This window comes from Carya illinoinensis, chromosome 1 (genome assembly GCF_018687715.1).
Source record: "Carya illinoinensis cultivar Pawnee chromosome 1, C.illinoinensisPawnee_v1, whole genome shotgun sequence".
Taxonomy (NCBI): Eukaryota; Viridiplantae; Streptophyta; class Magnoliopsida; order Fagales; family Juglandaceae; genus Carya; species Carya illinoinensis.
This window is the reverse complement of record NC_056752.1, coordinates 1,853,052-1,925,140: the sequence shown is the minus strand read 5'-3', so window position 1 is coordinate 1,925,140 and position 72,089 is coordinate 1,853,052. Positions and strand designations below refer to the sequence as shown.

At 34.7% G+C, this 72,089-nt stretch overlaps 5 protein-coding genes, 1 long non-coding RNA gene and 4 pseudogenes across 10 annotated transcripts; 2 read left to right on the top strand and 8 right to left on the bottom strand.

Annotated features, from left to right (window-relative positions):
* Positions 1-2,060: 2,060 nt before the first annotated feature.
* LOC122305027 (probable receptor-like protein kinase At2g23200) lies at positions 2,061-5,118 on the bottom strand. The gene has a single exon (XM_043117294.1). The coding sequence runs from the start codon at positions 4,954-4,956 to the stop codon at positions 2,413-2,415; it is 2,544 nt and encodes an 847-aa protein (XP_042973228.1). The 5' UTR covers positions 4,957-5,118; the 3' UTR covers positions 2,061-2,412.
* Positions 5,119-7,457: 2,339 nt separating this feature from the next.
* Positions 7,458-10,117, bottom strand: LOC122293282 (annotated as a pseudogene).
* A 1,831-nt stretch (positions 10,118-11,948) lies between these two features.
* Positions 11,949-14,912, bottom strand: LOC122305018 (probable receptor-like protein kinase At2g23200). The gene has a single exon (XM_043117283.1). It carries the CDS (start codon positions 14,791-14,793, stop codon positions 12,253-12,255), a length of 2,541 nt encoding a protein of 846 aa, XP_042973217.1. The 5' UTR covers positions 14,794-14,912; the 3' UTR covers positions 11,949-12,252.
* Positions 14,913-30,915: 16,003 nt separating this feature from the next.
* On the bottom strand, positions 30,916-34,615 carry LOC122293271 (annotated as a pseudogene).
* Positions 34,616-38,076: 3,461 nt separating this feature from the next.
* LOC122304996 (replication protein A 70 kDa DNA-binding subunit D-like) lies at positions 38,077-51,804 on the bottom strand. The gene is made up of 13 exons (XM_043117259.1): positions 51,715-51,804; positions 51,533-51,629; positions 51,382-51,425; positions 51,199-51,248; positions 40,237-40,390; positions 39,719-39,989; positions 39,554-39,650; positions 39,331-39,455; positions 39,171-39,249; positions 38,905-39,049; positions 38,668-38,825; positions 38,450-38,570; positions 38,077-38,336 (listed from the first exon to the last, which is right to left on the bottom strand). Exons 5-13 carry the CDS (start codon positions 40,381-40,383, stop codon positions 38,169-38,171), a joined length of 1,311 nt encoding a protein of 436 aa, XP_042973193.1. The 5' UTR covers positions 40,384-40,390; positions 51,199-51,248; positions 51,382-51,425; positions 51,533-51,629; positions 51,715-51,804; the 3' UTR covers positions 38,077-38,168.
* Positions 40,572-45,689, bottom strand: LOC122293262. The gene is made up of 5 exons (XM_043101786.1): positions 45,680-45,689; positions 45,180-45,589; positions 45,031-45,091; positions 43,978-44,886; positions 40,572-43,891 (listed from the first exon to the last, which is right to left on the bottom strand). The coding sequence occupies exons 1-5, from the start codon at positions 45,687-45,689 to the stop codon at positions 40,572-40,574; spliced, it is 4,710 nt and encodes a 1,569-aa protein (XP_042957720.1).
* LOC122305004 lies at positions 47,811-51,989 on the top strand. Of its 5 annotated transcripts, none has more exons than XR_006241011.1 (4): positions 47,811-49,149; positions 49,228-50,520; positions 50,711-50,794; positions 51,772-51,989. It is a non-coding gene; the product is annotated as an uncharacterized LOC122305004 (long non-coding RNA). The 5 variants fall into 5 exon arrangements; XR_006241013.1 differs by having other exon boundaries at positions 47,812-49,326; positions 49,683-50,520; XR_006241012.1 differs by having other exon boundaries at positions 47,814-50,125; positions 50,452-50,520.
* A 4,533-nt stretch (positions 51,990-56,522) lies between these two features.
* Positions 56,523-59,638, bottom strand: LOC122304988 (annotated as a pseudogene).
* A 6,621-nt stretch (positions 59,639-66,259) lies between these two features.
* Positions 66,260-69,369, bottom strand: LOC122293251 (annotated as a pseudogene).
* A 1,829-nt stretch (positions 69,370-71,198) lies between these two features.
* Positions 71,199-71,832, top strand: LOC122293243. The gene is made up of 2 exons (XM_043101769.1): positions 71,199-71,351; positions 71,443-71,832. Exons 1-2 carry the CDS (start codon positions 71,199-71,201, stop codon positions 71,773-71,775), a joined length of 486 nt encoding a protein of 161 aa, XP_042957703.1. The 3' UTR covers positions 71,776-71,832.
* Positions 71,833-72,089: the final 257 nt, after the last annotated feature.

The window sequence follows — 72,089 nt, the reverse complement described above, 5'->3', positions numbered from 1 at the left end:
GGCTGTTGATGGCCGTGAATCAGTGAGAGAAGCTTCATTTACTAGCACAAGCAGTGCTGGCAGCATCGGTGGGGGCCGGGTTTTGGTGAGGGACCGAGTCTTTACGTTGGCCTCTGGACCCAGCAGGAAAGGCTCTGGCCATTAGCAATATATATATATATATATATATCTCTTTCAGAGATTTCCTCTGCTTCTTTCTCTTGTGCCATGCTGCAATTTGTAAATTACGTACTGTTGGAATCGCAGCTTTAGATTAGGCATTTATGGTTTTAGTGTGAAACTTTCTTTTCATTGATTCTATCAGATAATAGTGAGTTCATTGTTTTTTTGTTCTTAATGAATCAGAAACAAAAGACTGCAGGCTGTCCAAAAAATCCTGAAAACAAGTAATATCATGTTGCTTTGTATTGTTATCAGGGGTTTTGGAAGGAAAAGTTTGCCACTCCACTCCCAAAATAGAAGGCCCAACTCCCAAGTTCCATGAACTTTGTACCTGCACCATCTCAGGCTGGGTGGTTCTTTCTAATCTAGAACCAGAACTTTGCTACTAACCGAGATTTTCACTTTTTACATATGAGCATATAAGATTTATGTACCGATATAGATTTTTGAATTTTTTGTAGCGAACGTTTAGACACTCTTTTGGTATGTGAAGATATTATCTCGTGTGCTGATTCATGTGCTTTTTAGGCTTTATAAATGGCTCACTATGTTGAACTTGAACCCAAAAACAGTTTTCGAATGGAGAGCTAAGAGAAAAATTATGACAGTTAAAAAATGTTAATAATATAATATAAATCACCATTTATCTATTTCACAAAAACACGAGGCAATAAGGGTGTTTAATAACAGTTTTTGTTAAGTCTTTTGAATGTTTGGATTAGAAAGTGAGATGAGTTGAGATAATTGTGAATAGTACTGAAATTATTGAGTTGAAATGAGATGAAATGGTTTTTAAAAATTGTATTTGGATTAAGAAGTGAGATGAGATAAGATGATTTTGTATTAGAAAGTGATTTTAAAATAAGTGTTTGGATAAGAGAAAGTCTCTCAGTAAAAGTTGAAACTATCTCATCTCTGAATCCCAATGAGCTTGTACTTATAGAACCAATACCCAATAGTTAAGGAAAGGTTCATTTATTAGCAGAACTAAGGTTGCTCTTTCAAGAATAGAAAAATAGAAAAACAAAAAATGAAACATCTAGAAAAAAGATATTTGCAATCGTGAATTGTGCAACCGCCACGTAATTGTTTTGAAAAAAATGAATAAAACATGGGAACCACATGAAAAAATTAATTTTTTAGTAGTGGACCTCACTCTTTTTCAAAGTGATTATGCGGCGTTTACGCACTTTATGGTTATATCTAAGACATTTTCACTTAAATTCTAACATAATCATTAAAATAAAAAACTTGTCATAAAAGTGCAAGGTGTAACAAATCCACACGATTCTGAGCAACAAAAAAGTCATCAATGGTAGATTTACTGAAAACTTGAAGACCTCAGCAATGGAAATAACCAACAATTTCATTTTATGCAGTATCACTACAAAGAAGATTTTTTTCTTCCCAATGGAAATAACCCAGGCCAATTGAAGTCTCAACAAATTTAGATAATACTACTTGGAAACCTCAATGACTCCACAAACTTTAGAGTCGTTAGCTGTTGTCTGTCTCAATAGTTTCCAACATCCAGAGTTTGCTGTGCGTGATAGTTTTGGTTCTATATTCAAAAGCTTTAGTGGGTGTTGAAGATGAAGTTATATGAGTAGAGGAAGGAGAAGCCCACTAACAAGTGGGGTGTTGAATGTTGATGTTTAGAAAGTTGATTTTTTTTCGGTTTGCAGCTCAACCAATGAATCTATTATCGCTCTCTTCTTAATTGATTATCAATTCTTCCTATTTCTGCTACCCTTTGTAGAGTCAGTGAAATTATGGATTGAGAGAAGGGGCAAGAGATAATCATGTTCTCCGGCGCCCTCTTTAGGTATTCTATAGGTTGGGAGCACTGCAGGGAACTTTTCTTAGCACTTAAAAAATAAATTCTCACCACACTTCCATTCACCAGGAAATTATATATATTAAATAGGGAATTGGTAACTTACTAAGAAATATAACAGATGTTTACAATTTTTTTTTTTAAAAAAAAAGAGAAAATAAAATACAAAACGAATGAGTGAAAGTCCCAACACTTCCAAAGGAACATTACCGTCCATGATCCAAAGTCAAGCAAAAAGCTATCAGCAGTATTGAGGAAATCAACTTGGTTCTCCTAAAACATGTTCGAATTAGAGGCACTGCTAGCAAGACCCAAAATTCAAAATTGACTTCACAAAGGCATACCTAACAAACTTGTAAAGGCTAAAGTAACTTAAAGTTGCGTTATTACTAGACCAGAAAGACCAGGTTTCATTATCTGGCGTCATCGATTTTCATCTGGGAAAAGACATCATCACATGCTTCAACGTAGGAGCCATCATCCATCATAACAGGCATATTGCTTCCATCCATCGCAATGCTAAATGAAGGCAACCGCTGTACATTGGGCAATGACAATCCTGCAAAACCATCGACTGCGCTGTCCTCATGTGGTTCTCTCCGCTTTACAGTTTGCTGAAGCTGTAATGAATACTCCAAGTCCCAGACAACATCCTCCATGGTGGGGCGATCAGCACCGAATTCTTGTAAACATTTCTCTGCTGTCTCAATAAATCTTTTTTGGGAGTTTGGATCAATCTGACCCTTGAGTGAAGGATCAACAATCTCTTCAAGCGACCCTTCTTTCTTGCAGAGCATTGCCCATTCAACCAAATTCACTTGCTTCCCGGGAAGCATGGCATTAATTGCTGGCCGTGCACATAGCACCTCGAGAAGAACCACTCCAAATGCATACACATCAGATTTATCCGTCAACTGTTGGGACCTAATATACTCAGGATCAAGATAACCAAACGTGCCTTTGACAATTGTGCTGACATGGGTGTCATCAAGAGGACCAGTTTTCGAAAGGCCAAAGTCGGCAACTTTAGCAACATAATGTTCATCAAGCAAGATATTAGTGGACTTGACATCACGGTGTATTATTCCCCCAGCTGAACCTTTGTGGAGGTATTGAAGACCCCTTGCTGCACCAATGCATATCTCCAGCCTCTGCTTCCATGACAAACGAGGCACATCTGAGGCATAAAGATGATCCTTCAAAGTCCCATTTTCCATGAACTCATAGACAAGTATCATCTCAGACCTCTCCTCACAATACCCAATCAAGGAAACAAGATGACGGTGGCGAATTTTGGAAAGAACCATGATTTCCGTTTGGAATTCTGGGAAGCCTTGGTTTGACCCTGGCTCACTCCGTTTCACAGCAATTTTCTTGCCATTTCTGAAAGTTCCCCTATAAACATTCCCAAAGCCACCCTTACCAATCAGCAACCTCGTGTCGAAGTTGTTTGTCGCAGATACGATTTCAGCAAGAGGTACCTTCAATGTAAGATTAAAATTAGGCAGAGGGGAGCCATTTATGGTTCCCTCAGTCGCCCTGCTGTGCGTACTCCCAACTACAAATACAGGTATTGGTGACCAGTCCGAGTTTTCCACTAGCTTTTGCTTCCTGCATTTGAAAGCCAAAAAGAATCCAACTGCCAAAATGCAGATTAGAACCAACCCTCCAAGCACCGAAACAACTACAAGAAGAACATATTTGTTTTTGGGCTCACTCACTGTAGGAACTGAACCTGACGTGTCCAGTATCTCCATTATTTCTAGCCCATTCAGATAGGCCTTTCTTTCAGTAGAATCATCCCTAGGGCCTATACTGATATTCATAGTTCCCGAATCATCAGAATCAACCACAAATTTGTCGTAGAATGGAATATTTAAAAGGCTAACATACTCGTAGGAATCGATTACCGTACTGAACCTACTATATATATAAAGATTGAATCTTACAACTCTAGCTGATGTTCCAACAATGTCACAGAAGTGAACACGAACGAGGTGTCTAGCATTCCTACGCACATTAAAACCCCAAGTTAGGTTGAAAAAATCAGCTTGCCTGGTAGAATTGATATGCATCGTTTGCGCAGTCTGGTAGACAATAGCAGGAGCAGTATACTGACTGGCATAAGCCGGGTCGTAACTAGGGCTAACGGAGTTGACTACATCATTTGCCTTGTCTGGATTATAAATGTAGTCGCTGTCCGGAACCCAGTTTCTCAATAGCGTGTCGTTTTCCGGTGTGACTTTAGGGCCTCCAACATTTATCCTGTAAATGGTGTGTAAAGCCTTAGACAGCACACCTTTGTAATCATTGGTGCTTCCTGCAGCAGTAACATGTCGGGCTGTATCATTGATCAGATCGTCAGGGGCAAGGAAGACTTCCATGGCATTTATAAATGCAAACGATGATCCCCGAGGAACAAAATACACTTTGAATTTGCCAGGATTGAGTATGCTAAGTAAGAATTCCTTTATTATAGGAGAGTCGCTACTGTTTTTGGCAGTGAAATTAAGCAAAAGTGAGAACCCAGAAGTCCAGACGTCAAAAAGCGCTGTGGAGAGATCAGTTGGAGTACTTGGGGAGGAGAAAGCAAAGAAATGGAGGCGAACAAAATAAGTACCAATAGTGTCGATATCGAACTCATAAAAAGCGTTGTGCAAAAAAACTCTTGCTGTTTGATACAGGGGCGATGCAGTTGAAGACCGGTTGCTCTCAATCGCGACTCTGTTCTGACCCGTAAAGGAAATGGAATTGGAAGTCGAGTCACTGGAATTCAAATCCCCGATGAAATTCCGTTGGCCGTTGTAGACGTTGGTAGCAGAGCCGCAATTGATGAAATACTTATCTGGGAGAGAGTAATCTGCCATGGACAGAAACTGGAGGGATGAGAACTGGAGGAGAAATAAAAGAAGGGCAAACAGAGGCGTATGGACTTTGTGGAACCTAAGCTTTTCCATGGAAACTGTGGAAAAAAGTTGCTTGCTTTACTTCCACTCGGAGGAAAGCTTATCTGAGAATTCTGGATCTTGAGGTTGAACAAGCTGGAAGGAGAGGTTCAGAATTGGCCTTTGTGGAGGACTTTGCAGTTGAAATATGGACCATCATAATTTTCCAATATAGACAAGTCTGCATCAATTTATAAGCCAATGATTTAAATACCCTTTATATTTAATAAAATGTTTACATACAGTAGAGGACAGTTTCGGTTTTTTCAGAGCGTAAACCAAGTAATTGAAACGTTGAAAGCTTTGAACTTTCCAAGATATATGAATGTCTCTTGCAATTGGATAGGGTATAGTTTTGGCATTAATTCTGGTTCATTTAGGTGAGGTTGCCGCGCTCTCACTGTGTAAGGACTTGGATAGTGGGAAGGAAATGATTGCGAGAGAGTAGAGGTAAAATCGTCATTTGGACTTTTAAGTGGACCATTTCAAACCTTTGAAAAGTAGATGTATGACCATTTCAAAGTATGAAAAGTAGAAGTAGAAGTAATTGAAACGTTGAAAGCTTTGAACTCAATAATTTGCTTTATACACATATAAATAAAATGCTAAACAACACAACTTAATATATATTTTAAAATTTTGAGTATAATGTTTCGTGAAATAATATTAATTTATTATTACTTTTGTAATGATTTATTTAAAATTTATTTTTTTTTTGTAAAAACTATCAAGTGATCTTTTAGAAGCTCATATGTCATTCTGGTAGGTAAATTAGTTTATCAAATTTTATACAAAATTTAGATATTTTTGTGTCACATTAAATATACGATGGTATAATTGAGATCTTAAATAAATTATTTTCTTGCTTAATAAAGTTTAGAGGATTAAACCTCTTAACTATTTTTCATATAAATCATCAATCTTAAATAATTTTTCTTATATTTTCATTTTGAATTCCATATTAAGATTTATAATATTGTAAAACAAAAAATTTTGGGATCCGGATGGATAAGTTTAATAATTTTTTAAACTTACTTTTAATTTAATTTCAGTGATGCCACATTTTTGAAAATAGATAATATATAAAAATTATACAAAATTCGAGATAGGTACGTCATAAAGTTGTATAAATTAATTTTCAATCTTCATGAGTATCGATCTAACCATCGAATTGTATTTATGGTGGTTTTTATTGAACTTCAATTAATGGTATTTAGAATTCAGGGTTTTTAAGGAATAGGAATTAAGGCTTTATTGGGGGTTTAGTTCTATCGGTGTTGGATCAAATTATACTCGCCGGCAAAGAAGAATTGGGGAAGAGAAAAAAAATAAAAAAAAAAATAAAAAAAAAAAAATCTGATTTTGATTTTGATTTTGGAAGAGTCACGAAAGCTTCTTGTTTTTTGAGGTGGGTGGGGGTACAACGCGTTAACGTACTCAAGGGGACATAATATAAATGGAAAATGCAACCCTTTTAGCCGGTGGTTTTGTTGGAAGTTATTATTGAATTTTTTTTATTTGTTATTATTTTTATTTAATAATTATGTAAATATTTTTGTAATAATATTATGAATTTTCTTTTAAAAGAAAACTTAAAAAATATATATAATAAAAAAATATAAAAATAACTAACAGTACGTACCTCCGCACGTAGCTGTAGATTAACCCGAAGACAATTGCCATAAGCTTTGTTTGGAAATATTATAAAGAATAAATCTTCCCAACCCCCCAATCCCCCAACACCCCACCTCTTTTTTATTTTTTAATATTTTTTTAATATATTTTTTTTAAATTTATTTTTTTTAAATTAATTTAATTAATTTATTTATTATTTATATATTAAATATTTGATAAAAAATAAAATAATAAAAATTAAAAAATAGGTGGAGTGTTGGGGGTTGGGGGGTTGTGTAGCATTACCCATAAAGCTTCGGGACTCCCTGACCACAAAATATCAAGGAAATTGTGTTGCTAATGGATTAAGAAACTTTAGCGCAGCAGGTAAAATTGTTTCCTCTCTCCTCCATTTCGCAGCTTTCAGTTGGACTTGTCTCACTATGCATAAATCTGAAGATCCAAACTTTTTTTTACATCAGCAGTTTTTATAGTCATAATTGACATGTATTTTTGCTTTCTTTCTTTGATCCATGGTGATAGTTATACTTGTTTTCCTATACTTTGAAGTTGAAAGGGATAGAAAAAAAAATATAGTATAAAAGAAGATGGAGAAGAGAAAAAGAGGGAAAGAGACATGAGGCCTACCCATTTGCTTTCTTAATTATTACTGAATACAAGGCATATATCCTTATTAATATGGAAATTACATTGAGATAAGATACAATAAATATCTTAAATATTATAAAAATAAAATCAAAGTGATTTGATAATTTTAAAAATCAAATTAAATTATTGATTTGATATTATCTTCAACAGAAGAACCAGAAAGCTTTCAAGACCCTTAAACTAATTTGAAACTCTCAAATTAATTAAAGAAAAATGCTTTAGTTATAAACAGGTCTTATAAAAGAGAAGTGTTATAGCTAAAAATGACAATCATGGTTGAGTCCACATCAACTTTACATGTACATAACTAAATTGATACACAACCCAAAATACAAAAAAACTAGTACTTCACAAAGGCAACACCTAAACGAAGTTTGTAGTGGTAGTGTAGAGGCTAAAGAAACTTAAATAGCATTATATGGTATCATTGATCAATTCTCATTTGGGAGAAAACATCATTCGTTTTAAAGGAGGAGCCATCATCCGACATAACAGCAATATCATCGCTCTTAATGGATGTGCTAATTGAAGGAAACCACCCTACATTCTGCGATGAAAATGTAGCTGAAACATAGATTGTGCTTTCCTCGTGTGGTTCTATCTGCACTGCAATTTGCTGAAGCTGTAATCCGTATTCCCACAACACATCCACCATTGCAGGCCAATCATCACCACATTCTTGTAACCATCTCTTTGCCGTCTCAATAAACTTTCTTTGGGAGTTTAGATACATCTGACCCTCGAGTGAAGGATCAACAATCTCTTCAAGCGACCCTTCCTTTTTGCAGAAAATTGCTCATTCCGCCAAATTCACCTGCTTTCCTGAAAGCGTGGAATTAATTGCTGGTATTGCACATAACACCACGAGAAGAACAATTCCAAATGAGTTTACATCAGATTTTTTCATCAACCATTGGGACATGATATACCCAGGATCAAGATAACCATTAATTGTGCCTTTAAGAATTGTCCTAACATGGGTCTCATCAAGAGAACCTACTTTCGAAAGGCCAAAATCAGCAACTTTAGCAACAAAATGTTCATCAAGCAAGATATTCGTGGACTTGACATCACGGTGTATGATTCCCCCATTTGAACCTTTGTGGAGGTATTGAAGACCCTTTGCTGCACCAATGCAAATTTCAAGCCTTTGCTTCTAAGACAAATGAGCCACATCTGAGGCATAAAGATGGTCATTTAGAGTCCCCTTTTCGATGAACTCAGAGACAAGTATCATTTCAGACCTCTCTTCACAATACTTAATCGAGGAAACAAGATAGCGGTAGCCAATTTTGGAAAGAACCATGATCTCCGTTTGGAATTCTGGGAAGCCTTGGTTTGACCCTGGTTAACTCCGTTTCATAGCAACTTTTGTGCTAATCTCGAGGGTTCCCCTATAGACATTCCCAAAGCCACCTTTACCAATCAGCAATTTTGAGTCGGAGTTGTTGGTCACAAATTGTATTTCAGCAAGAGGTCCCTTGAACTTGAGATTCAAATTAGGTATACTTCCCTTCTCCCTCGAGTGAGAACTCCCTCCTCCATATACAGGAAGTGGTGACCATTTTGAAGTTTCTACGAGCTTTGGATTCCCGCATTTTTAAACCAAAAAGAGGACGGAACTGAAGATGTTGACTAGAACTAACCCTCAAAGAATTGAACCTAGTACAAGAAAGAAATGTTTGTTCTTGTGCATGCTCACTGTAGGAATTGAACCTAATTTCTCCTGTATCTCCATTATTTCTACTCCATTCAGATAGGCATTTGTTTCAAGAGAATAATTCTTGGAGCCTATGCTGATATTCATCGTTTCAGAACCATCAGAATTGACCACAAAGATGAAGAAGAAAGGGACAGTCGTGTCGTAAAAGTCATTTGAATCGACCTTCCAACTGAATTTACTATAAATATTAAGATTGAAGGAAAGAACAGCTTGAGTTATAGCAGCATTGTTGCAAAAGTGAACTCGAACGAGGTTTCTAGCCCTCCTACGCACATGAAAGGCCAGGTTACGTTGAAAAACTCAGATTGCACGCTAGAACTATTATTTATCTCTTTGGCTTTCTGGTAGACAATAGCAGGAGCAATATACTGACTGGCATAACCTAGCTTGTAACTAGGGCTACTTGGGTAGGATACATCCTTTTCCTTGTCTAAATTAGAGATGCAGTTGATGTCCAGAATGTTGAAAACCACTTAAGTGTGAAACCAAGAAGTCCAAAACAGCTGCTCTACACCGTCCAACCTTCCACCATCCTATATTGTTGCCAGTTGCACATAGCTACTGCAAGTCCCAAGTCCTCATTTGTCAACAATATTGGTTTGCATTTAGTAAAACTTCTCCTAACTATAAAAGAAGAGCTCTGATATCTAAATTTGGTGGGGTAGAAAATAGAGAGATAGAGAGATTTATATTGATTGTTTGTAAGTTTGTATAAACATATTGAATTTAGTGAATTTCTACTACAGTGGACGTAGGTAAGTTTTAGAACTACTTAAATATTATATCTATCTTATTGATGTGTTTTTCGAACAGTTTTGAGCACAACAACCGGTATCAAAACTCTTCGTTCGTACTGTCTAGAAATCAAGTTGATTGAAATCAACTTTGACAACTCTAGGACATTCCTCGTGTCAAGACGAATCCGTTACCTCAAATGGAATTGCAAATAGCCTTCCGAGAGGAGCTGCACGCACCTCGAGAACCCTTGGACCGGAGTCCAAAAAGAGGAAGACTGAAGATGCCGAGGCTGTTGAGGGCCGTGAATCAATGAGAGAAGCTTCATTTACTAGCACAAGTAGTGCTGACAGCATCGGTGGTGGCCGAGTTTTGATATGGGACAGAGTCTTTACGTTGGCCTCTGGACCCAGCAGGATAGGCTCTGGCCATTAACAATATATATATATATATATATATATCTTTCAGAGATTTTCTCTGCTTCTCTCTTGTGTCATACTGCAATTTCTAAATTATGTATTGTTGGAATCACAGCTTTAGACTAGGCATTTATGGTTTTAGTGTGAAATTATGTACCGATATAGATTCTTGAATATTTTTTGTAGCGAACGTTTAGACACTCTCTTAGTATGTGAAGATATTATCTTGTGTGTTGATTAATGTGCTTTCTAGGCTTTAGAAATGGCTCATTATGCTGAACTTGAACCCAAACCCAATTTCCGAATAGAGAGCTAAGAGCAAAATTATGACAGTTAAAAACTGTTAATAATATAATATAAATCACCATTTATCTATTTCACAAAAACACGAGGCAATAAGGGTGTTTAATAACAGTTTTTGTAATGTATTTTGAAGTGTAGGGCTCATTTAAATAGTGAGATGAGATGAATTGAAATAGTTTATAAATAGTAGTAAGATTGTTGAGTTGAGATAAGATCAGATGGTTTTTTGTAAATTTTGTGTGTTTGAATTAGAAAGTGAGATGAGTTAAGATGGTATGTAAATAGTAGTAAAATTGTTGAGTTGAAATAAGATGAGATGAGTTTTTAAAATTATGTATTTGGTTAGGAAGAAAGATGAGATGAGATGATTTTGTATTAGGAAGTGATTTTAAAATAAATATTTAGATAAGAGAGAGCTTCTTAGTAAGAGTTCAAACTATCTCATTTCTAAATCCAAATGAACCTAACAGTAGTTATACAACCAAGGCCCAATACTTAAAAAGGAAAGGCTCATTTAGCAGCGGAACTAAGGTTGCTCTTTCAAGAGTAGAAGAACAGAAAGACAAAAAACAAAACATCTAAGACATTTTCACTTTGTTGGCCCAAATTTTCAAAGTTATTAATCACCAGTTTGCGTTTTTGGAGGTAAATTCTAACCTAATCATTAAAGTAAAAAACTTGTCATAAAAGTGCAAGGTGTAAGATCCACACGATTCTGAGCAACAAAAAAGTCATCAATGGCAGATTTATTGAAAACTTGAAGACCTCAGCAATGGAAATAACCAACAATATCATTTTTATGCAGTATCTCTACAAATAAGATTTCTTCTTCCCAATGGAAATAACCCAGGCCAATTGAAGTCTCAACAAATTCAGACAATACTACCTGGAAACCTCAATGATTCCACAAACTTTAGAGTCGTCAGCTGTTCTGTCTCAATAGTTTCCAACATCCAGAGTTTGCTGTGCGTGATAGTTTTGGCTCTATATTCAAAAGATTTAGTGGGTGTTGAAGATGAAGTTAGATTAGTAGAGGATGGAGAAGCCCAACTAACAAGTGGGGTGTTGAATGTTGATGTTTAGAAAGTTGTTTTTTTTTATTTTATTTGCAACTCAACCAATGAATCTATTATCGCTCTCTTCCTAATTGATTATCAATTGTTCCTATTTCTTGTTACCTTTGTAGAGCCAGTGAAATTATGGATTGAGACAAAGGGCAAGAGAGAATCATGTTCTCTGGCTCCCTCTTTAGGTATTCTATAGGTTGGGAGCACTGCAGGGAACCTTTCCCAGCAGTTGAAAAATAAATTCTAACCACACTTCTATTTGTGAAAAATTCTATATACTATACTACCATCCTATTTGCATCTCACTAAGTAAGATGTGACACATCTACTGCTATTAAATGATAATTTAGTGCATACTTCTTTATCATTAAATGGTGATAAATATGTTACATCATATATAGTGAAATGCAAGTGAGATAGTGATGTGTATAGTATTATCCATAAATTATATATATGAAACAGGGAATTGGTAACTTACTAAGAAATATAATAGATTTTTACAATTTTTTTTTAAAGAGGAAATAAAATACAAAGCGAGAGAGTGAAAGTCCCAACACTTCCAAAGAAACATTACCGTCCATGATCCAAAGTCAAGCAAAAAGCTATTAGCAATATTGGGGAAATCAACTAGGATCTCCTAAAACATGTTCGAATCAGAGGCACTGCTAGCAAGACCCAAAATACAAAATTGACTTCACAAAGGCATACCTAACAAACTTGTAAAGGCTAAAGTAACTTAAAAGTTGCGTTATTACTAGACGAGAAAGACCAAGTTTGATTATCTGGCGTCATCGATTTTCATCTGGGTAAAAACATCACATTCTTTAACATAGGAGCCATCATCCATCATAACAGGCATATCGTTTCCATCCATCGTAATGCTAAATGAAGGGAAGCGCTGTCCATTGGGCAATGACAATCCTGCAAAACCATCGACTGCGCTGTCCTCATGTGGTTCTCTCCGCATTGCAGTTTGCTGAAGCTGTAATGCATATTCCAAGTCCCAGACCACATCATCCATGGTGGGGCGGTCAGCACTGAATTCTTGTAAACATTTCTCTGCCGTCTCAATAAATCTTCTTTGGGAGTTTGGATCAATCTGACCCTTGAGTGAAGGATCAACAATCTCTTCAAGCGACCCTTCCTTCTTGCAAAGCATTGCCCATTCAGCCAAATTCACTTGCTTCCCGGAAAGCATGGCATTAATTGCTGGCCGTGCACATAGCACCTCGAGAAGAACCACTCCAAATGCATACACATCAGATTTTTCCGTCAACTGTTGGGACCTAATATACTCAGGATCGAGATAACCAAACGTGCCTTTGACAATTGTGCTGACATGGGTGTCATCAAGAGGACCTGTTTTCGAAAGGCCAAAGTCGGCAACTTTAGCAACATAATGTTCATCAAGCAAGATATTAGTGGACTTGACATCACGGTGTATTATTCCCCCAGCTGAACCTTTGTGAAGGTATTGAAGACCCCTTGCTGCACCAATGCATATCTCCAGCCTCTGCTTCCATGACAAACGAGGCACATCTGAGGCATAAAGATGATCCTTCAAAGTCCCCTTTTCCATGAACTCATAGACAAGTATCATCTCAGACCTCTCCTCACAATACCCAATCAAGGAAACAAGATGGCGGTGGCGAATTTTGGAAAGAACCATGATTTCCGTTTGGAATTCTGGGAAGCCTTGGTTTGACCCTGGCTCACTCCGTTTCACAGCAATTTTCTGGCTATTTCTGAAAGTTCCCCTATAGACATTCCCAAAGCCACCCTTACCAATTAGCAACCTCGTGTCGAAGTTGTTTGTCGCAGATAGGATTTCAGCAAGAGGTACCTTCAATGCGAGATTAAAATTAGGCGGAGTGGAGCCATTTATGGTTCTCTCAGTAGCCCTGCTGTGCGTACTCCCTACTCCAAACACAGGTATTGGTGACCAGTCCGAATTTTCAACCGACTTTTGCTTCCTGCATTTGAAAACCAAAAAGAATCCAACTGCCAAAATGCAGATTAGAACCAACCCTCCAAGCACCGAAACAACTACAAGAAGAACATGTTTGTTTTTGGGCCCACTCACTGTAGGAACTGAACCTGACGTCTCCAGTATCTCCATTATTTCTAGCCCATTCAGATAGGCTTTTATTTCAGACGAATCATTCCTAGGGCCTATACTGATATTCATAGTTCCCGAATCATCAGAATCAACCACAAATTTGTCATAGAATGGAATATTTAAAAGGACAACATAGTCGTAGGAATCGATTACCGTACTGAACCTACTATATATATAAAGATTGAATCTTAGAACATTAGCTGATGCTCCAACAATGTCACAGAAGTGAACACGAACGAGGTGTCTAGCATTCCTACTCACATTAAAACCCCAAGTTAGGTTGAAAAAATCAGCTTGCCTGGTAGAATTGATATCCATCATTTGCGCAGTCTGGTAGACAATAGCAGGAGCAGTATACTGACTGGCATAAGCCGGGTTGTAGCTAGGGCTACTGGATTGGTCTACATGCTTTGCCTTGTCTGGATTATAGATGTAGTCGCTGTCCGGTACCCAGTTTCTCAATAGCGTGTCGTTTTCCGGTGTGACTTTAGGGCCTCCAACATTTATCCTGTAAATGGTGTGTAAAGCCTTGGACAGCACACCCGTTGAATTACTGGTGCTTCCTGCAGCAGTAACATGTCTGGCTGTATCATCGATCAGATTGTCAGGGGCATGGAAGACTTCTATGGCATTTACAAATGCAAACGATGATCCCCGAGGAACAAAATACACTTTGAATTTGCCAGGATTGAGTATGCTAAGTAAGAATTCCTTTATTATAGGAGAGTCGCTACTGTTTTTGGCAGTGAAATTACGCAACAGTGAGAACCCAGAAGTCCAGACGTCAAAAAGCGCTGTGGAGAGATTTGTTGGAGTGCTTGGGGAGGAGAAAGCAAAGAAATGGAGGCGAACAAAATAAATACCATTAGTGTCGATATCGAACTCATACGAAGCGTTGTGCAAAAAAACTCTTGCTGTTTGATACAGAGGTGATGCAGTTGAAGACAGGTTGCTCTCGATCGCGACTCTTTTCTGACCCGTAAAGGAAATGGAATTGGAAGTCGAGTCACTGGAATTCAAATCCCCGATGAAATTCCGTTGGCCGTTGTAGACGTTGGTAGCAGAGCCGCAATTGATGAAATACTTATCTGGGAGAGAGTAATCTGCCATGGATAGAAACTGGAGGGATGAGAACTGGAGGAGAAAAAAAAGAAGGGCAAACAGAGGTGTATGGACTTGGTGGAACCTAAGCTTTTCCATGGAAACTGTGGAAAAAAGTTGCTTGCTTTCACTCGGAGCAAAGCTTATCAGAGAATTCTGGACCTTGAGGTTGAACAAGCTGGAAGGAGATGTTCAGAATTGGCCTTTATGAAGGACTTTGCAGTTGAAATATGGACCATCATAATTTATTATTTTTATTTATTATTATTATTTTTATTATATTTTTATTACTATTCATAAAATATATATATGAAATCACCGCACTTCTCAATAGCAATTTCCGCGCACTCACTGAGTTGGTACTTGGAAAGTAGGAAGGAAATGATTGCGCGAGACTTGGGGTAAAATCATCATTTGGACTTCTTAGAAGATTATTTGAAACCTTTCTAAAGTAGAAGTATGACGTGCCCATCCGGTTCATTCTTTTTGGTACCACCATTTATACATGCAGGTATTGGTGGATTAGAAGATTATTTATTTCACATGTTCCGCATGATGACACTTTTTTTGGTTTATCTATGGTTTCATCGTATAATCAAGTAGGATTAGGAAGAAAATATCTTCTATGGTATGTGAAGTGTATACACAACTAAAAGCGTCGGATTCAGGAATTTTTTGAGTGATAAAAATATCTTTTATTATATAGAGTCATTTTTATATATTTCTTATATATTCTATTGATGTAATTTGTTAAAATATTTATTTTATATTAAAAAAGTGATATGGTTAATTATATTAATGAAATGCATAAAAAATATATAAAAATAACTGTACATAAATTTTTTTATTTTTTTAATGTATGAGATGTTTATATAAAATTAAAAATTTATAAAAATATAAATACATAAAAATTTTTATCTCAATAATTTGCTTTAGACACGTAGAAATAAAATTCTAAAATACACAACTTAATATATATTTTAAATTTTTGAGAATAATATTTCGTGAAATAATATTAATCCTTTATTATTTTTGTAGTGACATATTTAGAATTTATTTCCAGTAATTTTTTAGAAGCTCATATGTTATTCTAGTAGGTCAGCTAGTTTATCAAGTTTTATACAAAATTTAGATATTTCGTATCACATTAAGCATACGATGGAATAATTGAAATCTTAAATAAATTCTTTTCTTGCTCAATAAAGTCTACAGGATTAAATGTCTTAATTATTATTTTTATATAAATCATCAATTTTAAATAATTTTTTTTATATTACAAAAAAACTTTGAGATCCGTAATAATAAATTAAATATTTTTTCTAAACTTATTTTTAATTTAATTTTAGTGATGCATCATCTTTGGAAATAGATAATATATGAAAATTATACAAAATTCTAGAACTATAGGAAAAAAAAATTATAGAAATACATTTCAAAATATATTGAAATTTTCAAAAAATTTAGAAAACATATAAAGATTGTAAATTTTTGGGAGGCCATTTTTTATATTTATAGAATTATATATAAAATATAGGATATATTTTAAAATTTTTGAGGGCCTAGTCCTAACGTAGGTCCCCGGCGGACAACTAGGATTAGATAATGAGTTTATCTTTCTCACGTCGAATAAAACAATCTAATACAATGAGACTCGTACCAGATAGATACCTCTTAAAGTTTCATAAATGATTTTTCAATCTTCATGAGTATCGATCTATCCTTTGAATATTATTTATGGTGGTTTTTAATTATATATACGTCGGCAAAGAAGAATTTGGGAAGAGAAAAAAAATAAAAATAAAATCTGATTTTGATTTTGATTTTGGAATGAGTCACGAAAACTTCGTGTTTTTTGAGATGGGTAGGAGTACAACGCGTTAACGTACTGAAGGGACAGAGGATACATGCAAAATGGTACTCTTCCCAGGTGGTTCGGAGTAATTATTGGAATTTTTTATTATTTTTATTTAATAATTAAGTAAATATTATTTTAATAATTTTGGGAATTTTTTTTAAAAAAATTTAAAAATATTAATAAAATACATCTAAAAAGAAACATAAAACCATAAAAACAACTGATGGAGTTCCAAGTGGCAGTTGTAGAGCCACCCGAAGACAATTAGAATTTTTTTTTTTCATAAATATTATAAAGAGTTTTGCTACACATAAGTCTTTGAATTTTTTTTTTTTTAGATTTATTTTTCTTAAACTAATTAAATTTTTCTACTAATTATTTATATACTAAATATTTGATAAAAGAAAAAAAAGAAAAAAAAATAAAAAATACTTATCTGGGAGAGAATGATATGCCAAAAGACAGAATCTGGAGGGACCAGAACTGGAGGAGAAAAACAAGGAGAAAACAGAAGCTTTTCCATGAAAATTGTGGAGAAAAGTTGCATGCTTTCACTCGGACCTTGACCTTGAAGTGGAACTAACATGGAAAGCTTGAAGGAGTGGTCCAGGATTGGTCTTCTGCAGATTTTTCAGTTGAATTATGGATCGACAAGCCAGTTAAAAAAAGCATTGACAAGTCAAAAGCTTCGAATTTTCCCAAAGCTTTTAAATGTCTTCTGCAATTGGAAGAGAGTAGTTTTAGCATTGAACTCTGGGGACCAATTTGGTAGGGTACAACTCAAAAAAGGAGGAACTTTCAAATGTTAGATAGGAAAATTGTATAATTGCATATTAATATATGTATTAATCTAATATAATTGGTCAAAAAATAGATTTTATTAAAAATTATGTTAATTTAAATTTTAAATTTGAAAAAATCAATATTGATAAGCAGAATAGTACACGACTTTGTTTATATTTAACAAAACTCATCTGAGATGTAGCAAAAGGGAAGAGCTCCAAAACGGTCGGGTGAAAATTTAAATTTAACACCGGCCAATCAAATTTCGCAACATAAGAGGTGCATCAAATTTTCATCTACACTCACGTGCACTAAATTCTCTATTTTCTATTTTTCTCTTAACCCTCTTCTTTCTCTTTCACCCTCCCACATCTCGTCGCTTGCAACTCCCCCTTCTCTCTTTCTAAAATGAAAAATTTTAAATTTAAGCTTACACACTACACCGTATCTTTTTTAATTTTTTTCTTTTATCAAATATTTAATATATAGATAATGAGTAAAAAAATTTAATTAGTTTAAGAAAAATAAATTCAAAAAAATTTTGAAGAAAATATATATATAGTGTGTGGTGTGTAGGCTTATGTGTAACAATGCTCTTCTAAAATATGCACACCAATACTCATTTTGGCATTGTTTCAGAGTCGTCAAAGAGCTCGCCACCTAAACCCACAACTACACACAACTCTTATACTTCCTGTGTATTTATCTTTGACACTCGATGCTATTTGGTATTTGCTTTGCGCCAGTATGCGTGAGTTCTCCTTTCTTATTTATTTCTACCCATCTTTTTTTATATTTTCCTTTTCTCATTGCTGCCTCCATCTCTCTCTCTTATTCTTATGATTGATCTTTGACTTTGCCATAGTAATCCTTTCCATCTTCATCTATATGTATACAATCTCTCCCTCCATTACTAATACCAATGCAATTAATTCTCGAGATATTTTTAATTTTGCTAATTTGAATCAACCATGAGAACCCGGCCTCATAATGTGCTTGTTTCTATGAGGGGTTCCACTGCCACGAACTTTTTAGAAATTTTGCTGTACAAGATTATTGCAATCTAGGAACTTAAATATTCAAACATCAAGCTTTTTTTGCAGCTTGTTCTGTGGAGGGAGCTTTTCCCTACTTAAAATGGCCGAACTTAATTGAAAGTAATTTATTGAGAGACCAAATCACAAGAGACCAGGTCAAGCAAAATAAAGAAGAGACCAACTTTTTTGTCCCGTAAACAAAGACATTTGGTTGCAAGCATATTTTGGAGAGAGAGAGAGAGAGAGAGAGGGAAAAGATAAAAATAAGTAAAGAATTTAGTGCATTTGAGTGTAGATGAAAATTTGATGTACCTCTTATGTGGAAAAATTTGATTGGCTGGTGTTAAATTTAAATTTTCACCCGACCGGTTCCTAGCTTCTCCCATGACAAAAATGAAAAATCGGGGCTCTATCTGTGACGCCCCCAACTCCCACGTTCAGATACATGGAAATCGATGCGTCAAGATGATGATAACATGGGTCACGCATCCCATCGTTAAGTACCAAGTGTGTGTACATGTAACACGCATACATAAAAATAACGCAGCGATAATAAAAAGTCTTTCAACTAAGTACCAGAATTTTATTTAAATATAAACTCGCTTAAAAACAAACGTATTAATAATATTACAAATAACTAGTAAAAATATAATACCAATCAAAAATAGGAAAATAAACCATAATCCATGAGTGATCCCCGATCACTCCTCCAGCGAAGCCGCCTCCTCAAGCTCAGCCTCCTCGTTTTCTGCATCAAAATCTACAGTACCAAAGACAGTACCGCAAGTAAATAACAAACCAAATAAACCTCAAGATAAAAATATATTCATGAAATAATCAAATGCATGAACACGATGCTATATACATATGTCCCGAAAATCTTCATTTTTCCATACACGCCAAAATCTCATTTTGGCCCAAAACATTTCCTCGCCATTATCCTAGATAATAGCCCAAACCATCAGAGCACTGTAGGAGGGAATCACAGGCGTGACTCTACCACTATCCCTACTTACCACCATCCCTACAAGTCCGTCTGTAGGCAGGACTCTACTATCGTCTCTACTTACCACCATCCCTACACTACCTCTGACTCAAACAGGTCAATCCAATCATTCAAATATACCCAAAAATCATTTATCGCTTGAAAACCCAGTTTTCAAGTTCCAACACATGAACATACATGCAATTACACAAAAACCCAATTTTCCTTTTTCAACACATGTACATGCATACACTATGTAATGCAAATGACAAAACATAAATATCTCCAACAATTCTCAACATCAACTAACATACAAATAACTCCGTCCTCCAATCCATCCGACTCCCGACTCTTCGGACTCAGTCCCACATAACCAACCTGTGACGCTCCCAATTCCCACGTACGGACACGTGGAAATCGAAGCGTCGAGATGATGACAACACGGGTCACCATCCTATTGCCAAGTGCCAAGTGTGTGTACATGCAACAAGTGTACAATAAAAACATGCAGCGGATAATAAAAGTCTTATAACTAAGTACCAGAATTTTTGTTTAATACAAACCCGTTTAAACCACACATAATAAAATATTACAAGTCTCAAATATTGTTTCAAACCAAATTACAAGCCATAAAAACTGATAGAGAATATTTTTAAACATCAAAGACTTTAAGTCAAAACTCTGGCGGAGCCGCCTCCTCGGGCTCAGCCTCCTTCTCTTCCTCCACATCTGCATCAAAGTTTACGGTACCAAAATGGTGCCGCAGGTAAGTAACATTCCAAACGCCACAAGATAAAAATATATTAAACTCAACAATATGCATAAAAGAATGCCAAATGCATATATCCCATAAATCCACATTTTTCCACGCACGCCAAGAAAAACTCATTTTGGCCCAAAAACATATCCTTTAAAACCAGTTCTTGCCATTATCCCATATTATGGTCCAAACCAAGGAAACCACAATTTTTCCAGAAAATGACCCGTATCTAATATCCAAAACCCGTTCCAATTATTGCATGTATCACAATCTCCCCTAGGGATCATCCGCACACTCTGGCTCCTGTGCCACACCGCAGGTAACGACTACGCATGTGATACCTAAACGAGCGATACCCAGTCTCCCGCCCAGCGCGTACCTGGACCAGGCCATCCTCTAGTTCCCGCTAGCCTAGGGACCACGAAGTCGACACGATAGCGTTACCGTATCGTGCGATTCGGTCGTCGCTCAGCGACAACCCAGGGGATGTCACTCAGTATTATCCACTCCTGAGTGACCAGAGGAGCTCCACCGAGATAATACCCCATCCCGACTTGAGGTCGTGATACGTACGCACCCGAAAATTCATTTACACATGAAAACTCAGATTTTCTCAATTTAATACATGCACATGAATGCACCATGCAATGCACACCTCAAGACACAATTTAACTAATAAATCACAATATCAACAATAACCAAACAATTCCATCCTAAAATCCATCCGACCTCCGACTCCTCGGACTCAGTCCGGAATAACCAACCAGTCAATGAATTTATTGTAAAAGTAATCATATATTTAAATCTAAAATAGAGTTTGGAAAATACTTACAGCGCTATATGATAATTTTCAAAGGATCAAGGAGCTACAAACGGAGGAGAAAAAGCAACGTAACAGTGTAAAATACACTGTGGCCGTGGGTTGTAAAATACCCACTTTTGAACGGTGACAAACCAAGACTTGGGATTGATAGGGAATGGCCTAGAGGTGTTTATGAAACTAATGGAAGTGAGAGTTGGCTGTGGGTGGCGGTGGAAATGGTGGTGGAAGCGAAAAAACGGCAAAACAAAGATGAGCTCGTGGGAGCTGCTCCGGCAATGGATCGGAGCTGCAAAATGGGTGGTTTAGGACGGCAAGAGGTAGGTGATGAAGGGGTAAAGAGATGGTGGCCGGAGGTGGAACGACGGCAGGGGAAAAGCACAAAAACCGTGCGGCTTGGAGGAGCTCGTGGCGGCTAACTGTGGCTCGGATGGAGGTGAAACTTGGTGGGGAGGTTTACCGATCGGAGGGGAAGAAAACTGGGTGGGTGGTGTAGGCCACAGTGGCTGGATGGCGGCAGTCTGGGTGAAGAAGCAAAACGACGATAGTGAGGAGAGAGAGAACGTATCGCACAAGGGAGAAGAACGACGGGGAAGAACAAGAAAAAAGAAGAAAAAAAGAAAAGAAAGAAAAGAAAGAAAAGAAAAAGAAAAAGAAAAGAGAAAAAGAAAAAGAGAAAAAGCAAAGATGGGGGGAAAAGAAATAAGGTACAATCCTCACCTCTGGAATCCAAAAACTGATCCAACGAAAACAATTTTAAAATCTATAAAACGATTAAAATAATTTAAACACCACATCAAGCTAAAATATAATAAATAATTAGTAAAAACTAACAACTAAATAAATCCAATTAAAATACGATAATTTAAAATAAAAGAACTAATATTTTAATTAGATTAAAAGACTCCTTCAGTGAAAATACACGTAAAAACGGGATATCACACAACCAATCACAATTTATTGTTAAAGCAAAAATATATTTAAATCTAAAAGGGAGTTTGAAAAATACTTACAGTACTATAAAATATTTTTCGAATGATCAACGAGCTGCAAAAGGTGAAGGAAAAGTAATGTAACAGTGTAAAATGCACTGTGGCCGTGGGTCACAAAATACTCAAATTTGAATGAGGACAAACGAAGACTAGGGAAGACTAGGGTAGAGTTTAGAGGTGTTGATGATGCTAATGGAAGTGGTGGTTGGTTGTGGATGGCGGCACAAACGGCGATTGAAGGCCAAAAAGCCCAAAACGAAAAGTGGGTTGGTTGATCTTCACTGGTGACGGATCGGAGCTGGGGTTGAGTGGATTAGGTAGCTGGGAGGGCGGTGATGATGTGGTGAAGAAGTGGGGGTCAACAGTGGAGGCACGACGGCGCGGGGAGCACAAAACCGTGCAGCTTGGGTGGTGCTCGTGGCAGTTAACAGCGGCGTTTAGGGGGCTGAAAATGGAAGGGTGAGGTCGTCGGTGGGTGGGAAAGAGAATGGAAGCAACGGCGACGACACTGGATGGCGCACAGTGGAGCTGGAAGGAAGAGTGGTTGTGGCTTACAACCGTGCGTGGCGGCTAACAGCTGCACGGGTTGGCCTGAAAATGGAGGGAAGTGATCACTGGTTGGAGGGGAGTCAATCGGTGGCAGTGGTGCATTGTACGGCGGGATGACGGCGGCAGTCTGCGCGGGACAAAAAACAGACGGAGAGGGAGGGGGAGGGGGCTGGTCGCACGGGAGAGAAAGAAGGAAAAATGAAGAAAAAGGAAAGAAGAAAAAGAAGAGAAAAAGGAAAAAGAGAAAAAGAAAAAGGAAAGGAAAGAAGTGAGATCCAATCCTCACATCTAGAGTCCAGAAACTGATCCAAAGAAAACTATTTTAAAAAATAACAAGTTAAATAAAATTATTCAAACGCAATGACTTTATAAAATAAAATAAAATAATAAAATTCAATAATAAACTACTTTAAAATAAAAAGCACAATAAAAAAAATAGAAGTCAAATAAAAACACTGCAACTCAATATTAATAAAATAAAATAATTAAAGTCCAACAATAATAAAATAATTCAAGCTAAAGAGTGATTTAAATGCAAAACAAGAATTAATAACAAGAAAGTATATTAAAATAAATTGCACAACTTAAAATCATAAAATAACCCAATAAATAACACATTAAATTTAAAATAAGAGAAATATTATTTATAATAATTTAAATAATCATTCAATAAAAATACATGTAAAAATAAGATATCACACTATTAGCTTAATCGGATTATTTCAGAGATACAGCAGATCATGATTATCTTTTTCTTTAAAATAAAACAATTACTGCTAGAAACTCTATCACAAGTTGGGACGGCCCAACTTGGAGTGGACTAAAAAGCAAGTCGTGTATTGCCTCGGGCCCAGATCCAAAATAATATGCTTAGTCGATTCAACGTACATCACTTAGTTCTAAAATGTGTAAATTTTACTCTTTTTTTTATTAAAAAAAAAAAAGAAGGTAAATTTAGGTCACATATGAAATATTATTTTTTAATAATAGATTCCTCTTATTTTTAAAAAGAGTATACAAAACTTGTACACCCTAAAACTATATCTAATATTACTCAAATTACAAAAAAAAAAATAAAAAAATAAAAAAATTGTGTTCTACAACATTTAACCTGAAATGAGTTCTATGACTATTACGTTGACTTGCATTTAGTCAAGCAAGGAGTTTGATTGTGTTTGGAAACTGAAATGATTTCAGATAATTTAAATTAATTTATAAATAGTAGTATTTTATAAGTCTTATTGAGATATATGTTTAAATATATGAAATATGTTCAGAAAGATTTAATTTTTTTTTATAAAAAATTAAAAAGTATTAGATACCATCAATAATTAGTTTGATTTGAATTGAGGCCGTGAGTTTGCCTTAAATAGAACTCATGATACAGAAGAGAGTAGAAAATGTTAATCCTGGCATGAGATTGATCATAATTCATAAGAACTGGAATTCATGTCATCGGGATCTCAAAACTTGGTTGCCATGAAGGTTGATGTTAACCTTGAATTAAAGTTTTCCTTTTAGTTATTATAAGTAGTAAACAATATAATATAATAAAAATAAAATTATAAAAGATGGATTATTAATTTCCTAACCCCACCAATAATATTGTATTCTTCGCATTTCTTTTATCTCTCTTGTTTGGAAAGTAAAATAGCAAAAGCTATTAATAATGGTGTTACAACACGTGGTTATAATTTATATTATAAGGTGATTATTTAATCTTTCATTATTAATTGAATATGCCATTCTATCTCCAAAAGTCATGACTTTAGGCAGAAGCTTTTAATACATTCCAAGTAGCTATTGATAAATGGGAAAATTCAGTTCACAGGGTGGCCACAGCAATGCTAAAGTATTTATTGGATGTGTCATTTCAAGTAATATGAAGTGCATTTTCCAAGCTAAAAACAAAAGAGAGGGAATCGAATAATGTTGACAATACTTAGAAAAAAAATCAGAAATAAATACGGATTTTAACGAGAATGTGGGTGTGGTGTAAAATTCTTCATATAGAATTATTCAATATGATTGAAATTTACCATGCTGAAATAGTACCGAGTACAGTGGAGATGGATGTTTCATACCAAGTAAAATACCGATATTTTGGCCTGTTTCGGTCAATACCAATCAATTTTCAATATTTCGACCGTTTTAGAAAAATCGGTTCGGAATGAAGGTTGATGGTGGATGGTGATTTTTTAATTAGCATTAGTATCAAAGGGCATTTTCATAATTGAGTGATTCTAATACTCACAATCTCCATTTTTCAAAATTTTACCTACTCCACAACTCCCACCTTGGAACTGTAAGACATTGACGTTTCAAAGAGATTTTAAGTGGGAATTCCACACACCAAAAGGCAACCGATTCTCTCTCTCTTTAACTTAACGAATAAGAAGGTATTTTTAAATAATATTATGAAAACAAATAAAAAAACAAAAATAATAGCCTATTCAATGGCCACCATTAGTAACTTTTGCATGTGGTTGTAGCAAGACATTTTAAATTTTTACCTATGTACAACTCCCATCTTAGTATTTTAAGTATACGACGTTGACTTTTCAGGAGATCTCGCTAGTCCATATGTGAAAATAAAATGCTACAGCCACCTCTTTTGCTTCTTGCTTGACGCGGGAATGCATTTTGGCTTTTTTTTTTCTTTTTTTTTTTCTAACTTATTTACTTACTTTTCTCCTGGATACTCCCATTTCAGATTCCCTCCAAACTCTCGACCTGCATCTTGACACCTTCCTCTCTTCTCCCCAGCAGACAAGTCTGGCATTAGCATAGGAAGGGAAGGGAAGGTCTAACTCATTGACCAGTCAGATTCAAAGATGTAAATGAGTTGAAAATTTCCATATTCCAAACTTCCAAATTTGAAAATTGTTTTAAATTCAGCTTTTAAACTCGTGGAAAGAAAGTCCTGAGAACCCCCAATTTTGTTTTCACAGCAGGGAGGATTGTATTCTCTTCTTCTCTCAAATTCAACAACCCCTTTTCTTTTCTCTAGAAATGCATTCCCACTTTTTCTCTTTGTTTTTTGAAGGAAAATTGTGAAATTGTTAGGCATATATAAATTATTTGTAAGTAGGCTACTCGTGTTATATTCAAAACTATCATGTAAATTAGCGATGTTAATGCATCTTTCATATTTCTTTCTATCTCCAATTCTTTAGTAGAATTTCTAAGTCGGGAAAATATTTAGAATCGAAAATGTTACAGATATGCTACCTGACATGAGAAAGAAGACTCATAACCTAGTAAATGAGTAGGTGTGAGTTCGGTCCGGTCCGGGGAGATTTTGTAGACCGAACCGGACTTATTCGGTCCAGGGTTTTCCTACCTTGGACCGGACTGAACTCCCTAAAGGTCGAGACGGTCTAGTCCCATTCGGTCCGGTCCAGTCGATCTACGATTGACTTTTTTTTTTTTTTTTTTTTTTTTTTTTTTTTATCCTATGACATTTTTGTTTAATACTTATGTAATTATATTGTGATATATTTAATATATATAGTATAATATTATATATATTAGTAATATGCTAATACTATTAGTATATTTGTATATAGTAAATTAGTAATAGTTATTAACTTATTTACTATAACTAATAATACACTAGTACTAATACTATAACTAATAACTATATGTAATAATAGTAATACTATATGTAATATACTAGTATTACTATATATCTTCAAACACCACACATTTATTAATACTCTATGTCATACTATATTAAATAATAGTAATACTCTTATTACTAATACTCTATGTAGTTATATTAAATACTATATTATTAATACTCTATGTAGTTATATTGATTTAATACTAATATATTACATATTAAGTTAACTATATTAATACATTATAAATTTATACATATATGATATAGTATAATTTATACCATAACTCTTATAATATGTTAATATATTAATATATACTAGTACTATATATTATAGTTAATAGTTATACATTAAACAGTATAATAATATATTGATACTAAATATATATAGTTATAAACTTATAATGATTTAGTTATTATGAATTTACGATTAGTATAACTATATAATAGTATTTGTATTAGACTATTAGTAATTTAGTGTAACTATATTATATTAGTAATATTTGTTATGTTGAATCAATCAGTTAGTATAACTATTTTTTACATTATTAGTATTAATAATATTAGTATTAGTTATAGCTATATAGCCTATATTAGACTTAAGAGTCTTAGACCATATAATAGACTAATAGTATTAGTACAACTGTATAAGTATACTGTGTAGCTATATATTAATACTAATTATAGTGAAAAATATAACTATATAATAGTATTAATAGTATAGCTATATATTAGTATTAGTTATACTGTTATAGTGATTTAGTATATTATAATTTCTATATTATAATTTACACTATAACTCTTATAATATGTAAATATATTAATATATAGTAATACTATATATTATAGTTATACATTAAAGAATAGAATAATACATTCATACTAAATATATATAGTTATACTTATAGTGATTTAGCTATAACTATATTAGTATTGGTATTATTTATAGTATTTAATATAACTATATAGTCTATATTAGTATAAGTATAACTATAATATATTATAATATTAGACTATTAGTATTATTTTTTTTAAAAATACCATATTAGACTATTAGTATTAGTTAAAAATTATGTAATTAATTTTTAAAATTATTTATATAAATTATATATTTTTTTTCATTCGATCCAATTTGATCCGGTTCAAAAATGGCCGGTCCAAACCCGCTGATTCTCACCCCTAGAGAATGGCCATTTAACAATTGTTACCTACTGGGTCTGCATGCCCCGTTGTTATGGGTTACTGTACTTGCACTCTCGATCAAGAGTCTTCCGTCCAATGCAACCATGGTGTTACTTGTTTTCCTTTTTAATTTTTTTCCCACATGCTTTGCCGACTCTACTTGACAAGTGACAACGTGATAAGGCTGAACAAATGGACTAAAAATCACAACGGAAAATGCTACAGCCACCGTTATGGAGATCGGGGGAGAGGGAATCTGTTGAGGAAGCAGGTCGGGGGTTTGGAGGAATCTGAAATAGTGACATCCCAGGAAAGAAGAAAATAAATGAGTTTAAAAAAAGAATAAAAAAATCTAAATGCCACAATAGCATTCCCACGTCAAGCGAAAAGCAAAAATGGGACAATATAACGGTGGCTGTAGCATTATCTTACGTGAAAACATGGGATTTATACTTTTGTTGTTTAGTTATCTTGAATCTTGATGATGATGTTTATTTTTGTTGTAAATATTTATGCAGTGTTACAAATATATTTAAGACTTATATTATTATTATTTTGAAATATAGTTTATATATATAATTTATTTATTTATATATAGACTATCTTAAAATTGTAGTGGTATCAAAATATTTCAGGTACTGTTTGGCACATGAAATTTTTATCTTAAATATAAAATTCTCATCTCATCATTATAATTTTTTAAAATTTATCATTATAATTTTTTAAAATTCTCATATAAAATATAATAAATAATTTAATTTTTTTATTTTTTTAAATTTTAATATAATAATAATATTAAAATATAATATTTTAATATTTAATTTTAAAATTTAAAATTTTTATATGAAAAATTTCAGTCACCAAACATAATCTAATATTTCGACCGAAACTGTCACCATAACAGTGGACAAAACTTTTTCTAAGACATTTGAAGGATATAAGCATTTGTCATCAAAAGGATAACTACCCAATAATCTCGAGAGAGATGTTATTAATTTATCTTTAATAAGTGAAGCATGTATATTTCGTAACTTGAATTTAAAATATGCGATTCGGAGGTTGTCACATCAAACAGAAGACATCAAGGACTCTATTTATATCAGGTATGACAGGAGGGGCCATCGTCTTTTATGATTAGAGAAATCTTTATAGATTTCACTGACAGATGCCTAAGATGTTTTCACAAACCTCCAAATCTCATTTATTTTTTGGCTGCTTAGTGATTGGGTGTGCGTGGTGATGTGAAACACGCTCAAAACAAACTGAGTCAATAGATGTGATCCGCTACTTTCCTCATCAATAATTCATTTCACAGGGGGCCACAGGCCCACAGCAATGCCTAAAGTATTCATTCGATGTGTCACTTCGAAGTAATAATATGAAGCGCATTTTCCAAGCTAAAAACAAAACGGCAAAAACAAGAGAGGAAACGAATCATGTTGACAATACGGACAAAAAATAGTAAGAATTTTGAGGCATGTTTCGAACACTGTTTTGAAGTGACGAGTGTTCATACCATAAAGAGTTTGCTGTTAGGTACGCTCCAAATAATTTAACTTCAAAATATAATAAATTAAATTACCAATTTCATACCGCAATTTTAAATTTCTATTTATATAATTTTTAAGATGTATAAGTTTCACATATTTATTTTTAAAAAATTGATATATGAGATTTACATTAAAAAAATATTTTTTAAATAGATTATATTTAATATTTCTCGTTTAGAATTTGTTTTTCACAAAATTGCATTTTTGTAAACTAATTAAGAGTTTCACGCCTTTTTTTTTTCATACTTAATTCATATGTTATGTTTTTCTTTTAGGGAAAATAACATTTTGTAGCTTTCGGATAATTTTAGATCTGGTTTATATGATAAGTTAAGATGAGATGAATTAAGATCATTTATGAATAGTAGTAAAATAATTTGTAAATAATAGTAAAATTATTTGTGAGTAGTAGTGACATGATTTAACTTAAAATGTTTTATGAAATTTTGAAAAATGACAGAGAAAAAATTAAGCAAAAATATTATAAAATTAAAATATTATTAGAATATAATTTTTTAATTTAATTTTTGTTTTGAAATTTGAAAAAAGCTGAATTATTTTTTATGTTTTATTTGAAAGTTTGAAAAAATTATAATAATTAGGTAATAATTCATACAAACTGATATGGTTTTATATGATACATTTGATCTATTTTATAATAAAAAATAATTAACAATATAATGTATTACATGAAATCAAATCAATAAGTTTAATTTTGTAGAATTACTTTGTAACTAAAATATTTATCTACCAAATATAGAAAAAAAAATATTTTTTTTATTTTTATTCATACTCATAACATGATTATGAATCTTAGGAGAGTGAAATGTGTATTTTTTTGTAGAGTAGATCTAACGGATCAGATTAAATCACGTCAATTTTTTAAATTATTTTTATATAATTTTTTTTTTTTTTTATGAATGTAGCAGTACTTTTTCTAACATGGTAGTTATTACTTATTTACTCTAAATGAGAGTCACATCTAGACGAGGATTTGAATATATAAAGTTGATGTCTCGTGACCACGCACCCAAAAGCAACGTATATAAGGGATGACATGAATCTTGAATCACGTATGCCTAAATCAAAATGGAAAAAAGGAAAGCTAAAGACGGGATAAAGTTGATGTTGATATTACTTTTTATTTCAATTCAGTCTTGATGTTGAATGCTCGAACGTACAGTAATCTCCACTAATCGTGCACTTTTTGTAAGTTGCTTAGAACATGACTTTCAGCACGATACTGCTGATGATCCCACTTTAAAATTATTCTTTTATTAATTATTATTTTTTATTTTATTTTATTTTTATTAAAATAATTATCTTACTTATTATCCATACACTATATATTTATTATAAAAAATAAAATAAATTAAAATAAATATAATGTGTAAGGACGATAAATAAAATTATTAAAAAATATAAAAAATTAAGTATAATTTGTGACGTAAGAAGAATGAGTAGGATTCTATATATATATATATATATATAAATATATACTTCCGTGTTAATCCCCATACGTCAATAATTGATTTCAAATGGAGGGTCACCAATGCTGAAATATTGGACGGGTTCTAGCTTTATGAAAAAGTAATTTGACAAAAATGAAGAAAAGAAAAGGTAAGATGAGCATTCCAGTCAAAATAAATTAAAATAAAAGAAAATTAGATGACCCATGACGCGAAAGTCTCTCTTTATATAACTTTTTTTTTTCTTTCATATCTGATAATCATAAGAGAAATATGCAATTTTATAAAAATAAATTTAGTTAGATGTGATATGTTAGATTGTAGAATGATGATATCTATAGTTTCAGTCTTCTTCTTACTGTGTTTCCAAATATCATATTGTGGTATCTATCCAGAATTTAAACACAAAACTGCAAATTAAAGCGTATTAAAAAATTCATAGCAATAAAAATTTAAGTAATACAAGGAACACTATATTTGATAACTATTAATAAAAGTCTATTCTTAAAACGATAATTAAATATTACAATTAATTCAGGTGCTAATACAAACCAGACAATACTTACCCAAACAAGTGGTTAGACTTCACTTATCTCTATATCAGAACTATCATCCCCTCAAATGGATGCACCATCATCTTCATGAATAGGAAAGTTCAAAACGACTGGAAACTGCAACTCCAAAGAAGTTACGGTAGTCGTCATGCTTTCCTCAAATGGCTCTCTAGGCATTCCAGTTTGTTGAAGCCGCAGTTTATAATTTAGGTAATACAACACAGTGCATAGTCGGCCTCTCAATACTAAATGCTTTCAAACACTTTTCTACAATAACACCAAATATTCTCAATGAACTAGGTTTAATGTTACCAACAAGTATTGGGTTGATAATGTTCTCGAGTTGGCCTTTCTTTTGCCACAGCATCCCCCATTCTGCTAAGTTCACCTCATCCAGCTGAGATGACTGTATAATAGTTGGTCTAGCACAGAGAAATTCAAGAAGTACAACTCCAAAGGAGTATACATTAGATTTCTTTGTCAATTGCAAGGTTGTAAGGTATTCTGGATCAAGATAACCAAAGCTACCTTTTACACCTATGGTGAAGTTGTCTGGATCGGGAAGGCCGGATTTCGAAATGCCAAAGTAGGCAACTTTAGCCACATAATGTTCATCGAGCAGAATGTTTGTTGACTTCACGTCACGGTGAATGATTCCTCCAGCTTGACCAATGTGTAGATAGTGTAGACCTTTTGCCGCACCGATGCAGATTTCTAGTCTTTGCTCTCAAGATAATTCAGATACTGAAGTTGATCTCTCATAATTTTCATGTGAATGATAGAGGTGATCTCTCAGAGTCCCCTTTTCCATGAACTCGTAAGCCAATATCATCTCATGCCATTCATCGCAATATCCAATCAGAGAAACAAGAGGGCGGTAATGAATTTGAGACAACACCATGATCTCCGTTTGGAATTCCTCCAGACCCTGCCCATGTCTTGGATCACTTTGTTTCATGGCCACTTTGGTACCATTTTTAAGAGTTCCTTTGTAGACTTTTCCGAATCCACCCTCACCAATCAATAGCTTTGCATTGAAGTTCTTCGTTGGACTCAGTATTTCAGAAAAAGGTATCCTTAAACTAAGGTTTAGACTATGAGCAATGGAAGCATTAGGACCTCTTTGAGTCAACCTGCTATGCGAGCTAAACCCTCCATATAGAGGCACTTCCATAATCTGATCATGTCCTAGTTTCCTAAATTTCAAACCCAACACCATTAATATTACCAAAATGAGAAAAGCCCCACTACATGCATGACCAATTATAGCATAGGAGAGCTTCTTTCTCCCTACTTCAATTTCCCTAAGAGGAGTGAAACCTGATTGGTTCACTATCTCTAGAATCTCCAGCCCATTCAAAAAGGCATTATGTATCCGAGAGTCCTCCACTCGACTGATACTAGCATTCACAAATCCCAAACCATCATAATCAACCACAAAATCGATGTAAAATGGAACAGCGCCCATCCTCTCTGTTATATTGTAAGGATTGATCTCCAAACTGAAATTTCTATTGATATAGAGATTGAACTACAAGTCATTAGGTGTTGCACTTACTACGTCAGAGAAATCGACCTGAGGAAAGTTCTTAGAATTCTTATTGACAGGAAAACTCCAAGTTATCTTTGGAAAATTGGAGTTGTTACTACTATTTGTAAATTGTCTCGCCGTCTGATACACAAAAGCTGGGGCAATATACTTGGTGATCCTTTTGGGTTCGTAATAAGGCGTTTCACCTTTGTACTGATCAGACGTTTCATTTGGGCTCTGTAAGTAATCATCATCTGGATCCCAATTCCTCCATAACTCAACAAGCTTGGACGTAGAACCCCCAACGTCGATCCTATGGACTTTATGTAGAACCTTGGAGCTCAAACCACTATAGTTACTCTTAGCTCCTTGAGAAGTAATGTATGGGGCCTTATCAGGGATGAAGCTATCGGGGCCAAGAAAAACTTCTATGGCATTCACAAAAGCCGAAGATGTCTCGTAGGGTATGAAGTAGATTTTAAATTCACCTTTTGGGATAATGAGCAAGAATTCCCTCTCGACTAAAACTACAGATCATCTAATTCATTACTTCGCATGCTTCCCTCCCTCCTGGCTGAAACTGCAAAACCGAAGTAATCTCAAGCTCCCTCCCTCCTGCTCAGCTGAAACTGCAAAACCGAACTTATAAAGAGCTTCACTTCCATTTCCCGCAAAAACTGGGCAGCAAAGTTGCAACTCCATGGAAAGGGTAATTGGAAGAAATTAACGGCCATTATATGGTGACTACAAGTTGACAAATCAAAGTATGCATTTACGCCAAAATCAATCCAAAGAATGGAGCTTATGGTTCTGTCTTTCCTAGATTGGAAGATGAATCCCGTTATCCCACTTTCTATCTTGAGCTACATAATGAAAATGGTTCCTTTGCCAAATCACAAGCATGTGGATTTCTCTACATTGTTGGAGCATTTTGCCCTTTCTTAGGTGCTCCATGATTTTAGATTTGTGCGTTAATGGGCCATCCGTAGTTGTCGTTGCCGTAACACTGCGTGTGATGAAACAAATGGGTTTTGGCGGTGAGGATTTTGATATCTGCAAGAATGAACTCTGCCATGTTTTTCAATTCAACGAAGAGAAATTTGAAGCGTGTTATCAATTGTTGATCCTGAGATCTATGTTAAATGATTCCTTACAAGATGGAGGGAGGGATTAGGGAAATGATTATGGGTATTGAGGGACGATAGGAGCCTACCGGGACGTTGGAATGGGATATGTGTTATCAGCTGTTTCGTTTTTTTTTTTTTCATTTTTTTTTATATTATTTTAAATTGTAATCAGTCGATTATCGGTATAAAGCGTGGGCTCCCTATCATTGCCCTTTCAAAAATATATATGCAGGTAGAGTAATGCTGCATGATGTTGCCCGAGAACCCACCGACAAAGGTAAAAGAAGTTTCTATTATTATTATTATTATATTTTTTATTTTTAAATATTTTTTTAAAAATAAAAAAATTCATAATATTATGAAAACTACTTTTTTAACCATTAAGTAAAAAAAAATGATTTTCAATACAAATTCGAATCGTAAAGCATTTCCGATGCAGGTATTTGGTCGATTGGAAGATTATTTATTTTCTACATGATGCCACTTTTTTAGTTTATTTAGTTACATGGCATAATATTAATTTGTTATTATTTTTGTGACGACATGCTTAGAATTTTTTTATTTAATAAAAATTATCAAATAATCTTTTAAAATATCATCTTTTATTTTAATAGGTAAGTTAATTTATCAAATCTAGATATTTACGTGTTACAATAAGCATATGATGGTATAATTGAAATCTTAAATAAAGTATTTTCTTACTCAAAGAAGCCTAGAGAATTAAACATCTCAATTATTTTTCATATAAATCATCAATCTTATACCATCATATAAATGGGTTAAGAAACTTTAGGGCAGTGGGTAAAATTAGGCATGTGCAAAAAAGGGCTTGGCCTGATCAACCCATTAAGCCCGAGATGGCCTCACCCACCTAAAATCATGTTCAGCGGGTCAAACCCATTACCGGGTTTATTACCCATAAAATCGGTCGAAACCGATCACCTGCAGTGAAGAAGAACAACGCCCAGCAACCCCATTGAATCTCAGATATTGTGGTGATGGAAGTGGCACATGTGGGCGCGAGGACCAGGGCTTGACCATTTCTAGCCATGGCGGTGAGCTCAACAACCACCACTAAGAGGAGGAAGAGCCAGGGCTTGACCATTTCTAGCCATGGCGGCGAGAATGGAAGTGCTTTTCGTCACCATTTTTGAAGTTGAGAAGGAGACGCCTCGCGATCAGCATAGAGGCGACGGAGGAGCGCCTATGCTCCAGCCCTACTCAGATCATGACGCGGTATTGTGTTGCTAGAGTAATGGGTTGAGCTTGCTGCTCTCGGAGGAAGAGAGATTTCTTCGGCATGGCACTTGGTTGCTGCCCTCAATACGGCCTCGTTTTGTCCCATTTCACACAAACTCTAATCCCTCTCTCCTTCCCCAGTCCTCCCTCTTTCTCGTTCTCGTTGAGCTCTTCTCTGTTCTTTTTTTTTTTCTCAGGAATATATTATTGCATTATTAGCCATTTTTTAGATTGATTAAGATAGAAGCCCATCTTCTTCTTCCTTTCGCTAAAGCTACGATGCAGAAAGTCATTTTGCCCTCCGTACATGGTAGAACAAACGAGGAGAAAGCGAACGGGTAGAATGGGTTCGACCCGAACTAAATTTCACGGATCGGATCGGATCAATTGTGTTTTTGTTTTCCCTGCGGTTCGGGTCGGGTCGGACCAAAATTTGAACCGGGTGGTTCAGTGTGCAGCCCTAGGTAAAATTGTTTTCTTTCTCCTCCATTTCACAGCTCTAAGCTCTCAGTTGGACTGTCTCATTGTGCATAAATCTAAACATCCAAACTTTTTTTTACATCAGCAGTTTATATAGCCCTAAGTGTTTTGTGTTTTGCTTTCTTTCTCTGATCAATAGTGATAGTTATACTTACTTTGTGTTTTCCTATACTTTGAAGTTGAAAGGGATAGAAAATAAAATATAATATAAAAGAAGATGGAGAAGAGAAAAAGAGAGAGAGAGATTTGAGGACTACGTGTTTGCTTTTTCTATTGTTAATACAATGTATACATCTCTATTAATATGAAAATTAAATTGAGATAAGATACAGTAAATATTTTAAATATTATGAAAATAAATCAAAGTAATGTTATGAAATCATTGAAAAGAGATAGCCATAACGTGTTATAAAACTTTCAAAAGGAGAGAGAAAGAGATAGAGTTCAGAGAGGTTATGAAACTTATATATTTCTTAAAAGATTCAACAATATATATAGGAGTATAAAGGGGACTATGCTTTTGACGACTAGCACTATGAATTTGACGGCTAGCTCACTATGCTAGCACTATGCACTATGCATTTGACGGCTAGCTCACTATGCTAGCACTATGCACTATGCATTTGACGGTTAGCTAAATGTGGTCATACAATTCAAGATAGTTTATAACACTTCCCCTTTGGATGACCATATTTAAAGAATATGTCTCGTTAAAACCTTGCCAAGGAAAAACCCTGTGGGAAAAAACCAATGGCGAAGGAAAAAGAGTACAGTATTCATATGTATCGCCGAGTGCTTTTAGGATTGCCTCATTAAAACCTTGCAGAGGAAAACCCAGTGGGATAAAACCTTAACGAAGGAAAAAGAGTACAATCAACACAAGTTTTCAAGACATTACTTCCCCTGAAAAGTGTATGATAACAGGTCTTCAAATCTTCACATTTCAATGTTCTGCACAATTTTCTTAAATGTTGCAGTTGGTAATGCTTTTGTGAATAAATCTGCCAGATTATCACTTGATCGTACCTGCTTGACTTTAATTTCACATTTCTCTTGAAGTTCATGAATATAAAAGAATTTAGGTGAAATATGTTTGGTTCTATCACCTTTGATATATCCTCCTTTAATACAAGCAGCATTATCTTCGTATAAAATTGTTGGACTATCATTAATCACTGGAAGACCACACTTTTCTTGAATATGTTGGATCATTGATCTTAGCCAAATGCATTCTCGACTTGCTTCATGAATTGCAATGATCTCTGAGTGATTTGAAGAGGTAGCAGATAGTGTTTGTTTGACAAATCTCCATGATATAGTAGAATTTCCATAAGTAAATACATATCCAGTTTGAGATCTACCTCTGTGTGGATCTGAAAGATAACCTGCATCTGCATATCCAACTAATTGTGAACTTGAACCATGTTCATAAAATAATCACAACTAGATCTTTCTGCTCATCACTACTCTTCTGGAGTTCTTGTAAATAACATAGTTAGTGGAGAATTCATCAACATTAAACCGCTAACCTCATTTTTTAATAAAAACAGTGGCCAGCCTTTTAAGATCAGACAAGTACCGCGGATTTTCAACTCCTCTGTAGGTGTCAGGCGTGTTGTCAGGCGCCGCAGCTGTCAGGCGCCGCAGAGCTATGAAGCTATATTTCGTCTCTTTTCTCTTGCTTCACGAGAGATATTGTATCATAATTTTCTCTATAAAAGAGATATTCAGCTCATCTTCATTCGCATCTCATCTTCTTCATTTTTCTGTAATCATACTGCATTTTTACTCTGCAATCTCTTTCTGCATTCTTATCCTACAATGGCTCAGCGATCTTCTCATGGCCAATATATGAGGTACTCTGCAACTCGTTCATCACCTGTTTATATTTCTACCACAGGTGCTATAATGCAATATAATGATCTGACTCGTAGGTCAGATAATGAAGCTATCCATGAGCTTGTGAGTCTCGGTACCCGATACTCATCATCCATTGTCGCATTTTCTTAGCGACTGCAATCCAGAACTTGTGGAGTTGACAATCTCCACGAGAATATTGCTATACTTTAACGACTTTTTTTGGAGTCCAACATGAAGATAGAATCAATAAAGTAAGAGAATATGAATTTAAAATTCTTACTTAAATCTTCTTTTCGATTGTCCATCCCTTTAGATAGGGATGCCATGCAGATTCTTGAAGAATAAGAGCGTTTGAAGAATGAGGCAAAGTGCCTAAAATTTCTGTAATTCTTGCTTCAAGATAATAAAATAATATTTCACAAATATTCATATTTGTGTTTCTATCTTTTGGTAGATGTTCTGTGTGCTCCCTTTTATTTCTTCTTTAATAATGCACACTTCATATCAAACCCATAATATGAATCTGAAATACTAATTATATTAAAAGATGGTATTTCATGACTAATAACATCATCCATCTTCCCCTTGAAACCGCAAGGGTTTCAGATTTGTATTTCAAATATGTGCAGTTTTCATAAGCTCTTCTGGAGCCTCAATGACATTTAAATCATATATATAAACTGCAATAATAGTTTGTTTCCATTTGCGTTTGGATTGCTTTAGATCATATAAGGATCTTTGAAACTTGATAGAATACATATTTCCAGATGTATTCATATTAGAAGCTTCACACATTTTCTATCTTTCAGAGATTTTTATATATACTAGGTGAAATCAACGTGCAATGCACGTTTGCTTAGTTTTTATGTAATTTTTTTGGTTAAGAAATAAATTTTTATTACTAAAGATGTAATATTTTTGGTTAATTAAATAACTAATGATGTAATGTTTATATAATTAATAGATAATGAAACATTGTGATATATTAAAAAAGAAGAGCATTAATAGAATCTATAACATGAAACTATAAATAAACATTAGTCATAGTTCTATGAAAGCTATTTGAGATCATTTTGATTCTAACATGATGATCCAGCATTTTCTTCATCTTGCACCGCTTCAATAGAGAGGACATTAAATTGCCTATATTTTTTCTCCTTTAGTTTCTCTGGATCTGCATAGACTTGAATCTTCCAAATTTTTTTTGATAATTTGTCCGCAATGCGTTTAACATACGGTGGATTTTCCTACAAAATAAATTTTGAATAGCTTTACATAATTAATAAAAAAAAAAACCCAATTTTTTGTAATTAATTCATTATAACAAAACTAAACTTTTGAAGAAAAATTAAAGAGATACCTCTCCAGCACGTTCCATCAATTCAACTGCTGAACAACCAAGTGCCTGTTCAGCTACTTCACCGAACATAGTAGCAGCTAGCTTTCCAGTGTTATCGTCCAGTTCAACATATGCCCTAGCACTTTAAATGCGTTTAATATATTAATTTAAATTTGAATAGTTTTAAATTATGAATTAAATCAGACATCAATTTTAAAATAAAATTGTAAGATTCGTACCGTGGTTTGCAGACCCCTTGGTTTTTGCAATACATACAAACGAAGCTTTCATTGTATTTATATCCAGTTCCTTTATTACAGCCAATGCATGACATGTAATAAAAAACTTGGGTGATGTCAATAACATTTACCTTCGCCTTTATCCAGAATTTTGCCTTCTGCATTAAATTATAATCAATTTTTAGAATGAATGTTTGTGTAAATATTTTAATTTATTACTAATAAAATAAAATTTACCGCCATGGGTTGTAAACCCTTAATCAACCCTGCAATATCACAATTCTTCACAATTTCCCGAATACCAACAGATGACAGTGGTGCAGATGGGTAGGTCAAGGATCTTGCAATAATACTTCTAATTATCAAATCGTTATTCTCCGCCCTTAAAATTCAGAAAAGAATAATAATGTAAGGAAATGAAATATACATGTAAATTACATAAATCACATAAATAACTCTAATAAAAATGCATTAATATGTAATTGTTAATTTTCAAGAATTACCATCGCTTCATTGCAGCTGCCTCAGGAAGAAGAGGATTGATTATAAAGGTACTTGATGGACGTGATGATAGAGACAATCCTTTGATGAAATTGACATCAATATTAGTGCTGGTATATACGATACGGAAAAATATCTAAGCTGTTATATTATTATAAATACCGTTATATGATCCAACAGATATTTTTGTTCCAAGTATTATCGGCTTATCTTCAATAATATCTGATATTTTCTGACATTCGTCTTGGACAAATCGACCCCACATAGTCAAACATATGGGGTTCAAGCTACAAAATTGAAATAATTAAAAGAGTTAATAAAATATTCCTAAATTAATATTGGAATTCAATTTTAAAAGAGATGAGAAGTTATAAGAATTTTTTACCTTTCATCAATAACATAAATCTCCTGGATCGTTGTTGGTCCAGATGCTGTCGTTATCTCTTTAGTTGGCTTAATTTTGATTGCGACAGCTAAAATATCTAAATATTTGAATATGAAATGTTAATTTATTGATAATTAATTTATAATAAAATTTAAATTAAATTACCTATTTCTCCAATCGACCCTCTATAAGCCTCCAAGTCCTTGAATGGGATGATCTCATATTTCGGTGCATCTATTTGCTCTTCGTTCTGTGGAACTTCTTCTATTATTGTTTTTGAGTTAAGGGTCCATTGATATTGATATTCTCCAATTTTGTATTTTGGATCTACTGGTTTGACATATGCATCGATGATATAATAGGACTGTAAAATTTTTAAAGTGTTCTCCCGGGGGTCAATATCAGTTCCAAACATTGTCGCCTGCACTCGATTTCCCTGAACCAATAATAAAAATAATTGTGATTAGTAGTGTATTGTATAAAATTATGAGTATTATTTTACTATACTAATTATTTTAAATAATTTTTGTGTTTTTTTAATTATTTTAAAAAATGTCGTAAAAAGATAAATAAATAAATTTAATGTAATTGATATTTTTTAATAATAATATAGAATACAAGAACCTGTAATTTGAAAGGATATTGAAAATTGGAAACATAATATATGCTAACAAATATCATACCTCTTTATCAATTAATATCAAATTTTGGTACTTCACTGCTGTGCGTTGGCTTATTCGTTTAGGTGACTTTTCCGCAACGATCATCTTAATCTTCCAGTTTTTTGTTTTCGAAGTGATATCCTTTATTGATGTATACACCGTCCACATTTTTTCCCTTTTCATATACAAAAATATCAGATGTATAAGTATAAAAGATCTTAATTTAAATTCATAAATTACTAAAATAAATGACGAAGACATTTAAAAAAATGACTGAATATTAGACATATAGAGAAGAATATTATAATACACAATAAATCGAAACTATACAATTAAATCTAGTTACCTGTATAACATTAATTCAAACATGATAATGTAAGTAATTCTGTAAACACAATATTTTTTGTGCAGTTCTCTTCACGTTGTTCAGTGGACAGTGGTCGTATTAGAATCCTCACTGCAGATGATGTCTTTGCCCTTGATAAAGCTACATATAATTGACCATGTGAAAAAACTGGCTGAGGTAAATAAATCCCAACACAATCTAATGTCTGTCCTTGTGACTTATTTATAGTCATTGCGAAACTCAATCTTATGGGAAATTGAGTTCGTTTGAATGGAAAACCACTATTTTCATCAACATTTGGTAAGAATGGTATCCTTGGAATGAACACTCTTTTTCCGATATGGTGTCCAACTGCAATTTCTGCATCTATGACATTTTGATCAAAAGCCCGACAGATCAAACGGGTTCCGTTGCATAGTCCTTCTGAAGGATTAATGTTTCTAAGCAGCATGATGGGACAGTTTTTCTTGAGTAATAATTCATGGGGCGGAAGTCCGTTTGGAGTTAGAGTATTGAAGAAATCTTCCATAACTGATTGTTCAGATGCATCTATTGTCTCATCAAAACTGTAATATCGCTGAATTTCACCCGGGAGCCTATGAATCAACAATGCGTTTATTTCGTCGACATAACTATTCTTCGGTGTTAATATTGCCCGATTCATCATAGTTGAAATATTCATCGAATATTCATGAATATTGTGGAAAACATCTTCTATCAAATGATCTAAAGAAGTGCTGTCATCATAATAGGGAATAAGCATCCTATTTGGGATCTTTATGGTTTCATCAACTGTGTTTGGCGGCATTCCGTTTCCAACTTCTAACACATAATCTGAAAAAATTGGATCAAGTCTTGCTCGCATATTTTCAGTTAATCGAAACTTGGTCAATGTAGGCCACAAATAGGAATAAACCAAACTGGAATTAACCTGTTGTTGTCTTGTTCCTTTACGAACCACGGGTAAAACCTGTCGAAAATCTCCACCGAAAACAACAACCTTAGCACCGAATGTTACATCTGAATTATTGATGTCTCGTAGCATCTTATCCAATGCTTCTATGTGTTGTTTTCTTGTCATTGGAGCCTCGTCCCAAATTATTAATTTTGTTGCACGTAGCAGGTTTGCCAGTGCACTTTGTTTGCTGACACAGCACGTGTTTCTTTCGTCAGTATCAAGTTGAAGCTTAAAACGTGAGTGTGCTGTTCGACCTCCCGGAAGAATAGATGCAGCAACGCCTGATGAAGCAGTTGCAAGTGCTACTAATTTTCTTGATCGTACTGTTGCGAGAAGTGCTCTGTACAGGAATGTTTTCCCTGTCCCACCTGGGCCATCTACAAAGAATGCAGCATTTTGGTTTGCAAATACTTTTTCCAGCACTGCGTTATAGACATGTTGTTGTTCACTATTAAGAAATTGTGATGCAGCAATATCTTCTTCTGGAATTTCAACAGCCAATTCATCATCGATTTCTCTAGATTGAAATTCTTCTTCATCGAAGCAAATGTCGTCATCAAGAAGATGGTAGGAATTAATGTCTTTCCCCATTGATTCAATTGTAAAAGAGATTGACCTCAATACTTGGGTTCTTACATTTGATATAGAATCTTCTGTTGATTTGAAATCTGTTGACATATCTTGCTCAAAACGTTCCCAAAGCTCCCTCGGATTGGTTGGATTACAATAAACCAATATTGTTGCAAATAACCGTCTCAAACTGGATGGCACTTGATATAAAGATGCTTCCTGTAAACAATCTTCTAGGCTACTATCTCTCTGTAGCAACCCATGCATTGTTGCTGCCTCGCGAAATGTTGGAGCCACAACACCATCAACTGTCTTGAGATCGTCAAACGACAAAGGTCCTCTTACATGGTTTAGCAATATCCGCAGATAATACCTTTCGCCTTCAAACGGATTTGCTGTAACAATACGGCCTATAACAGTTTTCTTTTTCCGAGGAGTCCAATCTTTGTTTTGTTGGTTCCAAACATAATATTCTGGAAATTCTTTATACAGTAATCTCTTTGCATTCTCGTCTACTCGATTTAATGCAAAAAATTCTGTTAACATCGATTTTCTAGAACGATCTAAGTTGACAACATTGATTAGATCATCATTTGCTCGGAAAGTCACTGGGTGTTGATCCTCCAAATGTAAATGTAAACTATACACTGCTGGGTACATCTCATTAATAATAAAGCCATATATTCTCCACATAGCTTCGGGGGGAGCAATCCATCGGGCCGATTGGAATTGTTGGATTTCATCAACTTGTTGATTGTTTTGTTCAGAAATCAAGTTGAAAGCAACACGATCATGTCCTTTATAAATGTATTTATAAAGATATTTGACTGCTTTTATCGTAGAACAAATCTCGACATTAATGTGACAGTCGAATGTTGCAAGCAGATATGGATTATATGGAACAACCCAACGATTATCTAAATTTTGGCTTCTGACTTTGACAGTTACTCCATTGTTTGAACGCCTATATATTGGGAAGCAATCATTTCCAACGGTTGTAGCAGATGCATAATTTTTTGGATAATTACTTTTGCAACAACCATTTTTCTTCATGCAAACATTTGTTGGGTTCAACACTCCACATGGCCCATGCATCATATGCTTTACAACAGCGTTATGCAAGTGCAAGTTTGTATTTTTATCAGGTATCTCTGCTGATACGATCTCGTCAAAAGATTCAGGCGCATAGACCTTCCAATCCTTTTGTAAGATAATTAAAAAATGCGCATGTGGAAGACCTCTCTTTTGATGCTCAATAACGTAGACATATGCTGAGACTTGACCAAATATTTTCCTCTTGAATAATTGATCCTTTAATTCTTCTAGTTTTGCACGAAAGACTCGAGCAACCAAATCAGGTCGATTCTGACTCTCCTCATGCAGATGTAGTTCATTTGTAATTTCTTTCCAATTTGGATTGCACGTCATTGTTAAGAAAATGTCTGGTTTGCCATAACGCTGAACTAAAGCCATTGCTTCCATATATCTTTTTCTCATGTCTCTTGGACCTCCAATAAATGATGAAGGCAGTATAATCCGTTTTCCAACATTAGAAGCGTTTGTTTCCCCAAGCGTAATTGTATCAACAATACCTTGATATAACTCTGATCGAATATGTTGTTGCTTCTTCCTAAAATAATCTAATCTCGACGTCTCGATCTTAACATACATATCTACTACAAATTGTTGCAATAGTCGACCAGAAAGTAGCAAAATTGATCTGACATTTTCTCTGATTTGTAATTTGTAGCAATAATATTCACGGCATGAAACAACTGGATCCTTGGTTTTTCTGTTTGACGCTACAAAAGTTGAATGTGAAAGAAACGTTACTAAGTTAGAAGTACATGGTAAATGAAATTTTTGAATATTAATACTGCAATCTAACCTCGTTGTTCTCTTGCAAGTAATTCTTCTGCAGTCACTGATTGTTGAGGATTTATTGATCCGTTTGTTTCGTTATATGTAGATCTCCTTCCTCTACTAATCCTTTCAATCCCTTGATGCCAACCAACATCGCCAAATGGAAATAACAACGGATATTGCAATGGATCATAACACCCAAAATAGTATTGAACTATATGACTTCCACCAGAATGGTTAAAGACAAAAATGTCACGTCCTCTTAGTTGATCTTCATCATCATTTTCTACCCATATCGCTGCAACTTGTGAAGATGTGGGGGCATTGAATACACGTTGATCTAGGCCAGCATCTGATCTTATATGAATTATTTGATTTTCCAAATCTGGCAAATCACCAAGAGATCGGAAAAAAATAGAATACGGATTGATGCGAAGAATATCAATGAGTTGAGTAACAATTGATGGATCCATTCTATTTGAATCAGAAATGCGATTTTCTAATTCATGTTCTGTATCATAGAAATACAACTGGAGATAAGAAGGACGACGATTTGAAGGAACCAAATCGTTGATATAGTGATAGATCTGTCCTTGAGTTCTGAAAGTATAGATTCCTCTATTTCTCCTGCAAAGATCTTTATCAAACTTCACTCCAAAGGATGTAAAAGCGAACTTGTTATTATAAGTTCGAATGTATGTCCTAAAATGTGTAGATTCATCTGTGTTGGAGGTAAACAATGCATAAAGCTGATCAGGAACATCATTTGTGGCTAAAGAAATTGTTCCATCAGCACAGCAAAAGCCAGTTGTTTCATGGTGGAATCGCTTTGCTTTACAATGTATGCAGCTGGGGACTAATGGCAGAGAATATGCTTCAAATGGCACTACCTTCAACAATTTTCTAAATCCGACAGAACCGTGATGCGACTGACCTATTTGGTTAAAAAATGAAAATAAGGCAACAGACACAAGCTCGTAATATTATTTAAATTATTTGAGTAAGGACATTACTGGTACAGTAGCAAGATTTGATGACTGAATTAAAAGAACCAACTGATTTTATATTTGTTTCTTACCCCTACAAGGTGTCAGCATATTTGTATTGTAGCTCGACTCCTCTTGAACAACATGTGGATCCTATTTGTATAATATATTTCAAAATCTCAGAGGAAAAGAATAGAATGATGGTTGAATAAGAAATATCGAAAAATGATTAGAGGAGAACCTGCTGGATAAAGAGTTGATTAGAAGATTCGGAGACATTGTTTATGGATGAATTTGTCTCTGAATTAGTGACACATACTTCAACATCAGGAATAACACATACTTGAGGAGACGAATCGTCTTCAACGATATCAATATGAACATCAGAATTTCGCTTTCTCTTTGATACTCTTTGAACAAGACTAAAGTCTTGAATGTTGTCTGTATATTGGATATCATTGTTTGAATATCGAGCAATCGACGTAGTCGTTTGATCACCAATAGATGTATCGAAATCATTTATACGAATTGAGTTCCTTTTGGATGCTTTTTGTTTAGCATATCTTTCTCTTTGTTTTCTACGGATCTCTTCCTTTTTCTCTTCTGGTAAATCTCTATACAAGATTCTTTTTGCAGGTTCTTTTCCATGATCTTCAAAAAATAGTTTACAAACTTAAATTTTACATAAATTTATATTTTTGTTTGTAAATTTTTTTAAATAAATTATTTACAGAATCTTACCACTTCTCATTATGTTAATGAAGGAAGTGATTGTTTCAACCGTTGGATATTGTTCTACACAAACAAGATGAAAGAAATAAATAACAATTATTTCCTACGCTCAATTAAATAAATAATCAAATGATAAAATATTATGAAATTTGAATCTAACAAAAGCATATTTCAATATCACATACAAAAAATATTTTAGAAGCTATTTATCAAACTCAATTCCCTATTCTAAGTAATTATCAACTATTTCTCTACTAATTATTTTAAAATATTTCTCTACTGATTTTTTATTTTGATGTTATGAATTTTTAGTTTTTTATCGTTAATTTTTAGAGAAAAAGGGATCATTTGAGTCTTGAGAAAATAAATCAATTAATGGGGCATATGATTTGAATCAATTGGTTTTTTATTATACCTAAATCATTTAAATTTACACAATTTTTAAATTTTTAATTACTATCTTTTCAAATTTTGTATCTTTCAATTTATATAAATTAAGTGTTTGGATTTATATATTAGTGTGTCATCAATGGATATATATGAACTTAGCTAAATAATAATAATAATAATAATAATAATAATAATAATAATAATAATAATAATAATAATAACAATAATAATAAAGCTAGATGTGCATCAATAGATATTAATGAAGGAAATGATTGTTTCAACTGTTATATACAGTTCTACATAAGCAGCATTAACGAAATAAATAACAATTATTTCCTACACTCAATTAAATAAATAATCAAATGATAAAATACAATGAAATTGGAATCTAACAAAAGCATATTTCAATATCACATACAAAAAATGTTTAAGAATAATCACACAATATTTTCACAATATTTAACTATATCTAACATTAGTTTAATATTATTATTAGTTCAAATTAATTTATTTATTGTTTGAACTTTATTTTTATTTATTCTTGTATTTCCCAATTGGGATCATGCATCTTTGGGGTAGTTTGGGTCAATTCGGTATAGATTTTGTCAAAAAATTCCTAGTAAGAACCAATTAAAAATTATATAATAAAAGCTTATACCTATCATTTTTATACTATTCACCATACATCGTTTTTATTATTTTTTTCTCTTGTCAAATATATAGTATATGGGTAAAAAGTATAATATATTAATTAATTTAGAAAGAATAAAATTAAAAAAATAATATGACTTTTTCTTCCGATGAGAGACCCCCCTTTAGGACTGCAAATGAACAGAACTGCTCGTGAACAATTCTGAGTTATTGAACTTAAATTAAAGTAATTTTAATTGGCCAGCATATAAATGAAGACTTTTAAAAATAACAGTTCCAGGATTACATAAAAACGGGGGGGTCACCATCTCCTAGCTTTGGTGAGAGAGATGGTGACAACACATGCATGGTTTTTAAAAATGAAGACTTTTAAGACTCCTCACCACCTAATCTACGTTAAATACGTGTTTCCGCTCATTGTTAGAATCTCTCTCCCCCCAAGCTACTTTTTTCTCTCTTTTTTCTTAAGTATTGAGTACGATTATGGACATTAAAAAACTATAAAAAGTCATTCACACAAAATGTTGGGAACCCTTTTTCTTTTAATACAAGTGATTATTAACACCTTTCACACCTTTTCATCAATCCGAGTCATCCATTAATGAACCCAATTGTTCCACCAATAGCTATTATTTCTCTAAAAAGATGACCATATGCACTACAACATGGTGTTCTCTAGATAAAAATATCCAAGGAGTATTAATTAAATTCAGCCATTTGGGTGGGGTTATGGGGTTTAAACTTCCAACTTTTTGTGCAAAATCACGGATTAGTACATGCAGTAATCTATCTTTTATTAGCAGTTAGGTCCAAGAAAGAAAAAAAAAAAAAAAAAAAGACAGATTATCTTAAAAATGGGGGATGATGATTCGTATGGACCAAAATGGGGCTGTTTTATTTTCTTCACACAATTATATATTTATGGTAAATAAAGAAAGGAAGAAATAAATAAAGAAATGAATATATGCCCTTGGGGAACAACGAAAAGAGGGTTTGGACTGAAGTGATTAGTGGGACTCGTGGCATCTCTCCCCTTTGATTTAATCGAAGCCTTTTACTTTTTTGACGACCTCGTCAAGTGCGACACCTACCTATCCCATCTCTCATTGCCTTTGCTTTAATCGAAGCCTTTTACTTTTTTCCTTTTTTCCTTCACTCATTTCACCCACATCCTGACTTTCACTCTCCCTCTCTCTCTCTCCCTCTCTCTGCATTACTCTCAACTCATCATCTCTCGCCCTCATATGCTCACAGTTTCAATGATAGCATCTCTCCATCTATTTTTCCTTCACGGATTCATAAATAAATAGAGAGATCTTATTCATTTCCCACAAATCTTATTTATTTGTTGTTTATTTTTTTATTTTGCTATTCGCATGATCTGGGTTGATTTTCGCCTCTATTTGTCTATATGGTTCTTTATTTATTTTTTTTGTTCCTATAGATATGAATGAATAGATCTTGAAGCGATTTGGGTGTTTTTGGTTTTTGTATGCTCTAGGTTGATCTTCTTCTCTCTATGGCTATTTTTCCATCACGGATCCGTAGGGAAATGGAGAGACCGTCATTTCCCACAGACCTTCTTCATTTGTTTATGTTTTTTGTTTTTTAATTTTGTCGTTCAGATGCTCACAGTTTATCTTTGCCTCTCATTGTCTATATTGTTCTTTATTTTTTTAATTTTTTTCTATAGATCTAAACATCTCTTCATAGATTTGAAGAGATCTTGTTCAGATCTGGTTATTTTTTATTTTTATTTTGCAGTTCGCTTATGAATAGCTGAACAGATCTTCACAGAGTTGAAGAGATCTTGTTCACATCTGAGTTTCTTTTTTTATCTTCTTTATTTTGCTGTTGTTCTTTATGGTTTTTTTTTCTGCAAATTTGAGTACATAACGTCGATATATTTTTTTTAAATACTATCCTACCTTGTCGAAATCTTTTACAGATCTGAATCTATAAGTCTGTAAGAATTATTTTTAAAAACATTTCGTTCTTGTTCTTTATTTTGTTAGATACTGTTAGATATCGGAATCTTGTTCTTTAAGAAATCCAAATGATTCTTCCAACCTTTTAACATTGTTGTTTGTTTTCGTGTAGAGTTATTTCTAGTGTTGCTTTATTTCCAGTATAGAGTTGATCTTTTACTGCTTTGCTTTATTTTATTTGTTCTTATTTCCAGTCTTGTAAATATTTTTTAGTATAAAAATGCAGTTAGTTATATATGATCTTTTATGGTATGGTATTTTTTAAGGCTTGTTATTTGTTACGATGTATAGTTGTTTTCAGTGTTGCTTTATTTCCAGTGTGGAGTTTATCTTTGTTTTAGTGTTGCTTTATAGTTGTCCCCTCCCAGGACAACACCATGGGTTCCATTGTGGGTTCAGCCACTATGGGTTCCACTGCACAACCCTCCCTTTCCCTCTCCTCCTTCAAAGGTCCGCACTCTCTCTCTCTTTGTGGGTTTTAATTTTAATTTTATTTTTATTTTTTTATTTTTTTTGTGCTTGTTGTAGCGACGAACCGTTGGGATCTGGCATGTCACAAGCATGCCAAGGGCAGATGGCGTAGGTTTTTGGTTGGATGCATGTGAAATTTGTTAATCTTTCCTCTGGGTTGTTTCTCTTCGCAAATCTGAAGTGTAGATTATAATGAATTTTATGTTGTATGACTTTTCATGCATACGGTATTTGTGCTGTGAAATCTTCTCCTTTTGTTGTCTTCTGCATTGCATTTTTTTTAGTCTATTGTTGGCCATGTTTTTTGGCAATTTTGATAACTCCCAGGTTTTACCTAATCAAGAAATTCACTTCCTATATGCATATATGATATTTAAAATAATAAAAGCTGGCAACGCAGAGCAATTTGTTTGGTACATATAGTTAATTCCAATAATAAAATTTTTATTCTAATTACATGATTAAATAATTTAATTCTTAAAAAATGATTTTAAAAAATTATGAAATACCAGCTTCTTTGACATGTGTTGAGGATGAGCTCAGCGAGAGGGTGAAATGGTGGCAAGTGGCAAGTCAGTTTGGCCAGTCCTGTATGTACTACTAATCCTATCTTTTTTAGTTATCTATTTAGTAAAACTAAATAGGTGTAAAGTTATAAATTTTTTGTTTTCAAGGTGCTTTACAGCTTGCATGATGGTGATATATTGGCAGGAATACTTTTTTTCAAATCAGTTTTACGCCCACAAAAGCTTCTCTCCTTGTCTAATCTTGATTTCCCTTCCTCTCTCTCCCCACCTCTCTCTCTCTCTCTCTCTCTCTCTCTCTCTCTCTCTCAAACAACTTCATCTTCCGTCTAGATCTCTTTCTTTCTCCCTATATTTAAATGATCTCGATGGCAGACTGTATTTCTTTCTCTAAACCCATTTTCAGCCCTCTTTTTTTATCTTGAGAAGGAGTTAAGAAGCAACTGAAAAACCTTAACTTATTTTACACCTCTTTCTTTCTCTCCCGCTTAGAAGCTATCTGTTTTTTATTTTTTATTTTGCAAATAACATCTGATCTATATGTGTTCATTTAGATCTTTTAGTTTTCATTTTATTTTTTAGATCCTAGAGTTTAACACATGTTAAACATGGGTTTGCATGTTTTGAGTTTTGTCTTTGGGTTTTTTTTTTCACATTTTTTGCTCGATCGACTGCATGTTTTTTTGGTTCTCATTTAATTTTTTATAAAGTAGATGCTTATTTTTGGTCGTTTGATGCATTTTTTTTTACCGTGAAGCCCTTTGTTAATGGTGGAACATCTTGTATGCTCACTACATGCGTCATCCAACCCATTGATATGATCAAGGTTCTTCACGTTCTGTATAGATCAGTTTCCATGTTTTTTTTCTCTATTTTTACTAACATCCATCAGAAAGTTATTATCTTTTTGTTTGGTCTTTTTCCCTGGAAATTTTCCTCTCTCTTCAGCAGTGTTGTACGGTTATATGTGTTATAGATTTGTGATTTTGTTTGTTTGTTTGTGTGGATTTGTGTAGGTGAGGATTCAATTGGGTTAGGGATCAGCAGCCCAAGTGGGGATGACCATGCTTAAGGAGGAGGGCTTTGGTGTCTTTTACAAGGTTTGGATCTATAAACCCATAAAAATCTACACTTTCTACTTGCAGGAAAAAAAAAGGATTAAATTTGCCATTATTTGAGTTGTTGATGTAGTTTTATAAAGACACATGCTTTTTTTTCTACATCTGGTTCTGTACAATATTGGATTCAAATTGTGCCAGATGCATCTATTCCATTTTATCAAGCTTGTGTAGTAATGTACAATTTTGTTTCCTTCCTATTGGCAAGCAATTGATGTTTTAGTGGTCTGCCCATTGGAATTTATGTTTTAGTGGTCAGTTTCATTACATCATAAAACTTAGAGATTATTAAAATGTAGCAATCTAGTAACATAAAACTTACAGATTGATGTAATCCATAGATAGATTATATATAATATAAACAAAGAAAAGGCAGTAAAACTGACCTTTTTAATGTACCTTCAAACCTTTGCACCACTGCACTATTTCACTGCACCTGATTTGATAGTAATATAAAATATGAATTCCATCATTTCATTGTATCAGTTAGTTCATTTCTTAGAAATATGAAAAAACATATGTAATGCATGGATAAACTTATATTATAAACACAAAATAAAGTTACTCACTTTTCAATCTTCCTTCAAACCAAGAAAACCGTAGCACCAATGCACTGAAAGTAGTAGAAGGGATCAGTCACTTTTCAAATGTTAGCACCATTGCACTAAAAGTAATAGAAGGGTTTTCTTAAACCCCTTTCAATGGCTGTTGGGTTCCTACGAAATGTCTTGGTATTCAAACTTTGAATATGACTGTTGCACTACTTGGCCATTCGGCTGCCTCATCAAGTGATTGAATTTTACTATTTTCTCCCTGCCTGCACACATGGACATAAAAGATAACTTATCACAAATTATGAGTTATACTGTATATTATAAAAACTTATTATAAATTTATATTACATTTGATTAAAATCTGCCTCCACAGATTTTAAACTTATATTCTCTCTCTGGTTGCAGCTTCTATTCCAATGCAATAGCTGGCACACGTATAGAAGGGAAAAAATAAGAATAAATGGGACTGTAGTCTTTCAAAGTTGTAACTTATTATAATGTTTTGTCATTATAATTTATAGGAAAAGACAATAGTATCCATGCCTAATTAATTTGGCACTATTTTTCTTCAAAAATTTGAGTTATTATATTAATGGAATTCAAACAGACAACACATTTGGTCACTGGGATATAATTATAATTTGGCATTGTTTTCCTTCAATATTCTAAATTATTATATAATGGATTTGAAACGGACAACATAAATGGCCATAAAAATGGTGGCTTAATTGCTATTTAATGGGAACAAAAATTGGTGGCTTAACTGCTATTTAACGGGAACAACAAAACTAACGGGAAAACAAGATTTTCCGTCTAAAACAACAAATTCCGTTTTATACACATTTTTTATATATAGAAGATATATCATGATTCAATGATCCATATAAATATGCAGTTAATCATGCATATCCAAACTCTCGGTAACTTTCAAGCTAATAAAAATCTCAATATGATTTCAACCACTTTAAAATCATATCAATATTGTTTTTTCGAGAAACTAACTTGTGATTTTTATATCACATTTTCATATTAAAAGTTTCAGACTTTTTATATCATGTATATAAATATCTACTGATATTTAATAAAAATCACCTCTTTAGGTGTTTGGATTTCAAGTCCATATTTATCACATTTTACTTAGTGATATCAATTCTGCAGGAATTGAGAAACTGACTCGTAATTTATATATCACATTTTTATTTCCTTTCCATAAATACCCACTGATATTCAACAAGCACCACCTCTTTAGGTGTTTGGACTATAAGTCCCGATGCATCATATTTTACTAGTGAATCAATTCTGCAGGAATTGTTTCTTTCAAATTTGGCCAATATTTTACGTCGTATTCTTCGACGGTTCTTGATTCACTTTCATCATTACTTCTGGTAATGTCAATTGCCATCTCATATGGAAATACGTTGTCGACAACGATTTTATTTCTATCCATAATTTCTCCATTATTCATGAAACGTATCGAGATCTCGTTATTTTCAGGTACCTGTCCCTCTTCAAGGGAAGACTTTTTCATGAAAAACCTCTTCAGGAGGCATTCTTCAGGAGATTTATACTCTTCAAGAGTTTATATAGGAGAATTTTATACAGAAAATTTGGATGGACTTTATTACTTGTTCTGTGGGTATGGCCTCTTCAGGAGCACCAATTATTTGTGCCTTTCTCTTTTGAGATGCTCTATCTTTTGTATCAATATGTCTCACATGCCTTTAGACATGTCTTTAGACTGCTGAATTTCTTAATTGTCCTACAGGGACTTCAATCCTTGCTGGAATTTTAGCAGCTAGAATATGAGACATTTTTATCTTATTACATCCAAAATTTAATTATCATCTGAACTTCTAGTTCACATATGATAATCAAGATAACGTCGAATAATTTCATCTTATTTGCTACAAGCAAATTTTTCTTTCCACTTCTAGTGGTAAGACTTTATAGTAAAAGAATCTTCTGGTTCTTTTATGGACGTCCATATGAAAATCATTTGACTTATCATAATTGATTTTGGATGATCAAGATAACCATGAATGATACAAATATTTTGAATCATATCACTTTGTGATGCATCATAATATTTGATTCAATAATTGTATAATATCATCTCAAAGAGAAAGCTTATAACTTTTCTAATACGAGCTTCTGGCCCGAAATTATATCACGTCCAATCTCTTAGTTTCTTTGAATGAAACGCATCATTCTTTTCACTTCAGGGAATAGAATGATATAAATTTATTATCATTCACTTCAGGGAATGATGTAGATCTAGTAAGACGTGACTAATGATTCTCATCAAAAGCTCATTATTTTGTTCAGTCACTTTAAGACCAGATATAAATTTAGAATATATTGTGAACGTTTACATTTCATATTGCTACTTCAGGAGCATACTCGAGACGTTCATTCAAATATATATTCTTTCCATAATTTCAATTATGCAACTTAAGGTGCATAAATCATAATGAGCTTTTGGTACAAGTAAATATCATCAATAATTTATAATAAATATAAAAAAATAAATAAAACTTGTATCTAAACTATATAAATAAACATAAAATTTATCAAACTTGTAACCAAATGCTGAGGTGATACCTGTGATCTTGGATTCAATAATTTATCAAATAATACCTGTGATAGCTGTTGACTTTAATCCTCCAACGTAACCAAATGCTTTACTCCTCCCATCTGCTTTCTATTCCTCGCAAGTTGTTTGAATAAAAACAAAAAAAAAACAAAAATAGTAAGGGTCGGATGTGTTTTTAAAAGTAAATCCGTCCAAAATGAAAAGGAAAGAAAACAAAAAACTTTGCTTTTTGATTTGAAAAACTCTAAATATTTTTTTTTTCTTCAGGATCACGTGAATATGTCTCCCATGGTGCCAAGCCCATCCTCGAGCTTTTATTATATTAGCCAAATCATTGGCCGCATTGACCAAGTCATGAAGTGGTTCTAGGCCTTCTATCTCAGCTAATCTCCCATGGCCAATGCATTCACTTCGAGAACCTTTTGAGCTGCAAAAGCAAGTCATGATTTGATGTCCTTGTCCAGCTCAGTCTCATTGACTAGATCAATGGCAGTGTGGAGAAGTGAGGTTGAGGTAGACACCACAAGTTTCTCTTTGCCCACAATGCCCTCAAGTGCTTGCAACGTGGCATCTCGAAGGTGGGGCTGCCTACCTCACCTTTGTCTACATTCAAACAAAGGTGCTGCACAATATCTTCAACAAAGACGGCCACCTCCCTCCAAAGTCAAGAAAGTGGGGCTGCAAAGTCAAGATCTCCTGCGTGCAACGGCTGCAAATGCCGCAATAGAAGGTGGCTTTGATTGCACCATCGAGCTTCAAGATCTTCGGCGTGCTCCTGCGCAAATCCCAGCGCCGACATGCTCCTCTGGTTCGAGGAGCTCAACCTTGAACTTATTAGATCCTCATCATGGATCTTGTTTTCCAATGTCGATCTCGGAAGTTAATTCCGTCACCGGAGACCCCGTTTTGGTCCAGGATCCCGGCAAGAATGTGGCCGAACTCATCGTCACCGAGCTTGCCAAGATTGTTGAATGCATGGAAACGACGGGGTTGATTGTCTTTCCAATTTTCTACCATGTGAGTCCTTCTCATGTACGAGACCAGACAGATAGTTTTGCAGAAGCTTTTGCTGAGCTTGAAAAAGATTCCAAGATTGTCAAAGAGGATATGCAAACCTGGAAAACTGCTTTGCGGAAAGTGAGCAAAGCAATTGATTCGTAGACTCGCTCTCGAGTAGATTAGAAGCTATAGATCATGGATCTCTCTAGATAGAGAGACCTAAGACTACAAAACGTGATCGAAGAGCGAAGTCACACAGAATTGAGAGAGAGCAAGACAGAGGAGAGAGAAGAGAGAGGTAGAGGAAAAAATAAAGCGATTCGTGCTGATAACGTGTTATGAAATTATTGAAAAGAGAGAGCTGTGTTATAAAACTTTCAAAAAGAGAGAAAAAAAGATAGAGTTTAGAGAGGTTATGAAACTTATATATTTCTTAAATGATTCAACGATATATATAGGAGTAGGCCTGTGCAAAAGGCCCGATGGGCCGATCAACCCGTGCAACCCGTGCAGATCCAATCCGAAAAAGTCGGTTTACATTAAAAGTCGATTTTGATTTAATCGAACCCGATGAACGTCGGGCCATCCCTTCGAACCCGCTATTTTTCTTCACTTTCCCTTCAACACCGAACCCTAGCCCCTGCCCCCATCTTCTCATTTCGATTCATAGTTCACTTTTAAACATACGCTTCTGCAAACAACAATCAGTTGCTTATAGATCGGCATGAGAAAAAAGAAGGTGAAGGATCTGAAACTTATGAGTTTCCTACGCTTGGGTTTGTTCTGGAACTGCGAGTCTGCGATGGAACTTGGCGTTGGGCACAGAGCAGAGAGACGTGGAAAACGGTGTTGCGGCGTAGAAGTCATCGATCCTAGGCCACTATCGAGAAACGGCTGAGAGCACCATAAATACTCTGTTTTCATGCATAAAATCGAGAACGTGGGTGCTTGATTCCTGTGGTGGCTGGGTTGAGTGGTTTACATTGGATGTGTGGATGTGTGAGTGACGGCAGTGGTGCAGAAGCATGTGTGAAACGATTTTCTTTTCTACAAATAATTTTTTTGGGTCTTTTCTTGAGATTGAAGATGAGGGTAGATCTAAGATTCAGATCGTAGAGCTTTTGTAAATTGATGTGCAGAAAACAGGGCTTTAGTTTCTCGCCGGACATCCTTTGGAGTGAACACAAACATCCTCGTTACAGATGGAAAACACCCTAGTTTTTAAAGTCGGGTCATACGGATTCGAACCGATTTGGTTTTGTTCGGGTCGAGTCCGTCCGTGTTAGCTCCTAAAATAAGGTCTTGCGGGTCGGGTCGGGTACAAAACCGGCTTTTTAAGGCCGGGTTGCAGGCCTATATAGGAGTACAAAGGAGATTATGTTTTGACGACTAACACTATACATTTGACGGTTAACTTACTATGCTAGTACTATGCACTATGCATTTGATGGTTAGCTAAATGTGATCATACAATTCAAGATGGTTTATAATAAGTAAAACTTATTTCATATCATCTTATTATTTAAATATATATTTTTTACAAATTATCTCATCTCATTTTAACTTAAAAAATTTCACTATTATTTAAAATATTTCCTTTCATCTGATCTGATTTGCGTAACCAATTACAGAAGCTTAGAGAGTTATTCTGGGAACGCACCGTGTAACTAAAACGCGATTAACCGGATTCACCTAATTGGGTGGTGATAGCCATAGACTGCGTAAATGGTCTGCAACAAAGTAAGCAGCAACAAGACACCGGCGGCGATTAATGAGATAACGGCCCAAGGATTGCTGAAATATTTGAGCTTTAGGCTCGCAAACCAAACATTCCACTTATGGTTGAAATGCTTGTTCACATCCTCCGACAAGCTGGAAAGATAACTGTTTGTGCAGTCAAAAGCCACCTCTTGGCAGAGGCGGTTGAAGAGGTCCGCAACTTCTGCATCGTTTCCAAGCCAGTGTTCGATAATTCCATGGTCTTGGAGGTAAGCCACATCCTGTTGAGAGTTGATCAAGTTGTCCATGAACACCGCATATGAGGTGATGTAATTGCTGCAATTTGGATGACGCTGCTCAAACGCCACAAGGTTGAGGAGAAGTGACTTTGTACCATCGTGGATCAAGATCCGAGGAATTTCGAGTGTTCCGTTGTCGAATGTGATTTCCCAGAACCGATCTGTCTTCCTTTTCTTGAACTTGATTCCAGCCCCTCTGAGTTCTGTTACACAATGTACCAACTGCTGCCTTCGTTCACCAAAATTAACTGTAGTACTACTTCTAATAGAGGTGGAGCTCTTGCTCCACCTCTGCGATGTTAGAGGCCGTTCAGGGCTTCTTCTCAAGAGACTTTGCCGGAAAACATCGAGGCAATGAAGCCCACCTTGATCCGAGAACTCTTCAGCTTGATCTCGTGACTCTGAGTCCTCCAATTCATTCCCGTCGAGCTTCGTTAATGGCTCATCCGTTGGCATTAATGCATCGAAGAATTGGGGTGTCAGCTCCGCTACACGTCCTTTCTGGCGTGGATTATCTTCTTGAAGTCCCAGAAGCAGATCAAGTACAAAGAGTGGAAGCTGATTCTCCAGCTTTATCATGTCTCGCCGAATGGAATGGATTGGCCACTTCTTGAAAAGATGGGATCGTTTGGGGAGTAACCAAGTTGCTTGAATCCTTTGACATTACCTTGCAAGAGCTCAATCACAAAGCAACCATCTAGCACCATCATCTCCACGAATTCTTTGCTGGTAAGAGGGATTGATCCATCGTAACTGGCACGAGCTCTTCCTTCAAGCTCTTTTACAGCATCAAGATAGGGCTTTATTTCTTGTTTATTACGCCTGAGGACATGGTTAAGGGCACGCCGTTTGTGGAGATCCATTCGGCTAAGGCTACTGTTTCCATGGTGGTAAGGCCCCAGGGAGACCATCTGGGGAACATAAGCCTTCTCATCGCCTTCTCTCAGGCAGTGCGGGACTGGGTAAATGCACAGCATTTCCCATGAACTTTCTTTTTCGAGTACTCGCGCTTGCTCAAGTGTTTCTTCCACGGAGATAACCCATTCAGAATCTGCTGTATTTATGTTGTCTTGCTCTTCGCAGATTGAATCCCCATTATCATTTATCACCATATGCAGTGTTTCCAATGGTTCTTGCTGTAGCTGATGGGATTTTCCTGAAAGCGTCTCGACAACTAGTGTACAAGTACTTGTTGGTGCTGCCACTGATTCTCTGATTTCGAAAAGTTCTACCTGTGATTCCATGGCTTCAAGGGATTCTATGTCTTGAGGACGTGGTTCCCGGTTGAAGTAATCCTTATAGGTCACATGTACCATGTTTAATGCCCCAGTCTAGTTTGGCCCTGCCAAAGAGATCATGCGAGTGCTGAAACTAAAGTAGTTTTGTCGCCCATCTTTCTGATTGATTGCAGGGCTTAGATATTTATTGGATCACCATTAATTACATCAAGAAAATGGCAAGGTACCCTGGACTTCAAGAAAGGAAAAAACAACATAATATGAAAATGACAAATATTGGTCCAATAAATTAATTCAAAATCATATCAAAGTTAAGGAAGAGGTTAGAAAATAAAGTAGTTTTGATCGATGTAATTACCTAATAATTGGAGTGAGGCGCTTTGGATTTAATTAGGAACAGGGGGTTGAAACGCTACAAAGCCGGTCAAGATCATAAGAAGATCAACAGTCTTAGGCTAGGTTTCGGTGTTGAGAGTGAGACGTATGGACTTGGTGGAACCTAAGCTTTTCCATGGAAACTGTGGAAAAAAGTTGCTTGCTTTCACTCGGAGCAAAGCTTATCTGAGAATTCAGGACCTTGAGGTTGAACAAGCTGGAAGGGGGTGGTTCAGAATTGGCCTTTATGGAGGACTTTGCAGACTTGCAGTTGCAATATGGACCATCATAATTTTCCAATATAGACAAGTCTGCATCAATTTATAAGTCAATGATTTAAATACCCTTTGTATTTAGTAAACTGTTTATATGCAGTAGAGGACAGTTACGGTTTTTCAGACCATAAATCAGCTTTGCAAGTAATCGAAACGTTGAAAGCTTTGAACTTTCCAAGATTTATGAATGTCTCTTGCAATTGGAAAGGGTATAGTTTTTGGCATTAATTCGGGTGGACCAGTTTGGGTGCCCACTCCCCGGCCCTGATTGCTCCGTTTACTGTCAACAAAGAAGAAATTTTAGGATATGAGACCAAGCATTCCAAAGCATAGATGTGCATCAGAAACAAAGATAGAGCACGAGGACGAACAGCAAACCCCAGAAGTATCAAAATAGATTGCCATCAGGATGTGGGGAAAACCTGAAAATTATTTTCTGAGATTGAACACTGCCTGGATCTTCAGCCGCGACTCACTGTGTTAGGAATTGGAAAGTGGGAAGGAAATGCTTGTGAGAGAAGGGGTAAATCGTCATTTGGACTTTTAAGTGGACCATTTCAAACCTTTCAAAAGTAGAAGTATGACGTGCCATCCGGTTCATTCTTTTTCCCACCGCCTTTTATATAAGAAAATGCTAGCCAAACCGAGAGTTTGGACCGAGAATGGACCGATGCCACGTGTTATCTTTTAATTGGTACATACTAAATATAATATTTTTAAAAGGAAAATCTAGTTTTTTTTTTTTTTTTTTGAAGGGAGGAAAATCTAGATCTAATTCCTTTCTCCCTCCCTCTCGACTAAAGCTACAGATCATCTAATTCATTTTTTCACATGCCTCCCTCCCTCCTGCTTGGCTGAAACTGCAAAACCGAATTTATGAAGAGCTTTACTTCCATTTCCCGCAAAAACTGGGCAGCAAAGTTGCAACTCCATGGAAAGGGTAATTGGAAGAAATTAACGGCCATTATATGGTGACTACAAGTTGACAAATCAAAGTATGCATTTTGCCAAAATCAATCCAAAGAATGGAGCCTATGGTTCTGTCTTTGCTAGATTGGAAGATGAATCCCGTTATCCCACTTTCTATCTTGAGCTACATAATCAAAATGGTTCCTTTGGCAGATCACAAGCATCTGGAGTTCTCTACATTGTTTGAGCATTTTGCCCTTTCTTAGGTGCTCCATGATTTTAGATTTGTGCATTAATGGGCCATCCGTAGTTGTCTTTGCCGCTGCGTGTGATGAAACAAATGGGTTTTGGCGGTGAGGATTTTGATATCTGCAAGAATGAACTCTGCCATGTTTTTCAATTCAACAAAGAGAAATTTGAAGCGTGTTATCAGTTGTTCATCCTGAGATCTATGTTAAATGATTCCTTACAAGATGGAGAGAGGGATTAGGGAAATGATTATGGGTATTGAGGGACGATAGGAGTCTGCCGGGACGTTGGAATGGGATATGTGTTATCAGTAGGGGTATCAAATCGTGTTAACGGGTCATGTTCGTGTCGTGTTGAGACATATATATTACAGTTAATGGGTCAATCTGAACATGACTCATTAAGAGTTTCGTGTCAAAAATCTAAACTCTAACATGACCAATTAAGATAACGGATTGACACGACACGACTCGTTAATGGATTTTAAGAAAAGATTAACACGACACGACACGACTCGTTATGACTCGTTAATGAATTCTAAGAAAAAGTTAACACGACACGATACGACCCGTTTAACCCGTATATATTACTAGACACGAACACGACCCACTAACCCATTTAACCTGATTAATTTTATATAAATATTAAAATCACAATGTCTCTAAAATAAAATATAAAACTAACTACAACTACAAATTACAATCCAAAAAATAAATATATCAAAATTAAAATCCCAACAAAATAACAAACTAATAGTGCTGCAGTGCATAATTAGAACACCTACCCAAGTCCAACTATTCTTGTTACATTACATCTACATCCAAGGGGTACCAAATATGTCAAACATACATTGCGAATATTAATATTACAATTCCAAATAAGATGATACAAAAACCAATCTAAATAAATTATAAACCCACAAAAGGGACTGAAGGAAGTGTGGTGTCCTCATTGGTCTTTTTCTCCAACTCCATTATATCTTCAGTTAACTCGTTCATTTCTTATGTTCCTATGAAAAAAAAAAATTAGTAAAAGAATTAAGATAGAATTTAATAAAATAATAATAATAATGTTACCCTCGACTTCGGCTTCCTCGCCATATAACCAATCTCTTGTGCAGACTAATGCTTCAACAATATCTGGTTTCAATGCACTCCTAAACTGATCAATGATACGGCCACCAATACTAAAAGTAGTTTCAAATGCAACTGTGGAAACTTTTAACACTCAAAATATCACCAGCCATACAAGCAAGATTAGGATAACGAAATTCATTTCCTTTCCAAAAGGAAAGAATATCAATCTTCGCATTTCTATCTGTCCTAGGTTCATCCAAATACAACTCTAATTGACTTTTTTGCATATGGGCAGCGAGATCTTTACTTCCAAATGAATCAAATTCTTATACCAAATAAAAATAAAAATAAAAAAGTCCTATTGAGAATATGTTATATAAAATAATAAAACAATATAATATAAATCATTAAACAAAAAATATTATTTGAATTTACCTGAAATACTTGTTTATTGACTCTATTCCATCTACCAGAAGAAGATTCACTTTCCGTTCTACTAGAACTTCTTTCAAAAAGTCGTGGTAGAACTTGTAGAAACACTAGAAGAACTATATTCCATAAAAAGAGATGTCATTTTGGTACGAACATTTAAAAACTCTAGGGAACCATTTCCATAAATCTTCATATAAGAAAAGTCAACAAAATGAAGCTTGTATCGAGGATCCAATATAACTGCTATCACCAATAGCACATTGAACTCAGACCAATATTTCTCAAACTTCGCAAGTATTTGATAAGACATATTTTTTATGTAGTCATCTTCACTTTCAGAGTATTGTTTTAATGTCAAATAATTCATAAACACTGCTGGAAAGTACAAATTGGCTGCAGGGTATTTGGTTCCAGAAAACTCACAAGTGGCATCATAAAAAGCTCCCAAGAAAGTGTTAATCTTCTCCACTTTTTCCCACTCAGATGTTGATAGACGGTGTTTAAAATTGGAATCAGTTAATTCCAAATGGCAAAAGGCACGACGATAGAAAATAGTACTCTCAAGCATAAGAAAAGTTGAATTCTATCTAATGGGGACATTCTGTCTTAACCCCTTCTTATCATCCAAAGACATTTGTTTTATTGAATCTAAAAATTCTTGTTTCCTTGATTGTGATCCCTTGACATACTTGATACTGTCATGAACTTTTTGGATAGCACAATCAATTATTTTTAGCCCATCTTGTACAACCAAATTGAGAATATGACAACTACAACGAAGATGCAAAAACTCACCATTACAAACAAGGGCTCTCTTAATATTCAGCTGAATTCTTAACAACTCTACTGACACATCATTTGAAGAAGCATTGTCTAAAGTTAATGCAAAAATCTTGTCTTGAATTCCCTACTCACATAGCAAATTATAAATTTTTTCAGACAAAGATATGCCATTATGTGGTGGTGGCATAAAAGAAAATTTTAAAACCCTTTTCTTTAGAACCCATTTCTTATCCAGAAAATATGCTGTAATGCACATATAATCATTAGTGCTCAGAGAAGTCCACAAGTCAGATGTCAGACAAATTCTACCAGGAGCATCACTCAACATGTATTTAATCTTTTTTTTTCCCCGATGATATATCTTAACCAAATCAGTCTTAGCAGTATTTCTAGAAATAATTGGAATATCTAGACGCGCATATTGCATAAAAGTTCTCACCCCTGAATATTTAATAAATCGGAAAGGCAAATCATGCTTCACAATAGCTTTTACCAAAAGTTGTCTATGTTGTTCAGGATCAAATTTAGAAGTGCTTACCGAAATAGATCCACTATTTTACCCCAACATCAACTGACCAATATCTCGTGTATTTCTTCTAGGGCATGTATCAATGTGATGTTTCAAATTTCCAGTTCCATATTTGCTCGCTGCCAAGTAAGTAGCTCCACACATCTTGCACTTGGCTCGTGCCTTACAATCACCAACTTTATCAGAATCGAGAACCATCTCAACGAAACTCCACACATTTGACCTTTTCCTTCGTTTTGTTTTAGCGTCTTCATTTGTGAAACTTTCCGAGTCCATCCCTTCCAAGTCAATCAAATCTTCATTTGCCCCTGCTGTCTCACTCATCTGACATTTAAAAAAAATCAAACATGAAAATCAACAATCAAAGAGACTAAACAAAAGAGCAACAATCAAAGAGACTAAACAATCAAATTTATTTTCTTCTGTTATTTTTTAATAGAAAAGAAAAATGAAAGAATGATTTTTTAATTCATACAAAAAAAAAAAAAAAAGAGCAGCTGTTGAATGTAATAGGGATCCATATCAAAAAGAGCAGCTGTTGTCGAGGATTTTTTTTTTGTTTGTTTGTTTTTTAATTTCTTTCCAGGAAAATGCAAGAGAGATAAGAGAGAATCAAAATTCTTGTACTGTCGGTGTCTGACCTCACTGAGAAAAGAGAGATGCATGCACACCTCTACCTAACAACTTCTCCTTACTATCCAGGGAAAGTAAAATGCAAGTGGCTTCAATATTCTTGACAAGCAATATCATGGCTCAACTCAAGCCAATAACATTCAAGGTGGAATGGTTCCAAAACACTGCTAGGCTTTAGACATTGAGCAGGGGTGGCTAATTGTAATACCTCGACCCAGATGGAACTAAAGATCCAAGTTTAATTATACATAGCAAAGACAGCTTAAACTTGCATGAGAAGCCCTAGGTAGTTTACATAAGAAGCCTAAGTTATTACACTACAATGACAAAAATTCCAAAATAATAAGTTTGGGTTTTCAATATTCAAACACATTAGAAGGCATCACTCTAACAAGCACAACCATTTTTTCAAGAGACTTAACTCATCGAAGGCAGTACTCAGGTCAGATGGAGTACCAACACAACAAATGACAATTATACCAAATTACTAAACACGTTAGTAGTATTAACCTGGGTTTGTACTATTGACCAGTAGCAATTTATTACATTACTTCATCAACACAACCCAATCTCTTTCTAACCCAACTAAAAACAACAGACAAATAGTATTTTTTTTTTAATTATGAAAAGGGCAGCTCGATATCAAATTTAACAAAGATTTAGAGTCAAATACTAAGAGATAAACAAACAAATTTAACAATTAGTGACTTACGGCTTAAACTTGCAGATTTCACCCGAAGATCCTCGATGGCTCGATGAGAAGGAGAGTCTGAGAGAGAAATCGAAAATAATTAGACTGAGAAGAGGGGCTGAATCGGCTGATCTGATTTTGTGATTCACAATCACTACTTCGACTGAAATTAATAAAATTACATAGAAGTGCAGGTCTGGTGAGTGGCGATGCAGACGCTGGTCCATGTGTGAATTTTGAAGTTGTGAACTGTGAAGTGTGAACTGGGAAAATGAAAAGCCAAAAATAACAAAAATGGGGGAATGGGAAATGGGGGAAGAGTCGATTCGCCATAAGAGGGAAAAGGAAAACAGACGTACCATATACTGTGCGAAAGGCTGAAACTTTCTGTCTGAGTCGCTGAGCCCGTGTGCCATGAGGTAAGCACTGCCACTGAGGCCGTGATTCATGAATGATCAATCTATGAATCTGTGATGTTAGTCTGTGAGTGATGAGTCTCCCGTTTGTAGCGCAAGAGTTACCGTGAATGTTAGGGTTTTTTTTTTCATGTTTTTAGATAGAACTAGAACTTGAAGAAGGGAGTCAGGGATGGGTCACGGACTCACGGGGGACTGAATGCCTAAAGGCTAAATTAGTAAATTTCAATTGATTTCCTTTAAATTTTTTAAAATTCCACCGGTCCCCTAATTTCATTTCGTGTGCAAATTTGCAATTGAATTTTAATTTAAGCTTGAAAAAGAAAAAGAAAAAAAAATTCAATTTAATCTTAACGGGTCAAATGGGTTGACCTCGTTAGTGACCCGTTAAGTAATCGTGTCTTAACGAGTCGATCCGTTTTGACCCGAACCCAATAAGACTAAATCCAAACCCATTTTTATCGTGTAGTATTCGTGTTGGGTTAACGGGTCGTGTCATAAATTGTCACCCCTAGTTATCAGCTGTTTTTTTTTTCATTTTATTATATATTATTTTAAATTGTAATCGGTTGATTATAGGTATAAAGCGTGGGCTCCCTATCATTACCCTTTTAAAAATATATATGCAGGTAGAGTAGTGCTGCAGGATGTTGCCCGAGAACCCACCGACAAAGGTAAAAGAAGTTTCTATTATTATTATTATATTTTTTATTTTTAAATATTTTTTAAAAGATAAAAAAATTCATAATATTATTAAAAATACTTTTTTAACCATTAAGTAAAAAAATGATTTGCAATACAAATTCAAATTGTAAAGCATTTCCGATGCAGGTATTTGGTCGATTGGAAGATTATTTATTTTCTACATTATGCCACTTTTTTAGTTTATTTAGTTACATGGCATAATATTAATTCGTTATTATTTTTGTGACGACATATTTAGATATTTTTTTAATAAAAATTATCAAATAATCTTTTAAAATATCATCTTTTATTTTAATAGGTAAGTTAATTTATCAAATTTTATGTAAAATCTAAATATTTACGTGTTACAATAAGCATACGATGGTATAATTGAAATCTTAAATAAAATATTTTCTTACTCAATGAAGTCTAGAGAATTAAACATCTCAATTATTTTTCATATAAATCACCAATCTTATACCATCATATAAATGGGTTAAGAAACTTTAGGGCAGTGGGTAAAATTGTTTTCTTTCTCCTCCATTTCGCAGTCCTGAGCTCTCAGTTGGACTGTCTCATTGTGCATAAATCTAAACATCCAAACTTGTTTTTACATTAGCAGTTTATATAGCCCTAAGTGTTTTGTTTTTTGCTTTCTTTCTCTGATCGATAGTGATAGTTATACTTACTTTGTGTTTTCCTATACTTTGAAGTTGAAAGGGATAGAAAATAAAATATAATATAAAAGAAGATGGAGAGGAGAAAAAGAGAGAGAGAGAGATTTGAGGACTACGTGTTTCCTTTTTCTATTGTTACTGAATACAATGTATACATCTCTATTAATATGAAAATTAAATTTTGATAATATATAGTAAATATCTTAAATATTATGAAAATAAATCAAAATGATTTGGTAATTATGAAAATCAAATTAAATTATTGATTTAATATTATCTTTAACAGAAGAATCAGAAAGCTTTCAAGACTCTCAAATTAATTTGAAACTCTCAAATTAATTAAAGAAAAATATTTTAATTACAAATAGATCCCATAAAAAAGAAGTGCTATAGCTAAAATTACAACCATGGTTGAGTCCACGTCAACTTTAAATGTACATAACTAAATTGATACACAACCCAAAATACCAAAAAACCAGTACTTCACAGAGGCAACACCTAACCAAAGTTTGTAGTAGTAGTGAAGAGGCTAAAGAAACATAAATAGCATTATATGGTATCATCGATCAATTCTCTTCTAGGAGAAAACATCACTCGTTTTAAAGGAGGAGCCATCATCTAACATAACAGAAATATCATCGCTCTTAATGAATCTGCAAATCGAAGGAAACCGTCCAACATTTAGCGATGAAAATGCAGCTAAAACATTGATTGTACTTTCCTCGTGTGGTTCTAACCGCACTGCAGTTTGCTGAAGCTGTAATGCATATTCCAGGTCCCACAACACATCCGACATTGTAGGCTGATCAGCACCGCATTCTTGTAAACATCTCTTTGCCATCTCAATAAACTTTTTTTGGGAGTTTAGATGGAACTGACCCTCAAGTGAAGGATCGACAATCTCTTCAAGCGACCCTTCCTTCTTGCAGAACATTGCCCATTCAACTAAATTCACTTGCTTTCCTTTAAGTGTGGAATAAATTGCTAGTCTTGCACATAACACCTTGAGAAGAACAATTCCAAATACGTATACATCAGATTTCTCCGTCAACTATTGGGACCTGATATACTCAGGATCAAGATAACCAATCGTGCCTTAAAGAATTGTGCTGACATGGGTCTAATCAAGAGGACCTGCTTTTGAAAAGCCAAAATCAGCAATATTAGCAACAAAATGTTCATCAAGCAAGATATTCGTAGACTTGACATCACTGCATATGATTCCCCCAGCTAAACCTTTGTTAGGGTATTGAAGACCCTTTGCTACACAAATGCAAATTTCAAGCCTTTGCTTCCAAGACAAACAAGACCCATCTGAGGCACAAAGATGATCCTTTAGAGTTCCATTTTCCATGAACTCATAGACAAGTATCATTTTAGACCTCTCTTCACAATACCCAATCAAGGAAGCAAGATGGCTGTGGCCAATTTTGGAAAGAACCATGATCTCCGTTTGGAATTCTCGGAAGCCTTGGTTTGACCCTGGTTCACTCCGTTTCACAGCAACTTTTGTGCCCTTCTCGAGTTTTCCCCTATAGACATAACAAAAGCCACCCTTACCAATCAGTAATTTTGAGTCGAAGTTGTTGGTTGCAAGTTCGATTTCAGCAAGAGGTATCTTTAACTTGAGATTCAAATTAGGTATACTTTCCTTCTCCCTTGAGTGAGAACTCCCTCCTCCATATACAGGAAGTGATGACCATTCTGAATTTTCTACTGGTTTTCCGAAAAGAGGATGGAATTGAAGATACTGACTAGAACCAACCCCTCTAAGAACTAAACCTAGTACATGAAGAAAGACATGTTTGTTGCTCACACTCACTGTAGGAACTGAACCTAACGTCTTCTGTATCTCCATTATTTTTACTCCATTCAGATAGGCATTTGTTTTAGGAGAATCATTCCCAGGGCCTATACTAATATTCATCGTTTCAGAACCATCAAAATCGACTACAAAGTTGAGGAAAAAAGGGACACTTGTGCCGTAAAAGTCGTTTGAATTGACCTTCCAACTGAATTTACTATAAATATAAAGATTGAAGAAAAGAACAACTTGAGTTATACCTGCATTGTCGCAGAACGAGGTGTCTAGCCCTCCTACGCAAATGAAAGGCCGAGGTTACGTTGATAAACTCATATTGCACGCTAGAACTATTAATTATCTCTTTTGCTGTCTGGTAGACAATAGCAGGAGCAGTACACTGACTAGCATAACCCAGCTTGTAACTAGGGCTACTTGGCTAGGATACATCCGTTGCCTTCTCAATAGCGTGTCATTTTTCGGTGTGACAATTGGGCCTCCAACATTTATCCTGTAAATGGTGTGCAAAGCCTTAGATAGCACACCCTTGTAATCATTGGTGCTTTCTGCAGCAGTAACATGTTGGCTGTATCATTGATCAGATCGTTAGGGGCAAGGAAGACTTCCATGGCATTTATAAATGCAAACGATGATCCCCGGGGTACAAAATACCCTTCGGGTTTGCCAGGATCGGGTATTCTAAGTAAGAATTCCTCTGTTATAGAAGAGTAGCTATTGTTTTTGGCAGTGAAATTAAGCAACAGTGAGAATCCAGAAGTCCAAACGTCAAAAAGCGTTGTGGAGAGATTTGTTGGAGTACTTGGGGAGGCGAAAGCAAAGAAATGGAGGCGAACAAAATAAGTACCATTGGTGTCAATATCGAACTCATACGAACAGTTTTGAATAAAAATTCTTGTTGTCTGATAGAGAGGTGATGCAGTTGAAGACTGGTTGCTATCAATCGCGACTCTGTTCTAATCCGTAAAGGAAATGGAATTGGAAGGCCGGTGTAGACGTTGTTAGGAGAGCCACAATTGATGAAATACTTATCTGGGAGAGAATAATCTACCTAAGACAGAAACTGGAGGGACTAGAACTGGAGGAGAAAAAGAAGAAGAGAGACAGAAGATTTTCCATGAAAATTGTGGAGAAAAGTTGCATGCTTTCCATTGGACCTTGAAGTGGAACTAACATGGAAAGCTTGAAGGAGGGGTCCAGGATTGGCCTTCTGCAGATTTTTCAGTTGAATTATGGATCGACAAGCCAGCTTAAAACTATTAAAAAGCATTGACAAGTCAAAAGCTTCGAATTTTCCCAAAGATTTAAATTTCTTCTGCAATTGGAGGAGAGTAGTTTTAGCATTGAACTCTAGTGGACCAGCAAAAAAACAGGGTCTTCATCAGCTTAATCGGATTCGGAAAATGATTATGGGAAGCGTATCGGGTAAGCGCCGCGTAGTCGCGTCCGACGTGGCAGCCAAAGTTAATGAAACGGTGCGTATTGTCGAACTTGCGCCATTCCACTCCTTCAGCCCTTTCGTCTCCCATAATTGTTGTCCAACTCCAGAAGTCCCTTTCATCTCCCATTTTCCCATTCGCCCCTTTCGTCTCCTGTTCTCCCCTCATTCGCCCCTTTCATCTCCCGTTCGCCATCAACCCTAACCCTAGCCCTGCGAACCTGACGAACGATAAGCTTGTCTTCCTCGTGTGCTGTGTGGCTTTGTTTTTTTTTTTTTTCTCATTTGTCTGAGATCTTCGCTTTTGCAGATCGTTTTGAGCAAGTATGTTGATGTTATAGTTTGTTTATCTTTTCAAAGGCTGGATTTAACCATGGGTGCTTGAATCTCTTTATAGATTTCATTGTTTATCTTGTCGAAGGCTGGATTTAACCATGGGTGCTTGAATCTCTTTATAGAAGAAAAGGTTTTTCCAGTTTTTTCCTCTCGGTTTCTCTTTGCAGTATGGAGTTTTTTCCTCTCGGTTTCTCTTTGCAGTCTGGGTTTGGTCTTTTGCAAGGCTCGGTTTTCTCTTTCGATTTCACAATTTTTTTTGCAGATTTTGCCCCTTGGTTTCTCTTTGCAGTCTGGGTTCATTAAGATTGGTTTTCCATTGTCAGATTTCTTTAGATCTGTTTCTTTCTCAAAATCTGCAGAACCCCTAACCCTAACTCCCGAAGTCCTAATCCACATTTACTCCCGAAACCCTAACTCCTGAAACCCTAACCCTAACCCTAACCCTAAATCTAACTGCTGAAACCCTAACCCTAACCCTAACCCAAAATCTAACTGTCGAAACCCTAACCCTAACTCCCGAACCCTAACCTTAACCCTAACTCTAGAAACCCTAACTCTAGAAACCCTAACTCTTGAAACCCTAACTCCCGAAACCCTAACCCGAGAAACCCAATTTTTGGAGTTGGGGTTTGGGCACTGGGCAATTATTGAGAGAACCCACTCAAGGTTGGTAACTCCCCCTGGCTTATGTGTTTCAATAAATGATTTTTATGCATTGTATTTATGTTATTTATTTCTGTTTAAAAATCTGATTCTTCTATTATTTCGTCTGCAGGTTATTAATTACGAAGAATTGGGAATGAATGCAGTTGAAAGTGACCAACCGAAGTTGAGTTTTATTTCCTATTCTGCTTGAGTTGTTAATTCCTAGATCAATTTCCAGAATGGTTGGATTGTTCTGTTTAGGAAGTATTTAGCTATCAATCATTTTAAATGTTATGAATCAGTTATTATGTGCATGATATTATGTTTACTTGTTTTGTTTATGAAGTATTTAGCTATCAATGTGTTTTAATGTTATGAATCAGTTATTATGTGCATGATATTGTCTGTTTGTAATCAACCCGATTGTTCTGTTTAGAGCGTCTTTATGTAGACTTCATCCTGATTAAATGTGAGCCAACAATGTGATTTCCACTAAATGTGACCTCTGTATTATGATTTTACTTGTTCTGTTTAAGAAGTATTTAGCTATTAATGTGTTTTAATGTTATGAATCAGTTATTATGTGCATGATATTGTTTGTTTGTAATCAACCCGATTGTTCTGTTTAGAGCGTCTTTATGTAGACTTCATCTTGATTAAATGTGAGCCAACAATGTGATTTTCACTAAATGTGACCTCTGTATTATGATTTTACTTGTTTTGTTTAGGAAGTATTTAACTATCAATGTGTTTTAATGTTATGAATCAGTTATTATGTGCATCCTATTGTCTGTTTGTAATCAACCCGATTGTTCTGTTTAGAGCGTCTTTATGTAGACTTCATCTTGATTAAATGTGAGCCAACAATGTGATTTCCACTAAATGTGACCTCTGTATTATGATTTTACTTGTTCTGTTTAGGAAGTATTTAGCTATCAATGTGTTTTAATGTTATGAATCAGTTATTATGTGCATGATATTGTCTATTTGTAATCAACCCGACTGTTTCATGTTAGAATGTCATCACTCTCAACTTCTTCCACATCCTTTGGTAAACGTACTGTGAGCCAACCTTTATGCTTCTGTGAGGTTGAGGCCACACTGAGATACTTAAATACTCCCAGAAATTCAGGATGTCTCTTCTTTGGCTGTCCAAAGTACAACAATGAGGTAAAACATTTCTTTGCATATATTTCCTAAAGATTCTGTTTAATTATAAGTATATCTAACTCAGTTTGCCTCTTTTGGATAAAATGAGCAGGGCTTAACATTTTGCAAGTTCTTTAAGTGGGTGGATGGTACTTTGGACATAGAGCAAGAACTTCACCAAATTAAAATTGAACTATTAAGGAAGGATGAAGAGCTGAAAAGGATACTCGACGATTTTCAACAGAGGGAGATTAAGTTCCGGAAGAGAGCTGATGCGATTGAGAAAATGTTATACAATATACTTGAGGAGGTTCAGAAGAAGGACTTGGTGCTTTTAAAGCAAGAAGCTGAAAATAGGCGTTCACGCACACTACTCTATCTGTATTGGGCTGTTGCCATTGTTGTATCATGTTACATTTTGCTGTCTAACCAAGCTCAGAATTGATTTCTCTTAAGTTATTGTAAATATGTAGTTTAAGTTACTCTGATCTGGCAAGTTATTTTGTGGTTTGTGATGGTTGATGTAAAGAAGAACTGGGAAGCCATGTTTCCTAATAATATGATGTAATTTTATTTTGTGGTTTCTGATGGTGGATGTTACTCTGAACTGGGAAGCAAACTTTCAGAAGTGTTGTCTCATGATTTTGTGTATTCTGTGAGTGGTTGTAATTTGAAGTTGGATTGTAATCTGATTGAGAAGTGTTGTTATTTGAAATAGAGCATTATGATGGTGCATTACATCTGAATATCACGTGTTGT

Excerpts from the sequence above, each read along its gene's own strand:
- LOC122305027 (XM_043117294.1), bottom strand. The coding sequence starts at position 4,956 with ATGGAAAAGCTTAGGTTCCACAAAGTCCATACGCCTCTGTTTGCCCTT.
- LOC122305018 (XM_043117283.1), bottom strand. The coding sequence starts at position 14,793 with ATGGAAAAGCTTAGGTTCCACCAAGTCCATACACCTCTGTTTGCCCTT.
- LOC122304996 (XM_043117259.1), bottom strand. The coding sequence starts at position 40,383 with ATGTGGACGGTGTATACATCAATAAAGGATATCACTTCGAAAACAAAA. Across the intron at positions 39,990-40,236 it reads TGATATTAATTGATAAAGAG|GGAAATCGAGTGCAGGCGAC; the intron begins GTATGATATTTG and ends TTATTGGTTCAG. Across the intron at positions 39,250-39,330 it reads ATCTGTTGGATCATATAACG|GATTGTCTCTATCATCACGT; the intron begins GTATTTATAATA and ends ATTTCATCAAAG.
- LOC122293262 (XM_043101786.1), bottom strand. Across the intron at positions 45,092-45,179 it reads ATCAACTCTTTATCCAGCAG|GATCCACATGTTGTTCAAGA; the intron begins GTTCTCCTCTAA and ends TTATACAAATAG. Across the intron at positions 43,892-43,977 it reads ACTTGCAAGAGAACAACGAG|CGTCAAACAGAAAAACCAAG; the intron begins GTTAGATTGCAG and ends CAACTTTTGTAG.
- LOC122293243 (XM_043101769.1), top strand. The coding sequence starts at position 71,199 with ATGTCATCACTCTCAACTTCTTCCACATCCTTTGGTAAACGTACTGTG. Across the intron at positions 71,352-71,442 it reads GTCCAAAGTACAACAATGAG|GGCTTAACATTTTGCAAGTT; the intron begins GTAAAACATTTC and ends TAAAATGAGCAG.